Genomic DNA, 53,392 nt, shown 5'->3' with positions numbered 1-53,392 from the left:
TTTATGTCTCACACACATCACTGAACAGATTTGCCTTTATATTATAGGTTAAACTGGGGCTCAGCAATGAATAGCATTTCCCATTTTTCACAAAGATGGATCTTATTTTGATCACTATTGTTGTTGAATTTCCCCATACATCGGGAAAATCAAACATGTAGTGTATGTGAGGTTTTAAAAAATCTTCTAACATGAGTAATTCCCACTTTTAAAATGTCAGACTTGATTTGCCATAACAAAGAAATATAACAGCCCCTACAAAACATTTCCATATTACAATCCACATGTTGCTGCATGATTATTTTCCTGCTGTAGCAAACTGGCTCAAATTAAGATCCTACATCTGTGTATAAACAATTCAAACTGAGCGATCATTGTTGGGTCAAATCCAAACACTGAAAGAGATCTTGGAATGCAGTAAGGTATGGTTGCACAATATACCGTTTAGAGTGAGCTATATTGGCCTAAGTGATATCTGGCCTATCCAAAATCTCACTCTTTGGCCGAGTCATTTTCCTGAAAGATACAGTATGACCATCTGGTTTAGTGGATTGGAGAAGTGACTAAACATCCCATGACTGCATAGTGGATGGACATCATTATCGCTTAGATTGTCGCTGGATAATTAGAGAGAAAACAACACATTTTGGTTGACTAGGGAGTTAAAAAACAATCCTAGGCTGTACATATCTTTGCCTGTGGTAAATTCAGTTTAACATTACTGTTCTGGTCCTACATGGCGTATGGGATGTCTAATTATTGTATACTGCAGAATAATGAGCTCGGAACAGGTTCAATCAACTAATGGTATTGTCATACGTTTTAGTGCTAATATTCATTTCCATAGTTATTTTTGTTTATTATGCATTTGTAAATATGATAGTGTACAACAATGTCATCCACTCAGCAGCAACACCGATGACAAAATGATGTGTTTTGGGTAGAGTTCAGTTTGTTGAGTGGTAATTACAGTCCAGAGGAAAAATCAATAATGACTAATAACACTGTACCAAGAACAAACATTGTAATAACAGTCCGTTATTTTCAACAACAAAAAAAGCATACATTCTACTTTTATTCCATTAATTTAAGCCTACCATTTTTAAATTTGCTCAAAATTGAAAGCTGCATCAGTTCTCAGTGAATGAATGACCACAATGATGATGACGACTCGACCACTTTCCTGTTGATGCAGCTGAATAGTCCCCGACTTTAATCCTGTTATCGCTTGTCCTTGTCCAAACAGTCGCTGCTGTAGATTCGGTGGAGATAAGGTTCGTGGACGCTCCTCCTAATATGATGCTGCTATTCCTCGTGGAGTTTGCGGTCACGCGCCGCAGTCCGGTGTGCCGGGGAAAGTGCTTTTATCAGCTCTTGTGAACCTCTTAGAAACGGACTTTCTTTGACTCTCGGTTGTGTCTTTGATTGTCGCTTATTTCTGCCTATCCATACTCTTTTTTTTGTAGGCTAATAAAAAACCGAAGGCAGCTGAACTGAGCTGAGCATACCCATCGAGGAGCCAAGGACCTTTGTAAAACCGTGGTCTGTCAGTGGTCATATTGGAAGGCTTCACATTGGGTCGTGAGCAATGAAACTTAAAATAGTTTTGGATCTTTTCTATTTCCTCACAATTTTACTCCCCAATACAACGTTTTGTCAAACAGGTAAGTGATATGCCAATGTAATTAATTGATCATGCCAAATTAGGACTACATTTTATGTAGACCTTCAAATTAAGTGCTAAAATTACCTGTAGCCTATCAATGGGTTTCAAGCTTATTTTTTCAACGGACATGGTTACGATTAATATTATGAAAACAGTAGGCCTACTTTATGAACTGGGGGATAAATGTAGCAAAGCTATGGAAGAAAAGGTGACAATACCGTTTTTAATGCTGAAAATATATAATTTATTACAGCCAGATAAAGTCTCGGGTGATTTTTTTGTACCTGCTCTCTCCATTCGTTAGTCCTGTCCATCTGGTAAGAATGGTGTAAATCTGTGGCATGCATACTGATAGTAAAGTTCATTAATCGAGGTGCTGTCATCTAAGGGCACATACCTACGACTCTCATTGCTATGGCAGTCTATTGACCTGTCATTGGAGGCAGCAGGGGCCAAGCCTGTCTGTTTCTTCTCCAACCACACAAGCCTTTGAACCCTGTGGCCATGGTGGGAAGAGACACGTGTCCATGAGGGCCGCCCACTCTGACAGGGATATGGTGATGAAGGGTATCTCAGGACATTGACTATGAGAGTTCCCGTCTTGGCTGAAGAGAGACGGACTGACCAGGCGCTGCTGAGAGTGAACGATGATAGGGTAGCTCTGAAAGCTCCTGTCGTCACCTGCAACGGCTTGTCCGACTGTCGTCACTATGTCATAGTTAGTTGGGGTTATGACTTTTCACTTGGCTGGGAATCCTCTAACTCATCTCATGTTGGCCTTTAAGTCCCACAGCTCTCACTTTTAGAGTTCTCTTTTTCTCTCTATTCATTTTGTCTTCCTCTTTATTTTCCCTCGTGCTGTTCTGCTCTTCATTAACCATTAGCATATATAAGTCTCTGTCAGAGGTACCCACCTCTTCTGTTTGGGCCTCAATTGCCTGACTTGGAAGATTCACCACATAACCGTCCCATCTCTGATAGTTTGTATAAGAGGCGTCGTCAATTTTGGTTCCAGTCTTGCCCATCACCGTCATCAGTCTCCTATATTTCTGAGTGAAACTGTTAGGGTCTCTTTTTGCCCTCGACCTAACAGCTGGTTGCCTTTTATCCTCCTCTCCTTTCATCACCGTAGAGGGGATGCTGGGATCAACCATAGACACGGGAGGTATAGCAGCACCTACCATGATTGGAACACAGTGGTATGGCGGTGAGGGCCAGGCTGGACCAATAAGCAACATCGGAAAGGGCTGAGGGTGTGGAGTAAAGACATAATCAATCAATGGAGTAGATGGCTGGATAAAACCTCCAGAGGTGTAGGCCTCTGTGGAAATGTTTGGAAGAACAGCAGAATCTAGGCCCATATTTTGTCCTGTATATTGAAGACAATCAAATTAGTTTGATATTAAATACTTGAGAAATCATGATTATATTATATTTTTGTTAGGCTTGCAATTAATAGTAATCCTATTTGATGGTAGTATGACCTAAGTACACTTTTTCCTTGTTAAGCAATTTCTGATTGCTTCATAATTTTTTGTTTTGTGGTTATGCTTCTAAAAGACGTTCAAACAACACATTTACCATGATCTTGTTGTAATAAGTGTTGTTGGTAATTGAACTGAAAGTTCATTTTTATCCTCTGCTCTTATGCCAGATACATTGTAACGGACAGACCTACATAAAATCAAGAGCATCAGTAGCACGTTTGAGAATGTTTTTACAATGTTGCTCCACCATTACCTGACTGTGGTGTCAGAATTGTTACTCAGGTGAACACAGCTGGTGTTACTGTGGCAACTACCAAACATTCCTGCTTCAGAACAGCTGTATTTGCAGTAGGCCTACTGTCCCTCTCAGCAAAGTTTCGAGAGGATGTCTTTCATTTAGATTCTGTCCAACACCCAAGGGTCTTGCTTCGGTATGCTCCAAATAAATTATTTCCCTCCTGTTTTAATTTCACATTTCACCCTAAACTGAGAAGTCAGACTGTCTTTGATGCTGCTTTTAACATGCTTATCGTAAGCAACATTCTGATCACCACAGCAGTTTTTTACCACATGCCATTGAATAGCAAGTACCTCATATTCCTTCCCCCTTTGATGATACCTCTCATGTGAAGGCATATATTAAAACGGAGCACATGGACATTAGCAGTCACATCCTGCCAGAGCTGAAGTGTCTCTACTTGATTTGGAAGCCTAGAAATAATAAGGCTGTTAGCTTTGGCTACGACTTAGTTCCTGATCAATATTGGAGACGCCATGTTTGGTAACGGATTCTTTCATACTAGACACTTCCACTCTGACTRCTCCCAGCTGAGACTGTCATTGGATACATTAAATTACAACATAGATGTAGGGGAAGTAGAAGACAATCACGTTCAAAGTGGATCTCCTCACTCTGCATAGTGGATTTGACAATAACACTTCCCTGTAAATCAATGAATTAGTGAAACATGACTGCCCGTGACTTGCATGTAGTACAGTGACAGTCAATGTAGAAAACATAGACGTGAACCATCTTTACCATCTTTTGTAGTATCCCGTGCATCACTATAGTTCACGAAAAGATACACAAAATACATGTCCAATAGTATTTACATCATCTCGTATTCTTACTTACACCACTGAGGAGTTAGTTTTGCTACGGTAACATGAATCGTCTCAAAGTCTAGCAGATCAAAGTCTAGCAGATTTTMTTCTGTCATTTGTTCATTGGGAATGGACTGGTTGGACTTATTGGATGTCTGGGCTTTTACCCCAAGTTTGTGGAAGACCTGAACAGACTGCATCATCTGATGACCCAGAYGSCTCCTTGGAGGTTGGGGAGCCTTTGGGGTAGGCCCCGCCCCAAATTTACCCCCCTTAACGCTACCTTTCTGCTTCCTGGATGAGGAAATGTCTGAACCTGTTCTGTCTCCACCTCCATCTGCAGCACCGCTCCTTGCACATTGGACCAGCTCCTTTACAGCACACTTCACAGGACTAGGGTTACTCTCACCTACACTCCTTTCACCATCCCTCTTTTCACCTCCCTCTTTTCACTGTTCACGCCATCACTACTGTCACCAACCTCTCCAATGAGGGCCGTCTTCTTTGTTGTCTCCCCTCTTCCCTGCTCTGCTTCCTCCGCTTTCTTTTTAGTAGCATCCATCACAGGGCTTCCTGTAGCCTCCTCCAATGGGACAGCTGGATTGCCAGTGTTCAGTGTTGTGTCAATAGGTGCCATGGTAATGTTGGCTGCAGGTGCTGGTGCAGCAACACAGATGTAACCTGGTGCGGGGGCATACGGCCCAGGTTTGTGGCACTGGTGGTGGCTGAGGGGGCTGATCTTTGGTAGACAACAATGTGCCATAGATCGCATGTTGATGGGTTTGAGGATGAGAAAGAAGGGGTTGAGGGTGATGATAAAGATGGTAATGAAGGAGATTGGGATGATTAGGCGGCTGCTGGAAATGGGCTGTWACAACCRTAGGGTTTGTGATCTATGACCAGAGTTACCTGCCCTGCCAGCAGGCTGTTTCCTGAAAGAAACAGATAGATATCTTTTTGATTTCACAAAATATTTTTGTCAGGATATTATAATAAATGCATTTGTAAAGTCATTATGCCTCTTGCCTTGTAATTTCTGTCATCCAAAATGATAATTTCATGCTAGTGTAACGGGTGTGAAATGGCTAGCTAGTTAGCGGGTACGCGCTAATAGGTTACAATCGGTTACTCACTGCTCTGAGACTTGATAGAGGTTTCCCCTTGCTCTGCAAGGCCGCCCGGCTTTTGTGGAACGAAGGGTAACGACGCTTCGTGGGTGACTGTTGTTGATGTGTGCAGAGGGTCCTGGTTCGCGCCCGTGTCGGGGCGGAGGAACGGTCTAAAGTTATACTGTTACATTGTGCCGTGACCCGATCACTGGTTGCTGCGGAAAGAGGGAGGTCGAAAGGGGGTGAGTGTAACGGAATGTGAAATGGCTAGCTAGTTAGCGGGTATGCGCTAATAGCTTTCAATCGGTTACGGCACTTGCTCTGAGACTGAAGTAGCCGCGGCTTTTGTGGAGCGATGGTAAACGACGCTTCGTGGGTGACTGTTGTTGATGTGTGCAGAGGGTCCCTGGTTCGCGCCCGTGTCGGGGCGAGGGAACGGTCTAAAGTTATACTGTTACACTAACTTTATAATAAAGCATAAAGCATAGATAGTTAGAGAGCTGAAAAGCTAACAGACAGTTTTGAGAGGTTGGAATAGTAATTGAACATAAAATGCTTACCTTGTGTTGAGTCAGGTGTGAAGGCGTTACTCTGGAAAGGGTTATGATCCTCCATAGTTATAAACAGTTATTTTAACTATTTTAACAATATTTTGAAAGTACAGTACTTTGTTGTTTAGTCAAGTAATTGTTTAATTGATGCACCTAGAATGTCAGTGTCACTCTATGATGTCACCATTTTTTGTTCTGACTAGAGGGAGTACAGCTACGACCGGAAGTGACTTTTTCGTAGCAGGTTAGGATCATTTACGCAGCAGGTTAAGATGATTAATGTGGCCGGTTAGGAGACTTAGGTTAAGGTTAGAAAAAGGTTAGGTTTAGCTAAAATGCTCTCCTAACCTGCTGCGAAAAGTAACTTCCAGTCGTAGTTTTACTCCCTCTAGTCACAACTCCTAGACGTTCCAATTCCAGAAAATTGTTGTTTTGTTAAGAGTTTAATTTCTCCAAATAAATGTTGTTTTTATGCACAAAAGTACAAACAAGATCACCAAGATAAACATATTTTCAACATTAATTTGTCTCATAATCCCATAACTCCTATTTTACAATTGCTATGATTAGGCTATGCCTAGTTATTACATGGTTGCAACATCGTATTGACAGTGTTTCATTGCTAATTCAGTTGATTGTGTGTGTTGGGGGGGTAACTTGGGATCGGTAACTTCAAATCAAATTGTGTGCATATGCGTGCGTGTGTACATGCTTTGAGGGGAAAACACAGCAGCACCTTATTCAATCATGTTCGTGCTACATGTTTGGCTGCTTGTGTCTATCCTCAGTGCTGCCCCCAGAATGTGCTCCGGGGGGTCACTCTCTGCTCCAGAACCCATACCGCAGCACCAGTTTCAGCTCCCGCAGCCTGCAGCAGTCAGCCCTCCAGGACTTCATCTGTGACCATTCCCTCATACCAGGCTGGTACCAGTTCCAGATCTTTGACAAGCCCGCCAGCATGCCCACACAATGTGTGGAGGTAAATACAGATGATACATTTCATTTTATTGTACTTTTTCTCTCTAGGGCTCAAAGCATGTTACAATGTATGGAGGTCACCCCATTCCCCTACGTGTCGCTAACACCCGTTTATTGACTGTGTCCAGCTCGCTAATAATCGACGAAATGAAAGATAGACAGTCAGAAAGCATTGAAAATTCCAAAAACGATGGATAGAGGACTCTTTTAATTTATTTTGACGCCGAGGAAATATTTTTTAAATGTCAGTGCCTCCCTCCGGACCCCGTTGAAGACCGAATGTTTAGGTGGTCTTTCATAGCAAGATGCCATGCCTCAGTCAGAACTAGTACGAAAAAAATTGTCCCCACTGATATAAGATCTTACAAGCGCCGGAGGGGCTGCCGTTTACGGCTCCTAACCAACTGTGCTATTCTTTAGTTTTGCATTGTTTGTAACTCAATTGGCATTAAGCACAGGACCAAAGAGAGCAAAAGACAGGAAGAGATATTAGAGACACAGGAGAGACAGGAGAGATTCGAGAGAGACTGGGAGAGACAGGGTTAGAGAGAGACAGAGAGATAGGGTTAGAGAGAGACATGGTTAGACAGAGAGCGAGAGAAAGATGTTCCTCATTCCCTGGGCTGCCTGCTGTGGCTGCAGACTGAAGGATCCATCAGAGTGTCAGCTTCCTCTTCTTCCCAAAGCATGTGTCATATTGCAGTTGTTGCCTGCAAAGTGCGCCCCTACCAATCATTACCGATGTGGTTGTATTATTACCACCCAGTATAAACTAGCCTGGTTCCAGACATATTTGTGCTGTCTTACTTATCAAATCAAATCAAATTTAATTTATAGCCCTTCTTACATCAGCTGATATCTCAAAGTGCTGTACAGAAACCCAGCCTAAAACCCAAACAGCAAACAATGCAGGTGTAGAAGCACCGGTGGCTAGGAAAAACTCCCAGAAAGGCCAAAACCTAGGAAGAAACCTAGAGAGGAACCAGGCTATGAGAGGTGGCCAGTCCTCTTCTGCTGTGCCGGGTGGAGAATTATAACAGAACATGGCCAAGATGTTCAAATGTTCATAAATGACCAGCATGGTCAAATATAATAATCACAGTAGTTGTCGAGGGTGCAGCAAGTCAGCACCTCAGKAGTAAATGTCAGTTGGCTTTTCATAGCCGATCATTAAGAGTATCTCTACCGCTCCTGCGGTCTCTAGAGAGTTGAAAACAGCAGGTCTGGGACAGGTAGCACGTCCGGTGAACAGGTCAGGGTTCCATAGCCGCAGGCAGAACRGTTGAAACTGGAGCAGCAGCACGGCCAGGTGGATTGTGGACAGTTATATTATCACAATGAGTGGCTAGAAGTTTGCAAGACAGTGCAAACAGATCTAGAACCAGGCTAAATTAGTCTTATTCTGTTCTCTATTGTCTTCATCTGTGTCCACTAGGTGAACCACTGTGGGACCCAGGCCCCAGTCTGGCTGTCTCTGGGGGAGGGTGAGAGCCTTCCGCGGCCCCTGGAGGTGACGCAGCTGACGGCCTGTGCCACCTGGCAGTTCTTCCTCAGCAGCAGTAAGGACTGCTGCCTGTTCCGCATCCCTGTCACCGTGCGCAACTGTGGAGACTTCTACGTCTACCTGCTCCAGCCCACCCAGGGTTGCATGGGCTACTGCGCACAGGGTACAGCAGCTCTTTACGAYAGTCTGTTTAGGTGGAGGCAATGAGGAGCTCCGTACGCTATGAAAGTGAGGCTGCATTTTCCAGGAAGTAGCCTTGTAGTTTTTTCTTTCTTCAATGGGCAAAAACRGAGCGCTATGGTCTTCAGCGCCAAAATGTCATAAAAGGCAATTCATCCACAAACACAAATATAATTGTGTAAACGGATGTGTTTTCATGAATTTGATGATATAATAGTCAAGCCCATTCAAAAGATTAGGGCTGACCCCAGAAGTACAGTACGATGTAGTGCTGCATCACTTTYATAGCGTATTGCCAATGCTCTATGATTTGATCTCTTACTGTATGTGTCAATGTAAACATGACATTACTTTAGGTTTCTTTTACAAGTGTTTGCTGTACATCCTCCTAGAATAGGATATTACAAATGTTATCATTATTATAGTGGTAATAGCGTATATAAAGGTGACATGATACAACTGTAAAAAMTTAAAAGAATTAGCACTAACTGCATGTAACTCATTAAACTGTTATTTATGTGCTAGTGACTCAGACCTCTGTGGTGTTAACTGTTAAGACCACCATTGTTAATTGTCCTGCTATCGTTCACCATTTAGAGATGTCAGACTCTGCGGMGGTRGTGTGTGGTCCTGACGAGGTGGAGGTTGATAGAGCGTGTAAAGGTGAGTGAGCTCTCTGCCTCCTGACTGTGTGTTGTCTGGCTCTATAGGAGGCCCTTGTTAAAGTCAGGCACCACAACAATCCGCGTCAGAATTGCCATGCGGTGTGGAATGCAGCAACAGGCCGGTCACAGGTCCTCTTAATGAGCTAAGCATGTGTGTCCTGCCTCCCTCGCCCCGTCTCCATGACGACATCTCTCGGCGAGGTCGTGAATTATCCCTCTGCCGGTTTTAGGGCGAAGGAGGAGGGGGGCTGGGGACAGGTGGATGGTTTAATTAACTTTTATTCACACGAGAAGTTATCAAGTTGGAAGGGATACTATGAATAGGAGAAGGTACCTACCGTGTAGGTACCTACTGTTTTGGTTTGTTATGTTTGGCCCCTTTCCCTGATTAGAGTTACAGAAATAGACCAAAATGTTGGGACCCASTGGAAGGCAGTGGCTGATGACCGGATCTTTGCCTGAAATATAGATTTTGATTACTTGGTGGGTCACAGGACAAAAAACATTCAGCCAAGCTTCTATTATACACAAMCATCTCATATCACCCAAATACTGTATACATTATTACCTGCTCTATCCATGTAAATACCAGTTACATGTTCAGTAGGAAGAAAACTGAGTGAAACTACCCATTTTGTCCAATAAGACATTTTGTCCAATAAAATATGTTGCTAAACATTTTGCTTCGGGGTACTCTACTGAACACGACTCCGTTATCCCTTCCAGCCAAACAGCCTCCTTCCCCAGCGGTGCCTGTGATATTAGCAGAACTCTCTGGAAGCATCGTCTACCTGAAGTGCAGCTTCGAGGGCCATAGCCTGAACAGCTCCCTAGGCTATGTGGTTGCCTGGTCTCGCCTCTCCCACCAAGGCATCAAAGAGGAACTGAAACAGGAGACTACTGTCCAAACCGTTGCCTTCATCGAGCTGGACGGGATCAACCTCCGACTGGGGGACAAGGTGGGTAGAAGTTACCCCTAACCACTGACACRGGGTCAGATATTTTTCTTCTCTAATGGTAAAAGTTAAGATCGAGGGTAGTGTAATTTCATCCGAGACTTGTGGTTACGGGTAGCTTCTACCTCGCTTGTAAAACAGTCAAATGCAAAAAATAATGCTAGCTTCCGAGCTCTCTCTGAAAACTGAAGTGATAGATTAGGTTATAGAGCAAAAGAGCTGGCCGTGTTGAAAACCTAGACTGCCACCGGCCATCAAAGTTTTACAGTATATTGTCATGTCATCCTTTTATCTCTTGTTATACATGTTGCTTTTTTTTTACTGTGGTATCATGTCTATCACCTGGCTTCAACTATAAAGGCTTTTCTAYATCCTGAACTGTAGCCTCTCTTCCTCTTGAACGCCTGTGGCTGTCCTTCCCTCTCTGTCAGATTTACTGCAGTTGCTCCAGTTTTTTTCTGGACTCGCCGGACATCCAGGGAACCCCAGTGGAGAGCRAAGAGTTCTTTGCCGGGATCAGGGTAAGTCAAAGAGATAGAGAACACTATTTCAAGGATTTGGYGTTTGAGTGTGTGTAAAGTGTGTAAGTTGTGTGTGCGTGCATGCCTGTCTGTCTCTCTCTCTGGGTCTGGGTTTGTGTGTCTCCTTTTTTGTTTTAAATAGTCACTGGTTAGTCAGAATTTCTCTTGTGACTTGTCTCTGCAGTTGAAAACAGAGGTGACTACTGTGTCTGAGGATGGGAAGGACTGTGAGTTGACTGTGGAGAGTACCATCCCTATCCCCTGCCCTGGCGATGCCTCCTCCTCCACCTCCTCCTCCACCACAGAGCAGTGTACTCTCTCCTTACACCTGAGTACAAACAATCAAGGTAAAGGCTTCGTAAGTAATCCGGCATACTCACAGTATCACCACAGTAAAGTTAGATTCTTCAACATGTTGTATTTTTAATAACTGATTTTGGCAATACGTTTTATTTTCATAGCGTCTTGATTCTCCAGTGACAATGCATATTGACATGTCGATATCCCTACGCAATAGACAAAAACAAAGCCAATGACAACAACCATTAAATTATATATTTGTTCCTCCATAGGAGACCATCTGCTGGGTCCAGACGTGGTGTTGTCGTCGTGCCGGGTGGATCTCTCCCAGAGCCTGGGGTGTCGTAACGGGGTGTGTAGCCAGGCCCTGGTTCACCTCAGCGCGGTCACAGACTTCCTCAGGGACGGGGACAGGACGACACAGATCTCTGTCAACCCCATCGTCACATCCAACTTCCTCTGGAGCGGCTACACACCACAGAGTGTCCAGGTACTGTAACTGGAAAAAACACCCTTGTGATGGGTTGGGAGGAGAGTGGCGGATGTTATTAGCCTGGTCCCAGATCTGTTTGTGCTGTCTTACCAACTCCTATGGTCATTGTCACACTGTTTRGCATAAAACTTTGCAAGACAGCATGAACAGATCTGGGACCAGTCTAGGTTGTTAACAGATCTGGGACCAGTTTAGGTTGTTAACAGATCTGGGACCGGTCTAGGTTGTTACACTTAACTCACTCAATGCAGAATATACGATGATGCTGTATATACTGTATAGTGTACATTTTCTCACTGCCACAGTGCCCATACACAAACTGTAAGTTGCCAACACACTCATATAAGCATGTACTGTATACACTTTATTTTCTCATCTAGATAGCTGAATGTGAAAATGAAATAAATGATATCTGATATGTGATATCTGCTCTGTGTTTTCAGATCACAGTGACGGATGTTCCCTCTGCATACTGCTACTCTTTCACTGATCCTCACATCATCACGTTTGATGGCAGGTACTTCAGTCACTCCTTTATAGTCTGCCATAATGATAGATGCAGTCAAGGCAATGTTAGCCTGCAAATATGATAACAATCACATGAATACACATTAGAGTAGCTGATACTGTTATGTATTTCATGCATTTCCTTCCAGGCAGTATGACAACTACCAGATCGGGACGTTTGTGCTGTACAAGAGCACGCGGCAGCTGTTCGAGGTCCACGTGCGCCAGTGGGAGTGCGGGAGCCTTGTCCACCACGCCTCGTGCACGTGCGGTTTCGTGGCAAGAGACGGCGGTGATGTCATAGCCTTCGACATGTGCAACGGAGAGCTGGGGGACACCAGGCCGCACCTGTCGGTGAAGAACAGGGACGTGGGCAAGAGCGGCATCCGCATCACTGAGTCTTACCAAGGACGCAAAGTCACAGTGAGTGAATAAATAAATAAATACATTTAAGTTGTCCTCCGATGAGTTGGTGGTGGCAGGAAAAAGAAAAGGTCACAGAGTTGAAGCCCACGCCCACAGGAAGTAGTCATTAGCCAATAGGGTGTTGAGAAAGGCAGTGTAAACTTACWGTGCAAAGTCGGTATTCAATTGTTTATGCTAATTATGAAATGATATAGACTGTGATGATAAGGCGACGCACTGGAAAGCAGAAAATCATTTAGTTGTAATAGAATAGAACAAAATCAAATGAAATACAACAGAATACAATAGGATTTAATCCCATTTCTGTCTGTGCTGTAGATGACCTTCTCGTCGGGGGCGTTTGTGCGTGCCGATGTGTCTGACTGGGGCATGAGTCTGACCCTGAGGGCCCCCAGCTCCGACTGGAGCCAAACCCAGGGCCTGTGTGGGACGTATGACGGACAGACCCACAATGACCTCCACACAGCAGGGGGCGCAGTGCTGGACAASGAAGACGTAGCAGCCTTCATCTCTGAATGGAAGTTAGTCTGATGCCAAGTCTCAAATCAACCTCTGGCCCCTAACGCTATGGAGTTTGCAGATCTGAAGAAGATATGTGGTGATAGTTCTAACCAGCCTATCAGTGATTGCACTGCAGCTTTCATTGTAATTCCTATGCCTGTACAGTTTGTTTAGATCTGCAAAGCAGGGGCTTTGTCCCATTCCAAGTGCAACGACAAAGTCCGGACCTGAGACTGTTCTTTCAAACAATGGATATGAATCATATTGAACATTTTACATGAGCTCTTTCAGCTGTGGTTATGTTACATTATTATTTGTTGAATGTATTTCCGTCGAGATCCTAACTGATAAGTATGTATTTCTCTTCTGGCAGACTCCCTCCTGGTAGCAGCTTGTTTGACACCGTTCCGTCCTATCAGAGCGCCCCAAACCCTCACAGGTACTGTAACTGTGAAGAAGAGTCCCRCCCCACGTCCCCGCGAACCAGGTCTCAGCCAATCCCTGGCTTCGACTCCTCCTGTTCTCACCACGGCAACGTGAGACTCCACAGTATCATCCCCACTCTGGATGTCACCGCCGAATACAACTCAGTAGAGCTGTTCAAAGGCCACCACGACCACCCCTCATGGAACTCCAACCAGCACGGCCGGGCCGAGGACACCGCCGCCCAGCCTGTAGAGAGAGGCTCTACCCTAACAGGCTCCAGCCATGGAGCCAACAACCAGAGGAGCCGTGGAAGGCGCCAGTCCTACCAGTTCCTACCCAACATGCCGTACCAGAGCCTGAGCCAGTCCGACCTGGAAGACTTCACCTACTTCTTCCCTGAGGACCACGAGCTGGCGGCCCGGCCCGAGTCCTCCCCTCCCCCCACCTGGCCCACCCCGTCTGGGCTAACACAGCACCAGGCCAGAGTGCAGTGCCAGCGGGCGGTGGCTAACTCCAGCGTGGCCCTGGGCTGCGGCTGGCTGTTAGGCCCGGCCATAGTGAGCCAGGCGGTGGCTATGTGCGTCAGCGACCTCCAGCTAAAGGACGACCAGGCCTGGGTGGGCGCTACTCTGCCTCTGCTTGAAAACGAGTGTGAGAGGAGGCTAGTGGAGGAGAGGGGGAGAGAGGGAGAGCACCAGGAGATGTTGTCCTTCCTCAAGTGTCCAAATCTATGTAATGGGAATGGCCAGTGCTCCGAGTGGGGGTGTGTTTGCTTCCCCGGGTTCGGCTCCTACGACTGCAGCGTTATCTCTGGTGAGAAGAGGGGAGGGTTGGATCTGTAACACACATCTATACTCTAAGTCAATCATAGATATTGTAAGTCAACACTAGGCCAGGGTTTGGCTCATAGTTCATCAAAATGAAAGACATATCACAGTAATCTGCTAAAATCCTAGTGAAGCGATTTGTTAAAAACCTGCTGACATTTTTTTTGCTTCTCATTTGTCTGTTTCTGGTGTCGTTTGGGATGGTGAAGACCAGACTCCAGAGATCACAGAGCTGGAGAATGAGGGACTGTGTGATGTCAGACAGAGCGACTGCTCCACTGTACAGGTCTTTGGACAAGGCTTCAAAGACTCCTATGAACTCAAGTGTGAATTTTTGAAGGAAAAGGTACCATACTACATCACACACACATACACACTGACACACACACACACACACCTCCATATTTGTGATATTAATTTCTGTAGCACAGTACTTCTGACCCAAGTGTCCCCACCTGTCTCTGTCTGCGTGTGTCCAGTTTGTGGATGGTGAGTGGACCCTGGACGAACCTCAGTTTTCCCTGGCTACCTTCCTGCATGTGTCAGGTTTGGAGTGTCAGCTCCCCCTGGAGTACAGACAACCCAGTGCAGGCCTGGACCTGGATACACCCACCGACAGACCCCTGGCACGCTGGCAGATCAAAGTCAGTGGAACAACGCTATGCAGCACATCTCAGTAATGTTTTGGGTCCAGACTCATTTGGGAATGAGCAAATCMCCCATAAAATACAGCTGGATAACAGAGCCCTAAACAAGAGTACTGTTTGCAGCAGGGCAGTGTTCTGGCCAAGTGTTGTAATATGGTTTGTTTGCACACCTACCAGATGTTTTCAAGATGGTGCAACTTGGACAAGAGACCCTTACTTATAGTAGGAGCTTCTGTAAATATTTATTACCAGTAGTCACTGATAAGTAAGTCATTAACATTGTCCTGGCAGGTGTCCAACGACGGCTATGGTTACAGCAACGCCAAGATCCTGACCCTGTTCGATGGAGCCTGTCAGATCTGCACGCTCAATGCTGACGTTCTCTGTACCTCCAGGGTGGGTTTCTCTTGTTTTTTTTTCTCTGGGTTTTAATGGAATCACAATGTTTCTGATAGCATGATCAGAATGTGTTGTTTAGTGATTAGAATCTGACTTTAAATGATTCAATAATTGTAACAAGGTAACTTTTCCCCTTTTTTTCATGTCCTTGTTCCTTGTGTTTTCCAAGTTGATTGAGAACATGTTCTCAGCCTGAGGATGCATGAATCAGCTTTTCGTAGTTTGGGTTCTTTTTCAGCCACTAACATTCAACAGATACTGTACATTATGTTGTGGGACATTCAACAGATGATCAGGCTATCTCAAATTTCAGGCCCCTTTCCCACCAGGAAAAACCAGCACATGGGCCCTGACCCTCTTAAAACTAACTGTGAGTGTAGCACATGGGGATCTGTGAAACGTACTCCTCAGCCTGAAGCGTCTTACCAATCGGCGCCACACAAAAAGCTAGCTATGTGGCGCAAGTAGAGACACTTCAGGCTGAGGAGTACGTTYCACACATCCCCATGTGCTATATGAGCACCACTCCTGCTAGTTATGCATGCCAACCAGTTTCTTCTGAAGAACTCAGAACATTTTTCACCCAAACAAAAAGTGGCCAATGCTCTGTTTGTAATTTAATGTACACTACCGGTCAAACGTTTTAGAACACCTACTCATTCAAGGGTTTTTCTTTATATTTACTATTTTCTACACTGTAGAAACTATGAAACTATGAAATAACACATGGAATCATGTAGTAACCAAAGAATTGTTAAACAAATCAAAATATGTTTATATTTGAGATTCTTCAAAGAGCTAAACTTTGCCTTGATGCCAGCTTTGCACACTCTTGGCATTCTCTGCCAAGAAACTGAAGATCTCGTACAACGCTGTGTACTACTCCCTTCACAGAACAGCGCAAACTGTCTCTAACCAGAATAGAAAGAGGAGTGGGAGGCCCGGGTGCACAACTGAGCAAGAGGACAAGTACATTAGAGTGTCTAGTTTGAGAAACAGACGCCTCACAAGTCCTCAACTGGGAGCTTCATTAAATAGCACCCGCAAAACACCAGTCTCAACGTCAACAGTGAAGAGGTGACTCCGAGATGATGGCCTTCTAGGCAGAGTTCCTCTGTCCAGTGTCTTTGTTCTTTTGCCCATCTTAATCTTTTCTTTTTATTGGCCAGTCTGAGAAATGGCTTTTTCTTTGCAACTCTGCCTAGAAGGCCAGCATCCCGGAGTTCTTTGTTTCTGGCCATTTTGAGCCTGTAATCGAACCCACAAATGCTGATGCTCCAGATACTCAACTAGTCTAAAGAAGAAAGGGTTTTCTAATGATCAGTTAGCCTTTTAAAATGATAAACTTGGATTAGCTAACACAACGTGCCATTGGAACACAGGAGTGATGGTTGCTGATAATGGGCCTCTGTACGCCTATGTAGATATTCCATAAAAAATCAGCCGTTTCCAGCTACAATAGTCATTTACAACATTAACAATGTCTACACTGTGTTTCTGATCAATTTGATGTTATTTATATGGACAAAAACATTTCTAAGTGACCCCAAACTTTTCAACGGTAGTGTACATGCACATTTTGTTACTGTGTATCAATCCCCAGGAGAAAACATGCAACATTGACAGTGTGTGTTATGGAGARGGAGACCTCAATCCCAGCAGCCCTTGCCTGATATGCCGACCAGACTCCTCCAAATACACATGGTCCATCGCTGAGAGTAAGTACAATGCCCTCTTACCTATAATGTACTTTTACTCTACAACTGCTGTTTACATTATACAACAGCATCTCTATACAAATTCATACCACGCAAACTGAAAGGTATTTTCTGCCACCCACTACTGACGACAGCACACACATGGCTGCATGGTCTCTGCAATAGGTCTACAGTACGTCTACAGCTCGCGGTTGGTCGTGCTATCGGGAACAAGGTGTTATTGGGGTCAGAGACATTATAGTACCTTCAGGCCTCTGGGTATTGTAATTGTGGTTGGCTCAATGTGTTCTTTGTGCTGTGTTTTGATTTGAGTGTTGATTCAAAATGAGGCCAAATCACTCCAGATCAATCAGAGTAGATAATAGAAATGAATACAACTGGTTCAAACTAGGAACAGAGCATTTTTACAAAGATAGACAAACATATAAATAAAACAAGTTGAAATAAAGGAAAAATAATTGTATATTTTGTACCTCAGATAATGATATGGACATTAATGATGAAATGATTAACGTTATTACTAAATATGACTATTCTGCTCCTGGAAGAGAATGAGCCACCGGTGTTTCAGTCAGCTCAGGGGCGTCTGCAGACATTCCAGGGGGAGAACTTTGTGTACCAGCTGCAGGCTCAGGATCCAGAAGGCTCTGTGGTGCTGTTCACTCTGGAGTCAGGCCCCAGTGACTCCTCCCTCTCCCCCGCTGGCCTGCTCATCTGGAAGGCTACTGACACTACTGCCTCCTCCTCCACGCAGACCTTTCAGTTCACTATCACAGACGATTGTAGTGCTGAGACGCTTGAATCTGTACAGGTAGGTTTAACGAGAGGAGAACACTGTTCAATAAGGATATTCCAAAAAATAAGAAACTCTCGATGCAAATTCCTTGACTGATTCTGTTGACTCTTTGTGAATGGGGATTCTTAGAGATTTCTCTTGATTGTCAGCTTTTCTGTCTAACGCGAGAGGGAGCTCTAGATTTGCAATCCTTATTGTCCAGCCTGCCGCTGTAGTAGTCTTTCTGCGTCTGTTGCTTTGGTATGTCTGTTAGCAAGACATTCAAAACTAAAATGCAGTAATCACTCACGGATTGTCAATCATTCTTCATACTTATATGTTCATTTCAAACTGTTTGTGAATTAAACTTAAGCTCTACTAACACTTCCCCTTGTGTGTGTGTGTGTCCAGGTCTCTCTGCGGCCCTGTGACTGTCTGAACGGAGCTTCCTGTGTTACAAACATTAACCTCCCCCCTGGCAGTGGGGAGTACCTGTGCGTCTGTCCCGCTGGCTTCACAGGGGACAGGTGTGAGGAGGACATAGACGACTGTAAACCCAACCCCTGCCGTCTGGTCAAGTGTATAGACGGACCCAACTCTTTCTCCTGCATCTGTCCCCCCGGAATGACGGGTACTGTACATGACAGAAATAGAATTACAACACACACTGTATGTTGTACATGCTAATGCTGCAGCTCATTTGTGGGTCTCAGATGCTTTTATGACTCTGAGAGCTTACTTTTAATCATTCAATTAGGAAGCTGTGCTTTGACACTCCATTATAGGAACCATACTCCTTATTACCACTCTTTCAGTGTTTGGATACAAGCAGTGCCAGATTTCCTTATCTGGTTCAGTGAATTTAGATGTTGATATTTTGTTCGTGGATTGCATCCTGTGTGTGTGTGGAAAGCTGAGATTTCATTCATGTTGTTTTTGTGTTCCAGGTCATACCTGTAGAGAGGATGTGGATGAATGTGCCGCAGAGCCGTGCTTCCCTGGGGTGGGCTGCAACAACACACTGGGCTCATTCACCTGTGGCTCCTGTCCAGAGGGTTACACTGGGGACGGGAAGAGTTGCAGTGGGTCCCACTCTCCCTCTCTCCCTGTCTGTTTCTCTCCCTCCTTCTGTATCTCTCTTTCTYTACCCCAATCCTCTCACCCCCAACCCTCTTTATTTTATCAATATATTTCTACTGACTGTGAATAATTATATTCTACCTCCTCCTCTCCTGTAGTTAAATCGGAGCCGTCCAGTGGTAAGGGTGATGACTATAAGCCTATTCATAGAGTGACCGTGCCTGTACCCGCTGTACCCACAGGAGGTCACCAGGGTTCTGGCAYGGTTAAACCATCAAGCCAGGCCCCCTGCTCCAGACAACCATGCTACCCAGGGGTGCAGTGCTTCGAGAGCACACACGTGTCAGTAGGCTACATCTGTGGACCCTGTCCACCTGGGCTCCATGGCAACGGACACACCTGTAGTAGAAGCACCACAACAGGTGAGAAGAGTCACCTGATCACTTGGCTGATGATTGACAGGGTTCATGTGATTAGGTGTTTATTATAATGTTATTAAATATCTGGGCTTAAATGGGATTAGTCCATTCGTTTTATTGCTGGCTCATAGCTGGCTTCTAGTAAAGCTAACTGTTATGCCAGTATTATTTAGCTAGGTCTTCAGKGTTAGTTGATAGAGGTGATTTGAGTTATACTAGCTCTATACAAATCACATTTGAGTTCCTTTTCTAGCTCTGTCCTCTAACTTCCAGTGTTTTACAGAACAGAGGCCAGTTAACACCAACAGAGAAGATGGACGTCCCCAAGTGACAGAAGACTCCAGTAGGGAAATTACTGGCACCACCTCCTCCTCTTCTTCCTCCACCTCCTCCTCCCAGTACAGGAGGATAACTGAGGGGCCCTCATCGGGTAGCAAGAGAGTCCCCTCCGTGGAGAGAAAGACACCTATTAGCCCCCAGGACCAAACTATCACCAGAGTCTCCACCCCCACCAATCACAACAGAGGTCAGAGCAGCAAGGTGGACCTGACCCCTGACCTTAGGTGGGGGTCATCGTCTCCCATAGTGACCTGTGCGGACTCGCCCTGCTTCTCCGGTGTGCCCTGTGAGCCCACAGTCTCAGGCTCCTTCAAGTGTGGCCGCTGCCCGTATGGTTACACTGGCGATGGGTTCACCTGCAAAGGTTAGCGGTTAGCACTCTTGTTGTCTGTTTTTCATTCATATGGTCTTTGTTCTTTTTTCATATGTTTTTAACATTCAAATCCTTACATGGACGTATACTGTAGGTTCCCATGAAACTGTTTGTGGTGTTTTCCAGCTGTGTGCCGGTATCCATGTGGAAGGAATATGGAGTGCTCTCTACCCAACACCTGCACTTGTAAAGAAGGCTATACCGGATATAACTGCCACATAGGTGGGAACAACAGTCAGGGTTGGACGAGACAGATGAGTTTCTACAAAATAACTTCTGCAAAAATGTCTGTAAATTAGAATAAGTTGTTTTCAGTTACACATAGAAGTTGTAGATTCTATTAACCTTCTACCTTCTCAGCTGTCTGCCGACCGGACTGCAAGAACCAAGGGAAGTGTGGCAGGCCTGATGTGTGTGTCTGTCCCGTGGGCTACAGCGGACCAACATGTGAGGAAGGTAAACATATCATCCCACACATATTTGAACTCTAACTATGTACTCTATATCCTGGCCCCAAATCTGTTTGTGCTAACTTGCCAACTCATTGTCACTCATTGTGTGGCTTGACAATGATGTAATATGAGTTGGCAAGATGGCACAAACAGATCTGGGTACAGGCTATATGTTCTCCATTGTAAATATTGTATATATTCTTCTTTTCTGACTGGATGCTCTGTACACCCCTTGGTTGCTGTGTTTGTAGCTAACTGTGAGCCATCTTGCCAGCATGGAGGAACCTGTCTGGTCAGGAATCTCTGCACCTGTCCTTACGGTTACGTGGGGCCAAGATGTGAAATCAGTGAGAGATAATCCATTTGATCCTTTCTTGCGTATATCATGTTTCCCTACAATTATCTAAACCAGTGTCGGCTTGCCTAAAAAAAATGGAATGTGTGTATAGGGGTTAGGAGTTGTCGTGTGTAACTGTGTCTGTGTGTGTCTCTGTTCAGTGGTGTGCAACAGGCACTGTGAAAACGGAGGGGAGTGTATTTCTCCCGATGTGTGTAAGTGCAAGTCTGGCTGGTACGGACCAACATGTAACTCAGGTAACGCCAATCAACATCACATGTTCCTACTTAGAAGCCCATGACGAACATATCTCTTTTCGACAACAKTATGTTTAGCTATGGGCTCAATATTCCATTGTCTTCACCTCCAGCTGTCTGCAATCCAGTGTGTTTGAATGGTGGGACTTGTATCAAACCCAACATCTGCGCCTGTCCCGGTGGCTTCTATGGCTCCCAATGYCAGATTGGTAAGAATAGGTGTCACACTGACAATCAATAAYCTAGATTGATTATGTAACCTAGATTATTAGTGAGTGATCCGGCAACTTGCACAGAAGTCTATTGCATGGTGGTACTTTGGTTTAGTGAGGTATAACTGTAGCTGTGTCACTGTGCGCCGTGCCCTCCAGCTGTGTGCAGCCCTCCCTGTAAGAACGGAGGTCAGTGTATGAGGAACAACGTGTGCTCCTGCCCCGGGGGCTACACAGGGAAGCGGTGTCAGAAGAGTAAGAGCCACTGCCACCCAACACAACCAAACACCCCACATCACTGTCTATGCATGCAGTATTAAATAGTTATAGGCCCTATTCCAACGTAAATACATGTGAAATTACCTAATTGTAATAACCCTGTAGCAAGCTAGTATGTACATGCAGTTATGTTAATCGAGCCAAAAATGCATGTTGCATTGTGTCTTTCAGGTGTGTGCGACCCCATGTGCATGAACAAGGGGAAGTGTGTAGGGCCCAACTCCTGCTCCTGTGCCTCTGGGTGGAGGGGGAAGAGGTGTAACATTCGTGAGTGTCAACATAATGTACAACCACTGTTAACCTGAACCTGTCACCATTTAAAGATGCCTTTACAATGCTGTTTGTGTGTGTGCGTGTGTGTGTGTGTATGTATTTAGCCGTGTGCCTGCAGAAGTGTAAGAACGGTGGTGAGTGTGTGGGACCCAACACCTGCCACTGTCCCACAGGATGGGAAGGCCTACAGTGTCAGTCCGGTGAGTCCTTCTCACATTCAATATGATGTATTGCCAAGTTTCAATACATAGCTATRTACTTTTATCCTGTACTTATATTGCGTTCTATACTATTTCCTCCTTCTGCCTGACGGACAGCCATCTGTAAGCAGAGATGCCTCAATGGGGGAAGGTGTGTCCTGCTCAACTTCTGCCACTGCCGCAACGGGTACACTGGCGTCACCTGTGGGTTAAAGGTGAGCATTGGGTCACAGTTTGGATGTTCATTAACAGTTTTTTAAAATTATTGTTGGGAGATTATATACTGTAAAATCGCTTTGCTTTTTTCTAGGCCCCACTTGCATAWGGGAAATGACTGAAGATGCAGAAGTTTTACAAAATACACAATGCAAATGGAGTCTTTATTAGGCAGTATGTGATCGTGGAGTGTGTGTGCCTGTATGTGTGTGTGCCTGTGTGCCTGTGTGCGTGTGCGTGTGCGTGTGTGTGTGTGTGTGTGTGTGTGTGTGTGTGTATCTTTGTACATTAACAGGGGGACTGGATATATTGCACGTATCTAATTGTCCCTGTTTTTTTTCTACCTCAATGCTCAAGGTAGCACATTGATGTAAAGCCCTTGCATAAGAAATGCATAACATATTCATAAACAATGCATTATACTGTCTTAAACACTGCATATTCATTCAGAAATGTTTATGCCAATCGTGTTGATGTCTCAAAAGCTACGTTTACCCAGGTAGCCCAAGTCTGATCTTTTTCCACTAATTGATCTTTTGACCAATCAGATCTGCTCTTTTGAAGGTAATTGGGCAAAAGATCAGAAATGTGCTGCCTGTATAAACGCAGCCAGACTATGTAATCTAACATAGACATTAATTCATGTATTTTAATGCATAAAGTCCTTATCCTGCATTATAGTCCTTATCCTAGGCTTTTATACAAAAGTGTTACTGCACACGGCTATGTTGGAGTAAGAGAAGAGAATCAGATGAAAAACTAGTTGATGGTTTATTGAAGAACAATCTAGCTTTATATGATATTAATACCCACTTTTCTATTTGTTTTGTTCCTTGTTAGTGATTTGACCTAAGTTTTTTCCACTCTGGTTTATTGTGGTACTGAAAGTGTTTGTTTTTTTGTCTAAACTATTGTGCACTGTTGTTTCATACTTAATATGTATGGAGAAATAATTATGTTCTTCTTTTTACATCACACCTGCTTTGGAAATGTTATTAGCTTGTTTGATTTTTAGGGCCACTTGTCTGCAATTGTTTTGTGACTGTTGACGAGATCTGTTGTAAGTATCAATTCAGTTATACTTGATCACTTCTGTACATTATACTGTACATAGGTCAAAACATTWGCTATTTTAACATTTACACCGCGTTGTTGTAAATCACGCATATGGAAACAAAATAAAAAGTTGATGTGTAACTTGCTTTAAGTAACACGTTGAATGGTTGAAATACAATACGGTAAGGGATGGACGAACACTTTTGTAACAGTTCAGTTGTACTATTAATTGGCTACAGTATATTGTTAGTAAAAGCAGTTCGCTAAGTGTTGTTTTACTGTAAATCATCTGACTGCATGATAAGAAAATAACAATAAACCTTTTATCCACATTTTATTCATTATATAGCACAAACCCAAAATTGTATAGTAGATATTAAGTTAACAGTCAAATGTTATTGTTAACACAAAAATCTGTGGTTCTTTAAAAAAACATTTTTACAAAAGGCAGAGAGACGATATCTAAAGCACCAGATTTGGAATGAATACAGTTCTACATGGCCTCTGACTGGCCCTCTTTGACTTCTGACCCCTAAAGGGTTAAAACACCTTTTTCCTCTCCTCACAGCGTGGTCCAGAGTAAGGAGGGCGACAGCGGCACGAATCGGGAGACAAACACTTGCCTCCATTCAGACAGGGCCGGTGACACACAGCTGCAAGATAGAGAGAGGGGAAAGAGACAGAGGGAGGGGGAAATGAGAAAAAGAGATGTTACATTAAGAAAGAGAGGAAGGAGGGCTCATTATGTAGTCTGGTGGCCTCTTCACATCTGGGGAAACAGCTCCGAGAACAAAATCTCAAAACAGTCATTTTCAACAGATATCTCACATTGACAGGTTTCTCACTCAGTAGATTCTTTCAGGATAAAAAACACTTCTGTTAACAATTTCTTAATTTTCTGACAGTCTGATTTATATTTGTTATTCTTTAGCATGCCTGATTAACTTCTCTGCTATCTATTGTTTGACCCAAGTGTGTCAGTGTGTTACAAATTAACACACTTGACACACATCCAGAACAGATCAGTGATTAGGCTCCAGTTATGGGTTATACATTTATTTGGCCTGTTGCCTGTTTCTGTKTAAGTGTGTCTGCAAGTGTGTGCATAATTTACCGTGTTTGTGAGTCTGTTGGAGTGAGAGTAAAAAAGTGCATGTCTGAAAATGTGTATAGTTTATGTTGGTTGTGTGTGTGCCAAATCTGTGAGATTTTACATTACATTTTAGTCATTTAGCAAACGTTCTTATCCAGAGCGACTTACAGTTAGTGCATTTATCTTAAGATCTCACTCACCAGTGTGGCAGGCTCCACCCAGCCAGCCCTCTGGACAGCTGCAGATTCCTGGGGCCACACAGCTGCCCCCGTTCCTGCACCCCTGGGGACAGATCGCTGGGGAAACATCGCAACAACGCATTCTCAACATTCCGGGAACCAATAAATCACCATTATACCTTTGGCCATGTGAAGTGTTTTCTTTGTCCCATTCGATAGTAATTAAATCAACTATTTTTTATTGTTTTAGTACGTGTGAAGGTATCTTGGCATTTGAATTAARTTGTCAGAGGGTTCCAGAGAGGATTAATAAGCTACTGTTGATTAATAGGCCAGCTGAGCAACCAGTCTCACTGCTGGTTTCACCTMTGTGTGGATTAGGCTAATTAGGAGGTAAACAAACCCTCTTGGCATTTGGAGCCAGTCCAGCTGGAGGGACAGATGCACTTGGCCACTCCGTTCACAGCGATGCAGTCRCCACCGTTCCAGCATCCACTATCACATTTCACTGGAAAAGACAGACATGCAATCAAATCATCCACTTACATGTCCATGCTCCTAACCTATACTATAGGACTAAGACTTAACTCCCTACCCTTTTCAAACCACACTCAATCCAAATAAAACATTAGGTTACTTGTACTAGCCTACTGTAGTTACCAATAAATATATATTATTACAATATTTCATCAGATTTGTAACATTAACCAAGCACCAACATACTGTATATCTAGAAGGTTAACAGAATTAGTTAAGTACCTTTATGACAATATTTTCCTCCAAATCCAGAAGGACATCTGCATTTTCCAGGGCGAAGACACTCTCCTCCATTCTTACATTTGGGGTAGCAGTTAGCTGTTCAAAACAACAGACAATATATTCATCAGCACTCATTCAGTAAAGTCATGCAACCTTTCCATACATGTTGTGAAAAATAATATGATATACATATTTCATACATTCTTCAATGCATCACTTTTCTTTTCTAGTTTGGATATTTTGTTTACTGTTTCCTTTCTAGGCAAATATAAAGTAACATCACCATACTGGCAGGTCTCTCCCTCATAGCCGCGAGAACAGAAGCAGGTGTTGTTTCGGATGCAGATGCCAGCATGTTGGCACGGAGGGTCGCACGTCGCTTTGAGGTCAAAAACAAAGGGCACCGCCACCCCTCGCGGAGCGTCCGAGCGCGCTAAGCAGATGCCTACAAGCGCAACCGAGCAGGCCAGCAGCGCGAGGTCCACCTTCATCAACGCGGTAAAGCAGCAGCGAGAGAGCACCATCCTCTTCACTTAGTGGACAACGGGAACTGGGGTTGAAACCAAGTCCTTCGAGCATTGACACCGCAAGGCTTCTCTCCACGTCGCCCCCACTGATGAACAGAGAAACTACAGCAGATGTTAGTCAGCGGAGAGAAAGGGTATGGAGAGGACGGGACCTATGTGAAGCTAGCCACAATATCGATTAACAACAGTAGTAGATATTGCTGTTCGGCTTTCAAATAAAAGTCCCTAATTGAAAGTGACGCAAACGGATACAAATAGTGGTTTTCATGACATATTTGGACTAGGTAATGCWAAAAAAAAAGGTTGATTATMAAATTTAAATAAATACAATAATTTGACAATATGCAGTAAAAAGAAACTGTTGAAATCTGACTGTGGATGTATTAGGCAGCATAATTGCATTGGGGGCATAAGAATGTGGACACCTATCCRAACCTCTCATTCCAAAATCATGGCCATTAATATGGAGTTGGTCCACCTTTTGCTGCTATAGATGAACGATTCCAATGGACGAAACAGATTCGTCCTCGGACTGCCAGATAGTGAAGCATGATTCATCACGCCAGAGAACATATTTCCACTGCTCCAGAGTCCAATGGCGGCAAATCCCCTCCTCATTTCATGGGTGCACACTACATAGGTAAGACTATACAGTTCAATATGAATGTTCAATACACACAATAGATTGGCTGGGGAGGTGATTTGCCATGGTCAAAGTCCTGCAATATGAGCTATGACGCTAATATTTTTGACTCCAACACCATCATCAAGTTTGCTGATGTCACGGCGGTGGTAGGACTGATCACCGACGCCAATGAAGCAGCCTATAGGGACGTGATCAGAGACAACAACCTCTCCCTCAACGTCAGGGAGACAAAGGAGCTGATCCTGGACTACAGGAAACAGAGGTGCGAGCACACGCCCATCCACATCGATGGGGCTGTAGTGGAGTGGGTCAAGAGTTTCAAGTTCCTCTGCACCCACATCAGTAAGGAATTAACATGATCCATACACAGGAGGCTGAAAAGATTTGGTATGGGTCCTYAGATCCTCAAAAAGTTGTACAGCTGCCCCTTTGAGAGAATCTTGACTGGCTGCATCACCGCTTGGAACGTCAACTGCAATGCACCCAAACGCAAGGCACAACAGAGRGTGGTGAGTAAGGCCCTGTGCATCCCTGGGGCCGAGCTCCCTGCCATCCAGGACCTCTATACCAGCCGGTGTCAGGAGAAGGCCCAAAGAATTGTCAAAGACTCCAGCCACTAAAGCCATAGACTGTTCTCTCTGACACTGCACTGCAAGCAGTAAGTCTGAAACATTTTACATCTGAGTAATTTAGTAAGTACATTTTTCCTCAATAAAGTAGCTATCAGGAAAGTCAGAGCTAGTAAGGGGGAAGAAAGTCAAGTGCAAGGGCTTTTTGTGTTGGGGGGCGAGGAGGGGGTTGCTGTGGGATTATTTAAGAAACTCTTCGAATAGGTAGGGTTTCAGATGTTTTTGGGAGATGGGCAGGGACTCTGCTATCCTAGCTTCAGGGTTAAGCTGATTCCACCATTGGGGTGCCAGCACAGAGAAGAGCTTGGACTGGGGTGAGCGGGAGTTGCCCTCCCATAGGGGTGAGAGGGCCAAGMGACCAGAGGTGGCAGAACGGAGTACTCTGTTGGGGTGTAGGAGTTGAGCATAGCCTGAAGGTAGGGAGGAGCAGTTCCTCTTGCTGCTCCGTAGGCAAGTACCATGGTCTTGTAGTGGATGCGAGCTTCAGCTGGAAGCCAGTGGGGTGTGCAGAGGAGCAARGTGTCATGGTGGACTTGAGAAGGTTGAACACCAGGTGTGCTGCAGTGTTCTGGATAAGTTGCAGAGGTTTCATGGCAAAAACGGAGGGTCCAGCCAACAGCGAGTTGCAGTAGTCCAGAAGGGAGGCGACAAGTGCCTGGATTAGGACCTGCGCCGCTTCYTGTATGAGGTAGGATCATACTCTACGGATGTTGTTGAGTGTAACCGATGTGAAATGGCTAGCTAGTTAGCGGTGGTGCGCGCTAATAGCGTTTCAATCGGTGACGTCACTTGCTTTGAGACCTTGAAGTAGTGGTTCCCCTTGCTCTGCAAGGGGCTTTTGTGGAGCGATGTGTAACGATGCTTCGTGGGTGACTGTTGTTGATGTGTGCAGAGGGTCCCTGGTTCGCGAGGGGACGGACTAAAGTTATACTATTACATTGGTGCTGTTGACCCGGATCACTGGTTGCTGAGGAAAAGGAGGAGGTCGAAAGGGAAGTGAGTGTAACCGATGTGAAAAGGCTAGCTAGTAAGCGGTGGTGCGCGCTAATAGCGTTTCAATCGGTGACGTCACTCGCTTTGAGACCTTGAAGTAGTGGTTCCCCTTGCTCTGCAAGGGCCGCGGCTTTTGTGGAGCGATGAGTAATGATGCTTCGTGGGTGACTGTTGTTGATGTGTGCAGAGGGTCCCTGGTTCGCACCCGGGTCGGGGCGAGGGGACGGACTAAAGTTATACTGTTACATTGGTCTCGGCTGCATGATCCTGCAGGAGTGTGTCACTGCTTTGATGTTTGCAGAGACGGACAGGGTGTGGTCCTAGGTCACACCAAGGCTCTTTGAGCTCTAGGAGGGGGACACCATGGAGTTATCAACCATGATGGAGAAGTCTTGGAGCGGGCAGACCTTCCCCTGGAGGAAGAGCTTGAGGTGGTGGGCCGACATCCAAGCTGAGATATCTGCCAGGCACGCAAAGATGCGTGTTGCCACCTGGGTGTCAGAAGGGGGGAAGGAGAAAGATAGTTGTGTCATCTGCATAGAAATGATAGGAGAGAGCATGTGAGGACATGACAGAGCTGAGTGACTTGGTGTATAGAGAGAAGAGGAGAGGTCCTAGAACCGAGCCCTGGAGGACACCAGTAGTGAGAGTACATGGTGCAGTCACAGATCCTCTCCACGTCACCTGGTAGGAGCGTCCTGCTAGGTAGGATGCAATTAAAAAGTGTGCAGAACCTGAGATGCCCAGCTCTGAGAGGGTGGAGAGGAGGACCCTGAACAGCTTCTACCCCCAAGCCATAAGACTGCTAAACAAGACTACTAAATACAGTGGCAAGATAAAGCATGTGAATCCATTATAATTACCTGGATTTCTACATATATTTGTCATAAAATTTGATCTGATCTTCATCTAAGTCACAACAATAGACAAGCACAGAACTAATAAACTAATAACACACAAACAATTATATGTTTTCATGTCTTTATTGAACACATTGTGTAAACATTCACAGTGCAGGGTGGACAAAGTATGTGGACCCTTGGATTTAATAACTGGTTGGCCCTCCTTTTTGCAGCAATAACCTCAACCAAACATTTTCTGTGGTTGTGGATCAGACCTGTACAATGGTCAGGAGGAATTTTGGACCATTCCTCTTTACAAAACTGTATCAGTTCAACAATATTCTTGGGATGTCTGGTGTGAACCACTCTCTTGAGGTCATGCCACAGCATCTCAATCGGGTTGAGGTCAGGACTCTGACTGGGCCACTCCAGAAGGTGTATTTTCTTCTGTGAAAGCAATTCTGTTGTTGATTTACTTCTGTGTTTTTTGTCGTTGTTCTGTTGCATCACCCAACTTCTGTTGAGCTTCAATTTGCTTTAACAGATAGCCTTACATTTTCCTGCAAAATGTCTTGATAAACTTGGGAATTCATTTTTCCGTCGATGATAGCAAGCTGTCCAGGCCCAGAGGCAGCAAAGCAGCCCCAAACCATGATGCTCCCTCCACCATACTTTACAGTGGGGATGAGGTTTTGATGTTGGTGTGCTGTACCTTTTTTTCTCCACATATAGTGTTGTGTGTTCCTTCCAAACAACTCAACTTTAGTTTAATCTGTCTACAGAATATTTTGCCAGTAGCGCTGTGGAACATCCAGGTGCTCTTTTGCGAACGTCAGATGTGCAGCAATGTTTATTTTGGACAGCAGTGGCTTCTTCTGTGGTGTCCTCCCATGAACACCATTCTTGTTTAGTGTTTTACGTATCGTAATCTCGTCAACAGAGATGATAGCATGTTCCAGAGATYTCTGTAAGTCTTTAGCTGACACTCTAGGATTGTTCTTATCCTCATTGAGCATTCTGCGCTGTGCTCTTGCAGTCATCTTTGCAGGACGGCCACTGATAGGGAGAGTAGCAACAGTGCTGAACTTTATCCATTTATAGACAATTTGTCTTACCGTGGACATCAAGGCTTTTAGAGATACTTTTATAACCATTTCCAGCTTTATGCAAGTCAACAAATCTTAATCTTAGGTTTTTTGAGATCTCTTTTGTGTAAGGCATGGTTCWSATCARRCAATGCTTCTTGTGAATAGCAAACTCAAATTTTGTGAGTGTTTTTTACAGGGCAGGGCAGCTCTAACCAACATCTCCAATCTCGTCTCATTGATGGGACTCCAGGTTAGCTGACTCCTGATTCTAATTAGTGAAGTCATTAGTCTAGGGGTTAACATACTTTTTCCAACCTACACTGTGAAAGTTTAAATGTTGTATTCAGTATAGGCAAGAAAAATACAATAATTTGTGTGTTATTAGTTTAAACATACTGTGTTTGTCTATTGTTGTGACTTAGACGAAGATCAGAACACATTTTATGACCAATTTATGCAGAAATCCAGGTAATTCCAAAGGGTTAACATACTTTTTCTTGACACTGTAGCTAATCAAATGGCTGCCTGCTGCCGCTACTGTCTGTTATTCTATACTGTTGCCTAGTCACTTTACAGTAACCCTACTTATATACACATAGCTACCTCAATTACCTTGTACCCCTGCACTCCGACTCGGTACTGGTACTTCCCGTATATAGCCCTGTTATTTTTACTTGTCATTGTTATTCACTCTGTATTTATTCCTCATGTCACAATTTTTTWTTWWATCTTTAACTCTGCATTTCACTGTTAGTCTACACCTGTTGTTTATGAAGCATGTGACAAATAACATTTGATTCGATTTTTAATATATGTGTTAACTCTACAGTTGTAATCTGTGGGTGTCACTGAGTAGGCTGATACTGAAATTCAGTTAAGGCTGTACAGTCCAATATGAATGAATGTTCATTACGCACTATGGTTTGACTGAGGAGGTCATTTGCCACAGTCAAAGTCCTGCAATAAGACGCTAATATTTTTKACTCCAACACCATCATCAAGTTTGCTGATGACACAACGGTAGAAGGACTGATCACCAATGACAATAAGAGCTCTGACGCTAATGTTTGTGTAAACTGTACTGAGTTGTAATCTGTGGGTGTCACTGAATAGGCTGAGACCCCATTCCATGGGTGCACAGACAGTGCACACTCCATATGTAAGGCTGTACAGTGCATATACTGTATGTATGCCCCAAATGCAATTATGCAGTCTAACACATCCACAGTGGGATTTAATATTTTTTTTTGTATTTATTTAAACATTTATTGAATTATTATAAAAAAATATATATTATATTACCACAAGCCATGCTTGTTTAGCATTATCTAGTCCAAATATGGCATAGTTCCACTATTTGTATCCGTTTGCGTCACTTTCATTGCGGGACTTTTCTTTTGAAGGCAACTCGTAAATTCCATTATTGTGGCTAATAGTTATTGTGGCAAGCTTCACATAGGTGAGGACAGGGTGGGATTGGGAAGTTTGAAGGTGGCCTCAATTTCCTCTCGGTCTCTCTGGGCTAAGTCGTTCTGCAGAGAGGAATGCCTGCCATTCAATTTATTGACAGCTGTCTCTGAACTCTGTCGGGACTTTTCCAGCTAATGTGAAAGGTCAACAAGGGACTTCCTTGATGTTAGAGAAACCCAGTCAGTAGTGGTCCTTTTCCAGTTCACACAAACATTTTAATACTTATAGCTACTATGTCACGTGTTCATAGTCTGTGTACCAGTCTTTTTAGCTTACATTCCACTCCTTGACACTCCTGTCAGTTTCCTACATAAACAGCCAGGGTTTAATGAAATAGGCCTAGGCATTATACTTTTTTTTATTGCACATTTAATTACACTGACGCATTTGGTGATGTTCAACTTCAGTTCATTGGCACAAAACGTGTGCCAGACAAAAATATTATTGTGCAATTCATGCATCTCCGCTGGCATCTCCACTGGCCTCTCTTACACCCATCCTCTCTCTATTCCTCTTATAACTCTTGAACCAGTAGTCTAGCCCAATGTGTGTCCCAATACACTGAGTGTACAAAACATTAGGAACACCTTCGTAATGTTGAGTTGCATCCCCTTATGCCCGCAGAACAGCCTCAATTCGTCGGGGTATGAACTGTACAAGATGTCGAAAGCGTTCCACAGGGATGCTGGCCCATGTTGACTCCAATGCTTCCCACAGTTGTGTCAAGTTGGATGGATGTCCGTTGGGTGGTGGACCATTCTTRATACATATGCGAAACTGTTGACCCAGCAGCGTTGCAGTTCTTGACACAATCAAACCGGTTGGCCTGGCACCTATTACCATACCGCTTTTAAAGGCACTTACATCTTTTGTCTTGCCCATTCACCCTCTCTGAATTGCACACGTACACAATCAATGCCTCAATTGTTTAAAGGCATAAAAATCCTTCTTTAACCTGTCTCCGCCCCTTCATCTACACTGATTGAAGTGGATTTAACAGGTGACATCAATAAGGGATCATAGCTTTCACCTGGATTCACCTGGTCAGTCTAYGTCACGGATAGAGCAGATGTTCCTAATGTTTTGTACACTTAATGTAGTTTGGTCACCTATTTTGAGCAATTAAAACATATATTCGACAAAGAAGCACCTTGCTCTTGCTTGCTGGATATAAAATATGCTACARTGTTCACAGTGGTGYGGMAGTGGTGGGGAAGCTTCTCTGGTGTGATGTGATCACATTGGCTGGTGGTAAAAAAGCAATGAACAGGAATACTATGTTCTCCCGCGCCAAATGTTTATGTTTACAATTCAATTAATTATGTCAGAATGCTGAATGTTATGTTTCCAATCAAATGTATGAATTAAGTTTTAAAAATGCAATCTAATTTGTATGAACATTATGATTGGATAGCTGTGAGGGTTATCGAATCAGGATCAAATCCTCTGATCTCCTCGAGCTCATTAATGATAGAATGTTCATATTTGAAGATTGCCGAAAGGCCGGTCTCTTTGGCAAATGACAAGTGGCAAGGAGTGGAATGTAATAGCTGAACAGAGGCTGCAACCTGGCTAACGTGTTCACATGATAGACTTCAATAGAAGTTTTGTCAACAAAGCCCCATATACTACCCACCCCTGCGACCTGTATGCTCTCGTTGGCTGGCCCTCACTTCATACTCGTCGCCAAACCCACTGGCTCCAGGTCATCTAGAAGTCTTTGCTAGGTAAAGCACCGCCTTATCTCAGCTCACTGGTCACCATAGCAGCACCCACCCGTAGCACGTGCTCCAGCAGGTATATTTCACTGGTCACCCCCAAAGCCAATTCCTCCTTTGGTCGCCTTTCCTTCCAGTTCTCTGCTGCCAATGACTGGAACGAATTGCAAAAATCACTGAAGCTGGAGACGTATATCTCCCTCACTAGCTTTAAGCGCCAGATGTCAGAGCAGCTCACAGATCACTGCAGCTGTACATAGCCCATCTGTAAATAGCCCATCCAACTACCTCACCCATACTGTTATATATATTTTGTTTGCTCCTTGCACCCCAGTATCTCTACTTGCACATTCATCTTCTGCACATCTATGACTCCAGTGTTTAATTGCTAAATTGTAATTATTTCGCCACTATTGGCCTATTTATTGCCTTACTCCCTTATCTTACCTCATTTGCACACACTGTATATAGACTTTTTTTTCTATTGTGTTATTGACTGTATGTTTGTTATTCCATGTGTAACTCTGTTGTTGTTGTTTGTGTCGCACTGCTTTGCTTTATCATGGCCAGGTCCAGTTGTAAATTAGAACTTGTTCTCAACTAGCCTATCTGGATAAATAAGGTGAAATAAAAATAAAATAAAAGTTTACAAGTTATCAATGCTTCATTATTACGTTCTATGCATGATGTGATAGTTATTAGTCAGAATGTAGCCTAATGTAGGCTATAGCCTGTAAAGTATAGTCTGCTGAGCTTGAAGTAGACCTAATTCACAATGGTAGGTACACTCTTAGAAAAATCGGTTCCCCATTGGGGACCCTTTTGGTTCCAGGAATAACCTTTTTGGTTCCAGGTAGAACTCTTTTGGGTTAAATTTAGTACCCTCTGGAAATAGGATTCTACATGGAACCAATAGGTTATACCTGGAACCAAAAAGGTTATTCAAAGGCCGAAGAACCCTTTTAGGTTGTACTAGGTAACTATATTTCTCCATTGCTGACCAACTGACAGTGTCTTCACTGACATTTTCAACCTCTCCCTATCTGAGTCTGTATACCAACATGTTTCAAGCAGACCACCATAGTCCCTGTGTCAAGAACACTAAGTACTGCCTAAATGACTACCGACCCGTAGCACTCACGTCTGTAGCGATGAATGCTTTGAAAGGCTGTTTATGGCTCACATCAACACCATTATCCCAGAAACCCTAGACCCACTCCAATTTGCATACCGCACCACACAGATCACAAATGATGCCAATCTCTATTGGCACTCCACACTGCGCCGTCTCACATCTGGACCAAAGGACAACCTATGTGAGATATGCTGTTCATGGACTACAGCTCAGCGTTCAACACCATAGTGCCTCAAAGCTCATCACTAAGCTAAGTACCCTGGATCTAAACACCTCCTCTGCAACTGGATGCTGGACTTCCTGACGGGCCGCCCCAGGTGGTAAGGGTAGGTAACAACACATCCGCCACGCTGATCCACACAACAGTGGTAGGCCTGATCACAACAACGATAAGACAGCCTAATAGGGAGGAGGTCAGAGACCTGACCGTGTGGTGCAAGGACAACAACCTCTCCCTCAACGTGATCAAGACAAAGGAGATGATTGTGGACTACAGGAAAAAGAGGACCATTCTCATCGAAGGGGCTGTAGTGGAGCAGGTTGAGAGCTTCAAGTTCCTTGGTGTCCACATCACCAACAAACTAACATGGTCCAAGCACAACAAGACAGTCGTGAAGAGGGCACGACAAAACCTATTCCCCCTCAGGAGGCTGAAAATATTTGGCATGTGTCCTCAGATCCTCAAAAGGTTTTACAGCTGCACCATCGAGAGCATCCTGACGGGTCTGCATCATGGCCTGGTATGGCAACTGTTCGGTCTCCGACCGCAAGGCACTACAGAGGGTAGTGTGTATGGCCCAGTACATCACCGGGGCCAAGCTTCCTGCCATCCAGGACCTCTATACCAGGCGGTGTCAGAGGAAGGCCCTAAAAATTGTCAGAGACTCCAGCCACCCTAGTCATAGACTGTTCTCTCTGCTACCGCACGGCACCGGTACCGGAGCACAAGTCTAGATCCAAGAGGCTACTAAACAGCTTCTACCCCCAAGCCATAAGACTCCTGTACAGCTAATCAAATGGCTACCCAGACTATTTGCATGCACCCCCCCTCCCCCAATTCTACGCTGCTGCTACTCTCTGTTATCTATACATAGTCAGTTTAATAACTCTACCTACATGTACATATTACCTCAATTACCTCGACACCATTTACCTCGACACTGTTGTATCCGGCACATGTGACAATTAACATTTGATTTGATTTGATCATGGAAGGGAGAATAGGCTAGAGGTAGAACATAAATGTGTTGTTGGATTTCTCTGTAATGGAAGTCCATCGACAGCGCACCTGGAAAAGTCATTTCCTTACATCTGGAAAAGGGAAAGTATATATGATCTATGGGGAAGGAGATTACATTTACACAACCAAACTAGTCTAGTCTGCTCCCCTTTCTAACTTCCTAGCCTACCTTACACTGATATCTAAATGTCCTTTTCGGTGTGCTATGATATTTAGGGTTGTTTGTAGAAACACAATTGTATATAGATAATTATTTCACATACTTGTCGTTTGTCTAGGCTACATCCCTGAAACATGAACCCATGCCCTGGCATCCATACATCCCTGAAACATGAACCCATGCCCTGGCATCCATACATCCCTGAAACATGAACCCATTGCCTGGGCATCCATACATCCTGCTGAAACATGAACCCAGCCCTGGCTTCCATACATCCCTGAAACATGAACCCATGCCCTGGCATCCATACATCCCTGAAACATGAACCCATGCCCTGGCATCCATACATCCCTGAAACCCATGAACACCAGCCCTGGCATCCATACATCCCTGAACATGAACCCATCCTGGCATCCATACATCCCTGAACATGAACCCATGCCCTGCATCCATACATCCCTGAAACATGAACCCATGCCCTGGCATCCATACACTCCCTGAACATGGAACCCATTGCCCTGGCATCCATAACATCCCTGAAACATGAACCCATGCCCTGGCATCCATACATCCCTGAAACATGAACCCATGCCCTGGCATCCATACATCCCTGAAACATGAACCCAGCCCTGGCATCCATACATCCCTGAAACATGAACCCATGCCCTGGCATCCATACATCCCTGAAACATGAACCCATGCCCCCTGGCATCCATACATCCCTGAAACATGAACCCATGCCCTGGCATCCATACATCCCTGAAACATGAACCCATGCCCTGGCATCCATACATCCCTGGGTTAATGTACTTCCTCAATGGCTGTAAAAGCATCATGTTACTTTCACCATTTGCACATTATCTCCCTGAAGAACAACCATATTTCCGCAAACTCAATTTTGTGAACATTGCATGAACTGCTTAACCCAGAAGTCTGAAACCAGATTCACATCCTCACACAGTCTACTTTACTTTCCAGATGTCTTGTATCATGCTGAGGAAACACAGTAGCCTGCACACCATTACAAATAGCTCAGAATCTTGGCTGTTTGTTTCAATACACTCTGAACACAGTAAAACTCAATCTCCCTCAGAGTTGGTGGTTATAAATGGTGCCAGTGAGCACAGCACGTGACTGCATTTTATCTGTGTCTGGACCCGGTTTCCCAATATGGATGGAACTTCAGCTTACGAGTCGCGAACATGTTGTTACACATCATGAGATATATTGAGGCAAAAATATATTATTGAGACAGTATATTGAGACAGTAGCCTTCAATTAGCAAAATAATACTCAATTGATTGAACATGAACTTGATTTCAATATGATTGAAATACATAGGCCTATGAAGCCTATACTGTATTTACATTTTAATGCAGTCATCTCAGTTTTCATTTGAAGAATATTTTTATCCTCTGCTTGTTTGTAACAATTGCAAAGCCATTGGCAACTTTGTATTTCTGTTGAACTTTGTGGTCACAGAGGTGTACAAACATCCTTATTGTATGTTTAGTGGAGATCTTCTGTGTATACAGGAAGGGCAAAAAAAGCATCTAACGACTCACTTAGCTTTCTATGAGTGGTCTGAGGCAGTCGGTAAATAACGTGTTTTCAGGTGAAACTTTAGTAACAATGGTTTTGGGAAACCATTGAGGCACGAATCCCATTGAAGTCATTGGACGACATTGGCTTTTGTGCATCATGTTCAAAACATCTAGAATTGACTTTGTTGAGCTTTACAATCAATTWAAGATACTTTCAGATGATTTGGACATGGTGCGTGACAAATGCTAATATTGGTCCCATGACTTGAATGGGATTTGTGCCACAAATGCTAGAACGTTAGCATGTGGAAACAGTGCCAGGGAAACTAAACCAAATCATGGATTGCTGTCATACCTTTTCCATAGACTGCTTACAGGGTAAGGAAACCAATGTGTAATTTTGTAATTTGGGTGAACTATCGCTTTAAGATGCTTTTGGGAAACTGGGCCCTGGTTAATTAGGAACCGCTCCAAGTCCCTGACCTGAATCGTGGATAGAGGAAGTCAACTGCCGTTTAAACGACAGCAACAGATGTGAGGTAAGCATACCGGTACACACTGGAGACCTCAAGCACCGGCAAGCATCTGGAAGCAAACAAAGTAACACACTGACACACATCCAGAACAGTCTACAAATCAATTCCAAGGTCATACAGGATTAGTAGATGCATTACAATACAGCAAACAAACCTGTTTAGGATCTTGTARAACAGAGTACCACATTGACATAATACTGTATGACAGAAAACRCATGCTGTATACTGTCCATTTAGAGTAAAAATAACACATTTGTTCACTAGAGCACGCTGTCAAACATACCTAAGCCTGTCTATTCTGTGGGACTTTAAATGTAACGTCATGCTATTTTTAAGATGCTAAATATTGRACTTGGTGTGTTTTACACATGAATGGCATGCATTGTGTTGTTAATTACTTGGACTTCAATAGTGAGTAAGGTTTTTATGCAAACCTGTGCATATGGTCATTGGTCATTACAGAAACTATATTTTCATCCAACACTTACTAATTTCTAAATGAATTTAGTTAAATTAGGCGCCACCCTGTGATAGTGATTGGTATTGCACATTTCTCCAACCTTTGAATTCTCCCCCCAACTACAAACTATCAATAAATGCACCAAACAAAAACCTCAAAACCAACCACTTTTAATCCCAGTTTCATGCAAGGAAAGACATTGTTACATGTACTGTATGACCGGCAGTGGCTTACAGTATCCACAATTACACAGTAGTACACAGTCAACGTACCTCAGTGAGGATTCAGAACTGACTTTAAACTGATAAGTTTTCTTCTTGGATGATTTGGGACATAATATGGCACTTTGACATATCCAACAGTATATAGTGTGCTTGTTCCTCCACAGAGTAATTCCTCCWTAGAGTATATCAGATCATTTAAACAATGTAAGCATCTGATATTTTATATTGGCCATTTTTATTGTCCTCAGTTCAGTCTTCTGTACATGCAMAAAATACTTTAAAGCTATAACAAATGTTTAAGGAATATAACAAATGGATACTTACAGTATCCTGACATTTAATGATCTCAGAAATGAACACAAACTCAAAAATCACAATTTACTTGCAAGTTTCAGTGATCAACTATGATGAATTAAAARGGGGCAAAGGGCATCAAATAAAGAATGTAAAGACAAAATAACCTCTTAAAATCAATTTTCAAAGATAAAATAAAAACCTAATTTTACAACACCATTGAGGGTATTTATGTAATATCATATTTCGAAATAGGTAGTCGTCTACTACCCAAGTTAGAAAAAAAACACGTAACATTCCCATTAAAATAAACAATTCAGAGGTTTACAATTGAAGAGTAATTCACATCAAAAACAACACATCTAATAGTTATAGGTACTGTATTTTAATGATATAAAAATACAAGATTCCTCTCATTAAAATACCTAAATGTTGCAATCTAATTAAGGTCCATAGTCATCATAATTACTCTGGCATCACCCCGACATGATATGTCACCTCAGAATTAGATGTAAATCTAACTATCATTACAATGAAAATGTAAGAGTAACGACACACATCAGGAAGTACCATTATGTACAAAACAATCCTTGAAGAAAACAAAATGGCTGCTATAAAAAAAAGAATGGAATAAAATGCCATCAAAAAGTGGTTTGGGGTGATTCGTGGTGCTGATAATCAAAATGAGGATGCTGTCCTATTACTTTATTTGTATTGCATGTCCCATACCTAGTGGTCTGGGAAGGTTAGTGGTACAGATTACATTACATCAACAACTCTGCCGTATAAATACTTTCTTATGATTACGTTTCCCATACAAAGCTAAAGTGCATCTTTATCTCAAATGCCTGTACACATTGGATTGGATCATTCTATTAGGAAGAATTTGCACAAGAGGTTTTCTACCTGCAACATTATCAAACCCTCATGAAACTGTATATTGGCACCTTGCTAACTTCACTTTCTCTGAGACATGGTTCCTCCTATTCTACAGTAGACGTGTGCCCAAAGGAACTCCGTAAAACCCTTTTGTCTGCCTTTAGATCGATGGGCTTCCATTATGGCTGTGTTTTTACTGCCTTACTGATACATCTTCACATGTCCATGCAGTGAGGTGGTGTTGCCCCCACAGTCCACATACTGGTACATCTCCTGGGAGACCTGCTCCGAGTGCCCAAAGTAAGATGTGGTCACAGTCACCCTGAAAACCAGTCAATAGACAGTAGTCAGTTTCCCCAAAATGGCGTGTGAGGTTGGACAAAATAAATAGAGTAGGTACAGTAACATGTGTAAACTCAATGTATTAGTAGAAATATTTGAAAAGGTACAATGCATTCAGAAAGTGTTCAGACCCCTTGACTTTTTCCACATTTTGTTACGTTACAGCCTTATACTAAAATGTATTAAATCTTTTTTTCCCCCCTCATCAATCTACACACAATTCCCCATAATGACAAAGCAAAAACAGGCTTTTAGACATTTCTGCAAAAAAAAAAAATATATATATATATATATATATAATACTAATGAAATATCACATTTACATAAGTATTCAGACCCTTTACTCAGTACTTTGTTGAAGCACCTTTGTCAGCGATTACAGACTTGAGTCTTCTTGGGTATGACGCTACAATCTTATGACACCTGTTTTTAGGGAGTTTTTCCCATTCTTGTCTGCAGATCCTCTGAAGCTCTGTCAGGTTGGATGTGGAGCGTCGCTGCAGAGCTATTTTCAGGTCTCTCTAGAGATGTTCGATTAGGTTCAAGTCCGAACATTGGCTGAGCCACTCAAGGACATTCAAAGACTTTGTGCTTAGGGTTGTTGTCCTGTTGGACGTTGAATCTTCCCCGCAGTCTGAGGTCCTGAGCGCTCTGAAGGAGGTTACATTCAATGATCTCTCTGTACTTTGCTCCGTTCCTCTTTCCCTTGATCATGACTAGTCTCCCAGTACCTGCTGCTGAAAAACATCCCCACAGCATGATGCTACCACCATGCTTCACGTAGAGACGGTGCAAGGTTTCTTCCAGATGTGACGCTTGACATTCAGGCTAAAGAGTTCAATCTGGGTTTCATCAGACCAGAGAATCTTGTTTCTCATGGTCTGAGAGTCTTTAGGTGCCTTTTGGCGAACTCCAAGCTGACTGTCATGTGCCTTTTACTGAGGAGTGGTTTCCGCCTGGACACTCTACCATAAAAGCCTGATTGGTGGAGTGCTGCAGAGATGGTTGTCCTTTTGGAAGGTTCTCCCGTCTCCACAGAGGAACTCTGGAGCTTTGTCAGAGTGACCATCGGGTTCTTGGTCACCTCCCTCACAAAGGCCCTTCTCCCCGATTGCTCAGTTTGGCCGGGCGGCCAGCTCTAGGAAGAGTCTTGGTAGTTCCAAACTTTTTCCATTTAAGAATGATGGAGGCGACTGTGTTCTTGGGGAACGTCAATGCTGCAGAAATGTTTTGGTATCCTTCCCAGATCTGTGCCTCGACACAATCCTGTCTTGGAGCTCTACGGACAATTCCTTCGACCTCACGGCTTGGTTTTTGCTCTGACATGCACTGTCAAATGTGGAACCTTATATAGACAGGTGTGTACCTTTCCAAATCATGTTCAATTAATTGTTTTTATCACAGGTGGACTCCAATCAAGTTATAGAAACATCTCAAGGATGATCAATGGAAACAGGATCCAGCTGAGCTTTATTTCGAGTCTCATAGCAAAGGATCTGAATACTTATGTAAATAAAGTTTTTCAGTCTTTTACATTTTTATACATTTCCGAACATTTCTAAAAGCCTGTTTTTACTTTGTTATTATGGGGTATTGTGTGTAGATTGACGAGCAAAACATGTTTGGGGACACATTTCAGAATGAGGCTGTAACGTAACAAAATGTGGAAAAAGGGAAGTGGTATGAATAGTTTCCGAATGCACCGTATACTTACTGCATCATGACCACAATGTTGTGAACCTTTATGGACTGCAGGGTGCAATAGTCGCTGCAAACACAAAACATTTATTGAAGAAATGTCACGATTTGTACTGTCAACCACACAATAAAATGTAGTTAGTTGTGAAATACTTACAATAAATACTTACAACATATAACTCATCTCCTCAGCAATGACTGTGGGAACCGTGTAGTCAATCTGAAATAAACAATATGTTGTAATGCAGCAGTTATCCATCTCCCATATTGAACAGGGCGGTTGAGTGCTGACTAACTAAGTAATGAGTCACTTTTGAGGGCAACAGTCCAAAAATGCCATCCTTATTCCATCCTTGCTTCTACTGATGCCCTCAGAACAGGGACAGGTGTTATAGTGGATTCAACAACAACAACAAGGTTCGTTATCAATGTTGCCTGATTTTGTTGCTAGATTTTGCCGCAAAGCGGGTGGAACAATGAGCTGCTGTGTTGGGGGATAGAAAAGTACTTCAAAGTACAACTTTGATGCACACGTCATACACTGTAATATGTTTATAACAAGCCGTTATACCAAGGCATGTTATTCTAAAATACACATGGTAAAGACCCACCTGCTGCATATCCAGTGGTATGATGGTCGTCACATTGCTAATACGGGCCTTCCCAATCACCGTCTTAGAGAACTGCACTTGGGCTGTGATGTTGGTCAGGGATACAGCGTAGTAGTTGTTATTGGTGATGTTCAGAGTGGTCTAGAAGAAAAGCCATACGGCACAACAGTTGTTGGAAAGACTGTCATTACGTTGGACCCACTGCAATTTGCATACCGCCCCAACAAATCCACAGATGATGGAATCTCTATTGCACTCCACACTGCCCTCTCCCACCTGGTCAAGAAGAACACCTATGCGAGAATACTGTTCATCGGCTACAGCTCAGCGTCCAACACCATAGTACCCTCCAAGCTCATCACTAAGCTAAGGACCCTGGGACTGAACACCTCCCTTTGTAACTGGATCCTGGACTTCCTGACGGGCTGCCCCCAGGTTTAAAAAAAAACTATTTCCCAGGTGGTGAGGGTAGGCAACAACACATCCACCACGTTGACCCTCAACACGGGGCCCCTCAGGGCTGCGTGCTTATTTCCCTCATGTACTCCCTGTTCATCCACGACTGAGTGACCGCACGTCTCCAACACCATCATTAAATTTGCTGAATGACACAACGGTGGTAGGCCTGATCACCTCCTCCTCAGTGACCTGGCAGTGTGGTGCCAGGACAACAACCTCTCCCTCAACGTCAGCAAGACAAAGGAGCTGATTGTGGACTACAGGAAACGGAGTGCCGAGCACGCCCCCATCCATATCGACAGGACTGTAGTGGAGCGGGCCGAGAGCTTCAAGTTCCTCTGTGTCCACATCAGTCAGGAATTAACATGGTCCACACACACCAACACAGTTGTGAAGAAGGCACGACAACACCTCTCCCTCAGGAGGCTGGAAAGATTTGGCATGGGCCCTCAGATCCTCAAAAAGTTGTCCAGCTGTACCATTGAAAGCATCTTGACTGGCTGCATCACCACTTGGTATGGCAACTGCTTGTCATACGACCACAAGGCGCTACAGAGGGTAAGGCGCTACAGAGGTTAGTGTGTACGGCCCAGTACATCACTGGGGCTGAGCTCCCTGCCATCCAGAACCTTCAAACCAGGCGGTGTAAGAGAAGGCCCTAAAAATGGTAAAAGACTCCAACCACCCAAGTAATAGACTGTTCTCTCTGCTACCACACGGCAGGCAGTACAGATGCACCAAGTCTGGAACCAACAGGACCCCGAACAGCTTCTACCCCCCAAGCCTTAAGACTGCTACATTGTTAACCAAATAACTACCAAGACTCTCTTTTGACTCATCACATACGCTGCTGCTACTGTTTATTATCTATCCTGTTGCTTAGTCACTTCACCCCTAACTATATGTACATATCTACCTCAATTACCTCATACCTCTGTACATTCACTCAGTACTGGTACCCCGTGTATATAGCCAAGTTATTGTTACTCATGGTGTATTTATTCCTCGTGTCATTGTTGTTTTATTCTTTTTCTATTTTTCTCACTGCATTGTTGGGAACGGCTGGTATGGACGCATTTCACTGTTTACACCAATTGTTTACGAAGCACGTGACAAAAAACTATTTGATTTGAATCCATGTCAACCCTAAGATGGAAACACAAGAAGGACAACTAACACCAGAGAGAGGAGCTTACCGTGATATTGAGATAGACAATCCGTTTGTCCTGGTCATAGGAGACGAATGAAGACTTCACGCCCACATAGGAGACGTCGATAGAACGAGGGAACAGGAAAAACACAGCCAGGCCAGACAGCAGAAGGCAAAGAGACACGGACACAGTGACATAAAGCTTTCTGCAAGAAAAAGGGAGGAAGCGCCATTAAAAGAGAGAAGTTGGATATAGACCACAGTCTACCACAGTTGAATCATTCAATTGCACATCTTTCAATAAAGAGACGTCTGGCTGAGTGAGATGAGACTTACGTTCTCCTTGGCTGGAGCCTCTGGTCACTGTATGGAATCAGAGCCACAAGCTGGTTCTCTTGTCCTGCAGTAGAGATGCGATGACAAAGCCATTTACAGAGGAAACTGATATTGTCTTTTCCATTTTCAATTCATGTTGGAAGTCAGTGTTTCTAGGTAGCCTAGTTTCTGGTTTTGCATTCTTGTTTGAATATCAAGTCAAAATGCAAATTAGGCAAAATGATTAGCAGCTCATGAGGGACAGTTTTACTACAGATGTAGGTGTGTATTGTGTCAGTGAGTGAGGGTTCATGTTTATTACTGTGTAGGAATGTATTTGTTTTGTGTTTATCCCCTCACCCCGTGGTATTCTGCCAGTGCCCTGGCATGTGGGGCATGTGACACTGTCTCTGCCAGTAAATTCCACATAGGGGAACTGAGACACATCTCCATTCTTTCCATCCTCTTCACTCTGTGTATCTATGTACTCTGGACCAGTCGTCAGGCCACTCTGACTGCCACGGTCGTCTTTCCCCTTCGACAAGTGCGAGTGTGACTTCCCCATCACTAGAGCTTTCTGTGAATAAAACATGTAAGATCTAATAAGTAGGTGTGGTCGGTAGTGAAAACTCATGCCACATATTCATTTGATATTTACATTTACATTTACATTACATTTAAGTCATTTAGCAGACGCTCTTATCCAGAGCGACTTACAAATTGGTGCATTCACCTTATGATATCCAGTGGAACAACCACTTTACAATAGTGCATCTAACTCTTTTAAGGGGGGGGGGGTTAGAAGGATTACTTTATCCTATCCTAGGTATTCCTTAAAGAGGTGGGGTTTCAGGTGTCTCCGGAAGGTGGTGATTGACTCCGCTGACCTGGCGTCGTGAGGGAGTTTGTTCCACCATTGGGGTGCCAGAGCAGCGAACAGTTTTGACTGGGCTGAGCGGGAACTGTACTTCCTCAGAGGTAGGGAGGCGAGCAGGCCAGAGGTGGATGAACGCAGTGCCCTTGTTTGGGTGTAGGGCCTGATCAGAGCCTGAAGGTACGGAGGTGCCGTTCCCCTCACAGCTCCGTAGGCAAGCACCATGGTCTTGTAACGGATGCGAGCTTCAACTGGAAGCCAGTGGAGAGAGCGGAGGAGCGGGGTGACGTGAGAGAACTTGGGAARGTTGAACACCAGACGGGCTGCGGCGTTCTGGATGAGTTGTAGGGGTTTAATGGCACAGGCAGGGAGCCCAGCCAACAGCGAGTTGCAGTAATCCAGACGGGAGATGACAAGTGCCTGGATTAGGACCTGCGCCGCTTCCTGCGTGAGGCAGGGTCGTACTCTGCGAATGTTGTAGAGCATGAACCTACATGAACGGGTCACCGCCTTGATGTTAGTTGAGAACGACAGGGTGTTGTCCAGGATCACGCCAAGGTTCTTAGCACTCTGGGAGGAGGACACAATGGAGTTGTCAACCGTGATGGCGAGATCATGGAACGGGCAGTCCTTCCCCGGGAGGAAGAGCAGCTCCGTCTTGCCGAGGTTCAGCTTGAGGTGGTGATCCGTCATCCACACTGATATGTCTGCCAGACATGCAGAGATGCGATTCACCACCTGGTTATCAGAGGGGGTTATACATGGTCGTTATGGTCAGTTTACACAAATTGTTTTATACTACTTCTGTACTATAACAATGTACCTGCCTATGTCAGGTTTTAAAGCCATTTTATATTGTATAAAGGATACCATACTCCTATTACATTTTTGCATAGATGATTTTGTTTTGTTTAGACCAGTTTACACCAACTCCCCAAAAGCTCTTATCAAGTGTGCACCATTTATGTAATTCATGTGTGTTTGAAACAATTACTGTCAAACAAAAGACACTTGTTCTGGCCGTGGCATTAGGCAGGGCTGCCCAATTAGTCTATTTTTATTTGTATTGGTTACTCAAAGTATGGCTCTTCATAACAAGAAAGGGAATTTTCAAGGTGTTTCAGTACTTGGCAATGAATTTTAACTATGTCAACTGGCTGATGATACCACCATATTTTTAAGAGACAGGAATGACGTTTCTAAAGCAGTTTCCTGTATTGAAGACTTTTCCTTAGTTTCGGGTTTGAAAATGTTGATTAAAAAGTCAGTCTCATTTCCACTCAAGGATTGTGTTTTACAGGAAGTATATGGTATCCCAATTAAAGATAAGGTTACTTATCTTGTAATTGTTATATGCAAGGATGAAAAACAAAGGAGTGAATTAAACTTTAAACACATTATTGAGGAAACAAAGAAGAAATTTAACCTCTGGTTGCTGAGAGATATTTCGTTATACGGTCGGGTGTTATTGTCCAAAGCTGAAGTGTTATCCAGATCGGTTTATGTCTCGTTATCACTTGAATTATCCCCAAAAATGTAAAGGACTTAGATAAGATTCTTTATAATTTAATTTGAGGAACAAGCCTCACTATCTACGGAAAGATATTCTCACTAATACCCAAGGCCAAGGAGGTCTTGAGGTTTTAGATTTAAATACCTCTAAATAATACTTTTAATATACTTCAGAATCCAATTCATTTTAAGAACCAGAACAGTATTTGGAATGTCTTCCCTAAGTATTTATTTGACTCTGTTGGTGGTTTAGAATTTTTGCTTCAATGTAATTTTGATGTTGATAAAATCCCAGTAAAATTGGCCAAATTCCATAGCAGGCAATTTTAGCTTGGATGTTAGCGTATAAACACAATTTTTCCCCTCAGATACTGTCTATGGAACAACAAAGATATACGATTTTAAAATAAGTCTCTTTTTTTTTCGTAACTGGTTTGAGAATAAAATTATTTTGGTTGGTCAGTTACTGAATGAGGATGGATATCTACTCTCATATGGGGAATTTCTTGAAAAGTTTAAATACCAATAAATAAATTCTGACATAGATAAAGATGTAGTATATTTATTTCAACTGCTAATAATACTAGGTAAATTTCAAATTCACAAATGCAAATGATCTAATTCAAAACATAACTTTTTTCCACTTTATAAATGCATTTAAACAATATGGCACTACTTTAACTAAAATGAAAAACAAAAAGGCAATTATTATTAATGAATATGATTTGTTTGTTTAGGATTCCTGGCAATGTAAATAGTATGTATGCTTGTTTGCATGTGACTATTCCTCTTTTGTTTGTTGATATTTCTTAATAAATTATTATTATTATTCCTTAAAGAGACTTGTTCTGACCAAAGTTAGGTCTGGACCAAATATATGTAGCCTAGCCAGAAAAACACATCGCAAAAACACGGTCGTGATACTGTGCTGATGTGCAGACGACCATTATGCTACATGGTACACAATGTTACATCCAGAGAAACTCTTCGCCCGCCTGCCATTTTAATCCAAAACTCACGAATACATTGTTGCGTATTTACTCCGATATCCTGTTGTATTTTTATTTGGTGTCAAGTTATTGATGTAAATCATTGTGTAGAATACTTGCATAGGGCATCGACATGGATAAAATGTTTCCATATTGCAAAATGTTGCCCGGCTCCTTTGACAACATCAAAGCACCACTGTGCGGTATTACACACGCACGACGGATATGATCAAAATGGCAACATTCGATATTGGATTCATCTGCTTACCTTTGCGTATATTCACGCAGAATTTCTTTACATATGCTTGGTCACGAACAGCAGCTGTTTATGTCAATATAGTACTGACATTAGTACACGCACTAGTATTTTGCCAGCAGCTCAGACGATGACGTCACTTTCATATGACAAAGTAAGAAACCTTCAAAATAAAAGCCCGCATTTGAAAAAAATGTCAACGTGTATAACTCATTCAAATTATATTGAATTTTAATCAATGGCCACTTTTATTGTGCCAACAAGAAATTGCGATGTCATTTCTGAAAACAAATGTAAAAAATATATTTTCTAAGACCAATAATGAAAATACAATGTTGACACTAGTATGTTGAGAATATTGGGCTGTAAAGAGAAAACGTTTCTACCTGTCTCAGCTAAAGTGTGGTGAAAAATACTCAGTAGGGTCTCTACTAACCAAATATGGTTAGTTTTGGAGGGGGACAGTGTCATACATATCCAGCAGCACTTCGTTCTCCACCCCCTCCATAGCCACCAATGCAATACACTGCAATAGACTGTACATGGCATACATATTGGCTTGTAGAGAGAAAACTGCCTTGTTTGTTTCCAGTGTGAAATAAAATGTAAACAAAGACAAAGACACAATGTAAATAATAATGGACTGGCATACCTGTTAACGACCTAGATTAACCTAATGGTTAATGCATCAGCTCAATCGCTTGGCCTGACAAATAAAACTATTTTTTAGGTAGTATCCAAGTAAAATCATGTTGCTATAGGTTTATATCACCACAATTATGCATAGCCTTCCAATAATTTTCTTAAACCCATCTCTGTCACAATCAATCCAAAGGTTGGCTACTTGGACTTGGGTTTTGGACTGATTCATGGATCACAGCACATCTCTCCTCATTAGAAACTTCAATGTTTAGGATTTCACTTCCAAACATAAAAGGCACGCTTGATATTCTTTTCAAGCAAATGATTGCAAAGGGAGAAGCATCACGCACATGCAGTAAATGTGCAACCGTACTCAGTAGACAAACTATTTCAACCAGCACTACAGATATTCTTGTACTTTATGTTTCTGGTGGAAGGTCAAAAGTCATCCACAGTAATGTGAAACCTTGTGTCCCTATCTCGCTTTATTGATCTTTCAGCAGTTGACAATGAGAGGTTGACCTACATATTGAGCTCAGCAATCTGTCATTCAGGGATAAATGCCAAAAAAGGACACTACAAAGCACATCTTATATTTGACTCTTTTAAGATTAAGATGATCTATATAGAGAATTGACCTCTATAGAATATACAAACATTCAGGACACAGCAAGAGTTATATATTTTTATGAGTTATTTAATGAGGGCCCTTAAAGAATCTCTGAGCAAGTACATATCTGTGAGTCAGATTCAGATATTGATGTTATTCCAACACAGAACTATTTCTCCTACCTTTCCCGTTGTGACATTTCTGAAGAAAACATCCGCTTTCAAAGAATGTCACAAAATATTACTTAAAACGAACAGTAGGAGTCCAAAATCAACAATTCAGCAAGTCATTTCACAGTTGGATGCAGTGAAACCAGGACAGACAACAGCACCATTGCTTCAACAGAGGCTTCAAAACAGCGATATATGTGACATTATAGAATATTTTGTGAAGGAAATGCTACCTGCACATTTCTTAGCCAATGATCTCCTCCATATTCACAGTTTATGCTCTCAAAATTGCAGTCAGTGCAAGAAAGCCATGAATAGCCAGGTTAAAAATGAATAGTTCAACTAGGGCATATTTCAGAAAGAGGCATTAAAGAATTCCTTTCACTGCAAGCATCGCAAGAAAACAAGATTTGTAAAACATGTAATACTGCAAATAACTTTCAGCGGTCAAGCTTTAATGTCATCCATGTTCCAAAGACATTACCTGTGAAGATAGACAGGCCAGCAGAGAGCTGTTTACCCAAGAGCTTGAATCTATCCTGCATATATAACATACACCTCTTATCTAGAATTATGGCATTTTCAGATAATTACCCTTTTGGGAAATCGTAAACACTACATGGCAAGCTCTGGTATATATCGACTGCACTCAAGTATCAAAATCAAGTGTGGGCTTTACCTTAGAGAAAGACCAATAATTCCTGAAGCAAGCTGTGTTCTATTTGGTATCAAAGTACAACCTTTTCTTTTGAAACACAAAAGTACTCTGTGCTCTGACAAATGCACAAAGAATGACTCATCTGTGTCTAAACTTCTAATTCCAAAGACAACCAAAACTCTTCCATCTCCACTTACTAAAGAGGATTATAACATATGACAACAAACATATGACAATGACAACAAGCGGTTCAATGACCAAATAATTGAAGGGTACAATTATCTTTTGATGTCACATCTGAAGGAACAATTTGTGTTAATGTCCCCTGTGTCTTTTGCGTGTCAGGAATGACAGAGTCTGTTTTGTGACAGCAATGAGGTTATGCCAAATGTGCCTGGAACCGGAAAGGTGCACTGTTGGTGACGTTTTGATCATGTGATAGTGACTGTGAACTAAAAGTCACATTGGACAGTTATAGCCATAGATATGCAACATATAGTTAGTAGCAGTAATTGTATTACATTACATCTTAAAATTATGGATTCCTTAAGCCAGTATGAACGCATGTATTTGTGGTGTATGTGACTCTAAACTATGATTTTGTTGTGGTGTTAATGTGTGCTTATTCTGTAAAGCAGTCTTATCAGAGGGCAATGTGAATACGCTTTGTCACAATGGCATGTGAGGGTATGCTTTATATCAGTTATCAGAGAGAAAATTACTACGTAGTACATTTGAATCTCTACAGAAAAGGCCTTTGCTGGCCTTGATTGATAATCACAGGGGTGTGGTATTTGGCCAAGGGGGTGTGGTATATGGCCAAGGGGGTGTGGTATATGGCCAAGGGGGTGTGGTATATGGTAATCTCATGCAAGACCAGGGATAAATCTCATCACCTGTTCATGTGGGAAAGCCTACATAGGACAAACAAAAAGACAAGTACAACAACGCATAGCTGAACACCGCAGCTCAATCAGGTGTAAGAACATTGGCTATCCAGTAGCAGCTCACTTTGTTGAAGCTAACCATCCCATCTCCTCCCTCAAATACACAGGCATTAAGCGTGTTACTAAAACAAATGAAATAGGAAACTATTAAATATATATGTGAAATTGAATTAAACAATAATGTATGTTGATGCTAATATTATGTACAATATTTAATTATGTTTCCATATGATAACAATAGCCTAATATATTAAATATGCTATAAACTATTGTTTTTTTTAACAGTTTCACTCAATTCATTCTAATTAACTTAATAATTATGACACACCCCTCACTATTGTCATTGGTTGCACTAATTGCACTGTTTGTCTACATAACCTGGTTCAAGCATTCATGACATTACCCTGAAGAAGGCACAGTGATGCCGAAACGTTGGTGATTTACCCAATAAATGACTGGGAGTTTAAATATAGAGTGTGTGACTTTCTTTATTTTTATAGCTTAAAGTGTATTCGCCGTTAGTCATCACCACTACATAAAATAATTGTCTCTGGTTGTGCTGCAGCTCAAGTTTTTTATTCGACATACCAGAAATCTAACAATAAAAATAATATCCTAAGTCTTAACAGCATAGAAAATTCCCCACTATGACATACTAACATGCATCAGGAGATCGGTTTACCAGTGACTCCATGATCTAAGTTTAAACCCGGCTTTTATTCTTCCAAGAGTGCCAACTCCAAGTATCTCCTATCCTCTAATTAACATCACTTTGCATGGCCCAAAACATTAAAACAAAGGCATGAAAACATTCTTGGACCTAATCATCACAACTCTTATCTAAATTATACTGATGCACCCCTGTGTCTCTCCTCTTTGAACTATCCGCCTTCCGACGAATATAACTATAACTATAAATCCAAAGCACTTACAGTACAATGAAACATATCAAAATGCATAGCTCTTTATGAACTCTTGAAACAATCCAAACATGACAATTTAACTCACACAGTAACATTAATTTCCTAGATTTCATCAGTCTTCACCTTGTCGTGGAAATTACCACCAGGAACTCAAAGTCAAACTTAAATGAATAATTCTTTATTATCAGCAAGCTGGAGAGGTTAATGCTCCATAGTACACTTCAGTCGGGAGCTCTGCCGGAGCAGTCCCGTTAGTTCTCTTATATACTGCTTAAACAGACAAGTTATATTTGCATGATTTACATGATTCATTATTAATTCATCATTGACGTTTGGTTCCTGCATTAAACCAACCAATACCTCATGAGGCTTCTCCTCTCCAAGCTGAGACTTTGAAACTAAGATATAATTTTGGTTCCCAGAACAATGTTCTTGGCGTACTGCCAATTGGTCTGAGGGGGAGGTCACAGTCACCTGCACGAACCAAGTTAGAGGGAGAGGAGATGCTGTGTACAATTCAATGCTATCTCTTCAGACAACAACATTTTCTCTCACAATCTCTCCTGGCATCAGTGACCCTAGGACTTCTGTGGGAATATGTCTTCATCGAGATTGCCACAGATAAGGTATGTTTGTCCACTGTGATAGCCTACAGATGGTCTGTCATGCAAACAATGCCATAAATCGGGATTGAGTCATCACACTGTGCTCACGCTATGCTCCCACACCAGCCAGTCGCTAGTTGCGAGTTTCACCTTCTCTCATTATTCCACTACACTATAACTTATAAATGATGTTCTCCATTGTTGTTCTGAAAGATTGATTATACTGTGTACTGTTATCCTTGTAACCTTGTTGTCTCTTGTACTACATTTTAATCTCTACAAAAAGTGTTTTTGCCTACCTTGATCAATAATCATGTAAATAATCTTGTCTCTGTTATAATGTTTTTAAACTAGTTAATAGGCCTTTACTGTGTACTGCAAACCTTGATAGAGAAGAAGCACATATCGGCCTACAACTTGTAAATCATTAAGTCCATTGCTGTTCAGAAAGTGTGATTATACTGTGTCCTAATAGCCTGGTAAATATTCATTAAATTGAACTCGTAAATAAATTAGATTTAGTTTCGATAAAAAAGTTCACCTTTGGTGTTTCATTTTTGTTGTTGTTGAGTGTGTATTGATTTCAAGAGCATGGATAGTAGCAGGTGATTTAAAGCTGTGTTGCTGGATATGTACGACACAGTCCCCCTACAAAACTACACATATTTGGTTAGTAGAGACCCTACTGAGTATTTCCCACTTCACGTTAGCTGAGAAAGCTAGAAAAGTTCTCTCTCTACAAGCCAATATGTTTCCCATATACAGTGTGTTGCACTACAGAGGGGACTACAGAGGGGACAGAGTGAAAAGCTAGCAGCAGGCCGTGCGACACAGTCCCCCTCCAAAAGTAACCATATTTGGTTAGTAGAGACAGTGGTGTAAAGTACATAAGTAAAAATACTTTAAAGTACTACTTTTGGGATATCTGTACTTTACTTCACTATTTATATTTTTGACAAATTCTTCACTACATTCCTAAAGA

General features: G+C 42.9%; 4 protein-coding genes across 4 annotated transcripts; 1 reads left to right on the top strand and 3 right to left on the bottom strand.

Annotated features, from left to right (window-relative positions):
• The first annotated feature begins 1,259 nt into the window (after positions 1–1,259).
• LOC112071251 (von Willebrand factor D and EGF domain-containing protein) lies at positions 1,260–23,372 on the top strand. The gene is made up of 31 exons (XM_024138718.2): positions 1,260–1,664; positions 6,706–6,896; positions 8,331–8,562; positions 9,177–9,242; positions 9,971–10,203; positions 10,632–10,721; positions 10,906–11,068; positions 11,294–11,511; positions 11,958–12,031; positions 12,171–12,444; positions 12,766–12,968; positions 13,322–14,187; positions 14,411–14,547; positions 14,681–14,845; positions 15,140–15,244; positions 16,851–16,965; positions 17,514–17,776; positions 18,152–18,371; positions 18,688–18,822; positions 18,979–19,242; positions 19,523–19,942; positions 20,078–20,173; positions 20,312–20,407; positions 20,655–20,750; positions 20,902–20,997; positions 21,111–21,206; positions 21,369–21,464; positions 21,660–21,755; positions 21,866–21,961; positions 22,079–22,176; positions 22,272–23,372. Exons 1-31 carry the CDS (start codon positions 1,589–1,591, stop codon positions 22,293–22,295), a joined length of 5,400 nt encoding a protein of 1,799 aa, XP_023994486.1. The 5' UTR covers positions 1,260–1,588; the 3' UTR covers positions 22,296–23,372.
• Positions 23,373–23,550: 178 nt separating this feature from the next.
• On the bottom strand, positions 23,551–25,907 carry LOC112071252 (wnt inhibitory factor 1-like). Its single transcript, XM_024138719.2, has 5 exons — positions 25,548–25,907; positions 25,265–25,360; positions 24,909–25,013; positions 24,527–24,622; positions 23,551–23,886 (listed from the first exon to the last, which is right to left on the bottom strand). Exons 1-5 carry the CDS (start codon positions 25,786–25,788, stop codon positions 23,774–23,776), a joined length of 651 nt encoding a protein of 216 aa, XP_023994487.1. The 5' UTR covers positions 25,789–25,907; the 3' UTR covers positions 23,551–23,773.
• Positions 25,908–39,139: 13,232 nt separating this feature from the next.
• Positions 39,140–48,003, bottom strand: LOC111958907 (transmembrane protein 106B). The gene is made up of 8 exons (XM_024138717.2): positions 47,868–48,003; positions 44,585–44,801; positions 44,246–44,309; positions 43,956–44,115; positions 42,301–42,441; positions 41,860–41,909; positions 41,706–41,759; positions 39,140–39,971 (listed from the first exon to the last, which is right to left on the bottom strand). The coding sequence occupies exons 2-8, from the start codon at positions 44,787–44,789 to the stop codon at positions 39,851–39,853; spliced, it is 795 nt and encodes a 264-aa protein (XP_023994485.1). The 5' UTR covers positions 44,790–44,801; positions 47,868–48,003; the 3' UTR covers positions 39,140–39,850.
• On the bottom strand, positions 44,846–45,945 carry LOC139024480 (uncharacterized). The gene has a single exon (XM_070439319.1). It carries the CDS (start codon positions 45,789–45,791, stop codon positions 45,042–45,044), a length of 750 nt encoding a protein of 249 aa, XP_070295420.1. The 5' UTR covers positions 45,792–45,945; the 3' UTR covers positions 44,846–45,041.
• Positions 48,004–53,392: the final 5,389 nt, after the last annotated feature.

Source organism: Salvelinus sp. IW2-2015, unplaced genomic scaffold (assembly GCF_002910315.2).
Source record: "Salvelinus sp. IW2-2015 unplaced genomic scaffold, ASM291031v2 Un_scaffold1555, whole genome shotgun sequence".
In the NCBI taxonomy this organism is placed as follows: domain Eukaryota; kingdom Metazoa; phylum Chordata; class Actinopteri; order Salmoniformes; family Salmonidae; genus Salvelinus; species Salvelinus sp. IW2-2015.
The sequence above is the reverse complement of the archived record's forward strand: the minus strand, read 5'-3'. Positions and strand labels throughout refer to the sequence as shown.

Bases quoted from the DNA above. Each gene is read 5' to 3' on its own strand.
- LOC111958907 (XM_024138717.2), bottom strand. From the start codon at position 44,789: ATGGGGAAGTCACACTCGCACTTGTCGAAGGGGAAAGACGACCGTGGC. The intron at 42,442-43,955 runs GTAAGCTCCTCT...CTTTTCTTCTAG, and splicing joins TTGTCTATCTCAATATCACG to ACCACTCTGAACATCACCAA. The intron at 41,910-42,300 runs GTGGGTCTTTAC...TGTTTATTTCAG, and splicing joins TACCACTGGATATGCAGCAG to ATTGACTACACGGTTCCCAC.